The sequence below is a fragment of the Anas acuta genome, chromosome 1, assembly GCF_963932015.1.
Source record: "Anas acuta chromosome 1, bAnaAcu1.1, whole genome shotgun sequence".
Classification (NCBI taxonomy): Eukaryota; Metazoa; Chordata; class Aves; order Anseriformes; family Anatidae; genus Anas; species Anas acuta.
The window spans coordinates 101,624,158-101,696,246 of NC_088979.1; the positions used below are offsets into that span (position 1 = coordinate 101,624,158).

The 72,089-nt window shown below is 39.3% G+C and overlaps 1 protein-coding gene across 3 annotated transcripts; it reads right to left on the reverse strand.

The window, feature by feature from the left end:
* Positions 1–18,025: 18,025 nt before the first annotated feature.
* CXADR (CXADR Ig-like cell adhesion molecule) lies at positions 18,026–51,511 on the reverse strand. 3 transcript variants are annotated; one of them, XM_068690216.1, is made up of 8 exons: positions 51,020–51,190; positions 36,142–36,311; positions 34,771–34,975; positions 34,265–34,420; positions 32,089–32,211; positions 31,615–31,753; positions 31,104–31,290; positions 18,026–18,613 (listed from the first exon to the last, which is right to left on the reverse strand). In XM_068690216.1, the coding sequence occupies exons 1-8, from the start codon at positions 51,096–51,098 to the stop codon at positions 18,572–18,574; spliced, it is 1,101 nt and encodes a 366-aa protein (XP_068546317.1). In that variant the 5' UTR covers positions 51,099–51,190; the 3' UTR covers positions 18,026–18,571. The 3 variants fall into 3 exon arrangements, with proteins under 3 accessions (XP_068546317.1, XP_068546337.1, XP_068546328.1); XM_068690236.1 differs by lacking the exon at positions 18,026–18,613 and having other exon boundaries at positions 26,932–31,290; positions 51,020–51,511; XM_068690227.1 differs by lacking the exons at positions 18,026–18,613; positions 51,020–51,190 and adding an exon at positions 45,208–45,229 and having other exon boundaries at positions 26,932–31,290.
* Between the last annotated feature and the right edge of the window lie 20,578 nt (positions 51,512–72,089).

The window sequence follows — 72,089 nt, forward strand, 5'->3', positions numbered from 1 at the left end:
TTTTCTCAACATCTCCTTCCCTGTGTAGCCTCTCTGGTTTTTGCAGGTGTGCAGGCACGACTGTCCACAGCACTGTGTTTTGCTGGGTTATTTTTCAAGCAAATCAGTTCCCTGAGCTGATTCATAGCGTGGTCTGACAAACAGTTGAGTCGACACTACTTCAAAGGACAGCATGGTGTGGCTGGTCTGAGAGAATGTGACATTGGGCAGAGGGAGAGGACATGCCTTGGGTAATATTCCTCTCCAGTATCACACGTTGCTGTACTGTACAGCTGGAGATTGCAGAGCAATTGCAATAGCTCTGAACTGCAGCCACAGAAAGAGCTAGACAGTCAGTCTGCTGAGGTTTTGACAGGCTCTGTTTGGCGCCCTGACATCATCACTAAAGAACCTGGTGGCCTCAGGAGACTTCAGCACTTGCAGCCCAGGTGCCCTGAACACAGCCACTTGCTGACACATCCAAGGGCATCCTGACTGTTTTCCTAGTGAGGGATCCCCTGGGGCATGTGCTTTCCCAGCTGCATACTTAATGGCATGAGTGAAGGAGGATTCTGTTTTGCTCATACACTGAACTCTTCATGAAATTATTAGAAAGATTGCAGAAGACTTTGGAGGCAGACTGTTGACAGGAGTAAAGTCTTCTCTAATTATCATTAATTCTGAATGACAAAAGTTGCTAAGAGGAGAATTTCACATTATCAAAGGTGTTCAGTGTCTTGCAGGGTCAAATCCTCTATTATCTAAGACAACTTTTCACCTTTTCAGTAAAGCAATCTTGAATTCTAACAACTCTAAAACCTCACTAGGCACTGCTAAGTTTTTGATAGGATCACCCCTGATTACATATCTGGTCAATCAAATGTTGCAGCAATGTGCCTGACCTAATTGATCTCAGGGTGTAAAATACCACAGCTTTCACAGCAAGCAGCTAACACAACACTCATGGATAAAAAGAGCTCATGTTAGGGTCAAGATTAGGGTAGAATACATTTAGGACACCCAAAGTTACATTTCTTTTATTTTTTATTTTTTTATTTTATTTATTTTATTTTTTTTACGAAAATACGTTAGAATACATCTACTCTCATGATGCTTTTTTTGAGTAAGCAAAACAAATCAGAACCTAATTTGTTAACAGGATATTTTAGCACAGTCAACCACTACCAGGAGGAACCTCTGAAGGGTTTTTATATGAATCCCAAGCCAAAATTAATGCTTAGTTTTTCAGGACTTCACAGAAATTGTTGGCTCTCAGCGTTGTTACTTATTTATTTATTTAGTGATACACACCACACAAACACACACACAAAATAGAAAGTCCCAGAACACAGCATTAAAGACAGCCTATAATTAAGTTGGCTTCATGCAGCCTGCCAGAATAATTCACCACCTGTAGTATGCTCTTTTCCTTTAGGGCTTCTTGGATATCCACACGTATGTGTGGTCAGATCACGTGGACTTTTGTTATGTGTTTTGCCCACTTGGAGGATGTGTTTTGCTTTGGTGACTACTTGACATGCTCTTTGATCTGATTCAAAAAAACAAAACAAAGCAAAAAACACGTTGAATACACTTGATTTTACGATGAATAATAATTAAAAGACATTAAGAAATCCCTAGATCAGACATTCCTGGAATCAAACAGTTCCTGGAAGAGAGAAGAAGCAGCTGTAATTATTCTACCTGCAGGTAGAAGTGTTTCTTGCAGGCCTGAACATGCATAGTCCTCTGCACTCCCTGAAGTTTTAATGTGGGAAGGACCAGCGAGGGACAGTTAAGCAAAAGGATTGAACTAGAAAAGTATTCCTATTAGAATGAAAGACATCACTTCGCTGAAAGTTTCCATACACTGCTGCGTGGATCTCAGGAGGGTCACTCAAAGATGGAGCCATTCACCTTCAAAATTGCAAATACTCTTTTACAATAAGAGTGGATAACAGCGTATTGGATGTGGGAAGGGTGAATAGGGAGCTACTTCATCTGAAACCACAAAGTTGGTGGAGCTGCTGGGCAACCGCAAAGGTGGGTTTTGACCAGTATCCTATTTGCGATGCCGTAGACCCAGGAGAGAAGCTGGGAACCCTGCAAATCTGCTGGGATGTGTCCCAGATACAACTTCAGAGTTTTGCCCCACCTGCTGTTCTTCCTGAGCCATTGCTGGTGTCTTTGTCACGAACAATATGAGACCTAAAGTAAAATAGACCTTTTACCGAGCAGATAAGTAAAAAGAAAAACAAATTTTTATCTGAAGTTGTGTCTGTTTTATAGAGACTGGTTTTCTATTTTAAAAATTCAGAGTCACTGAATATTTTAAAAACACAAAGAGGTTATCAAGTACATGGAAGAAGTATCTTGGTATTATGTCACATGTTAGTGGTGGAAACTAAAAGACATATTTCCAGAATAAGATTATGCTCATAATTTTGTAGCAAAGCAGAAATATTTGGCTTAGCTCACTACTCTGTTCAACTCTGGGTGCGTTTTCCTTCACAAAGCACCCTTTGCTCTCAGCCATGCCAATAGATCAAGTTAAAATCCAAGGAATTGGTATCAAATCAGGACCTTTATAGATACAAATTATCCAGTTAGTACCATTTTGCCCCCAGTTTACACTAGTTTTATTATTTTTATGCTGTCCTGACAGATATCACAGTACTAAGCATGCAATTAAAATGAATACAAAATTCATGTGTATGCATTTACGTTTCCTACTGGTGCTGTCGATTTTGATTCATTATTCTCTTGATACTTAAAGACGAATAATACAATACTTATGAAAACTCCCATTATGACACTAGATGAAGGCTTGTTGCCGTCTTTCTATTAATGTTAGCAAGACAAAAGCTCTCTCTGGTGGTAGATTTCAGTAATTACAGTTTTTTCATCTTTTCTGTGGCATGTCAAGCAGGCTGGCATTGTAATTCTGTTATGTTACTAAACCCAAAGTGTGCTAGTGACAGCACCAGGGAAAAGAAAACACTGCACTGGGCTGTTTGAACAGCAAAACTTGAGATATGATAGTGTGTAGGTGGTGAACTGGAAGCTAGATGTAAAACTGTGAAATCAGAAAACTCGTGTATTAATGTTTATGACTGCTTGATACATATCACATTAAACCTAAAGACATTCAGGAGCTCAGAAAACAGAAACTACCCTGGATTTAGTTGATTTACTTGTTCTTACAGGTAGGCTTTCTTAAAATAGCAAAATATGAACTGGTCATGTTTTCAGCTGCAGGAGGAGGCTTGGAGCGAAAAACATGCTTACTTTCAAATCCAATTTTTACACATATTGCCGACTGCTGAGCAGCTATCACTCTAAATTAAATTTCCACTTCCCACATGGAAACATAACTATGAATAAGCAAACAACCTGGGAAAGAAGAGGGAAAGAGATATCCTTAGCCTGTAAAATTTGCTGCAATTTCTGAGTTCATTTTACATCAGAGAAAGATTTATGTTTAATAAGAATAGTGTTAGTGAAGCTAGCAATAAAGGTACTATGTCTTCCCATCCTTTCACATATAATAACACTATGCATCTTCTCTTTGGGAATGTGCTCTACAAAATAACCCTCATCTACGAGATCACAAATACACAATACTAAAAACATCCTTCTATCCCTAAATTACAGTGTTATTTCTTTGCATGCATATAATATTTACTTGTCTGTCAACTACAGCCCAGTTATGCCTGAAAATGGGAAGAAAAAAAAATAAAAAGAAAAAGAAAAAAAAGTCACACAAAAGGGCATTTTATTTCTGTGTCCTTATCAGAGATTTGTCTATATACACTGCAGGTTAGTCACTTAGTCCCCATGATATTATGTGAACAACAGATTTCACAGAATTGCCTTCTCATTTCACTGACCTGTTATACCTTTGGTGTATGAGGAAGCTGGGAGAGAGAGGCTGGAGAGAAATACAATTTGCTGATGCTCAGAGATGCATCTAACTGCTAATGGGCTGCCACATACATCAGTGTCTTTTATACATAGTTTTATATATACATTACATTTCATTTTTACTTTTCCATATAGGCAACTAAATGCTGCCTAGGAAAATCACATGTAGAACTTCAGGCATAAGACTTCAGTAAACTGTTCATAAATGCAAAGTAAACATTTTTATAAGTATTTGGCTATAGTGGTACCCAAACATATTGCAATGATTTTCAGGGACAGAAGGAATTTTATAAATCAATCAATTTACTACTTTTTATAATAACGAATTAGTGCATGTGCAACTCTCAGATGTGTTTAGCACCTGGTCATGAGTTTGAGGAATTTTAAGATCAGAAAATATGTTTTATAAAAGTTGGGTGTCACCTCTTTTTCTGTCATGTACACATCTACAGGTTGGCAATATCTCACAAGACTAGACTTGTGAAGTTGTATTTATTTTTCTTCTGAAGTTTTTCATTAATGTTTTACTAAATGAAGTATCCTAAATACATGTAGGTTTACAACACTCCTAAAGTAATCAAAGACCTCGAGTCCTGTATCATTGTTCTTATATCAGTTCTTGCGAGCTCATACTTTCTTTGAAGAAGTGTTTCTTGTATTAAAAAGACAGCAGCTGATGTTTCCAAAAGATCATTTATGTGCTCCAGTAGAAGCATTCTGTAGATGAATAAGAATCTACAGAGCTGTATTGAATGTGCATAAAAGACTATATGTAATTATACTGCCTACAGTGAAAACATACCCAAACATCTTTGCCACAGCCTCAGTGGAGAGAGGCTTTCAGTGAAGGTTTTGAACAGGAAGGGTAGGATGCATACATAGTATGGCCAGTGATAGTCTTACTTTAAAGGATTTCTCCAGCTGACTTAATGCATTTTGCCAAAGTTGACCTCATTCCATCTCAGCAATTTAGAGCTGTAAGTCTCCCTGTCACTTTTCATATTACTTTGTTCATTGCCCAAACTGGTGTCTCACCTAGGACAGTATGCACCAGGGAAAAAACCTTTTTGCTTACTTCAGAAGAAGCTTCAAGAGCAATTGTGATCTTGCCCTCTTGCTTATTCTAGGCTGCTGCAGAGTCCAAAGAAGAAAGCAAGCTGATGACATAGGGGAGGAAGCCTCCAACAGTATGCTAAGTTTGGGACTGAATCAGGAGCAAGCAACTGAACTTTGGCTGGAACAAGGAGCAAGATCCACAGGGTTTGTTCAGGCTTGCCCTGGACATAGAAACAATGGTGCAAATTTTCTTTTCATTGGTGAATCCTGAAATTTTAGCTTGCAAACATTTATCCCCAGGGTGTATGCCTGTTAGAGGTATTGCCAGGACTATAGTCTGGATCTATTATTGTCTAAACAGAGGAGACATCAGTGCTGCTGGATCTGGACTTGCCTTAATGAGAAGCTGCCTGGATCTGGAGCATCAACGCTTATTTCCCATGTCAGAATAACAGCTGGGTAACTTCTGCTCTTGTTCCCCAGGAATTTTATACTGTCCACAAAGTTTGATCTTTCATTCAAAGACTGCCTTATTTGCATACCAAACTAGATATGATTTCATACATAGAACAAGCACGGATTTTCCTTCTTTCAGCACATGATGTCCAAGTGCATTCTTGTTCTTCATTACTCTTCACTTCCTTTTTACACGTCCCCCAGACCTTGGTTCTTCTTAACCCAGTAAGCCAATTTTGTGAGATGGGGAATGCAGTGAATAATGGTTTTATATCTGTCAGTCAACAGTCAGAACTTGGGCCAACGGGGAGGAGGCACATCAATTTATTGCTGGCAGAGACAAGCAGTATATTACTGGCACAGAAGAGGGAGGCCCCGAGTGGAAAAATTATGGCAAGAGATGGCTGTCCATGTGACACACTTCCTTATGCTGCACCATTAGTTTAAGGAACTCAAGTATTATTATGTGTGTAAAATAAAGACCTCACAGCTATAGGCACGATGGAGTAAAACATCGAACTACAGAAACAGGAAATCACTGTTTATACACAAATAAATGCTGTTTCCAAGCACCTTGATACTTATATCACAACATCCCTACTAAACTGAAAGACATTAATTAGCCACATACAGTACCAGTGAAATGATAACAAAGTTCTTCTTCAAACATCGCTAAAATATGAGTGACTTAAACAAGTAGAGAGAGACCCAGCAGGACTGAACCCTGGTCAGATACCAGTTTTCTTCTCACCGTCTCACAAATCAAACTGCAATGCACGATCAAGGCAGAATACTGTAGGAATAACACTAATTAGTGTATTAAAATCCATTTGGTAAAATGATGTTAAAATTTAAAACAAACAAACAAAAATCCCCAGTGAATTGGCTCACATTGGAGCTGTCTGGTGCATTACACAAAGTGCCTACTTCACTGGGCAACTAATCCAAAGTAATCCTCTTTTGAGATCACTGATTCACTATCTGATTTGCACTCTGGTTCGCACTGGGAATGTCTGCTACTGCAAATTACTCCAAAGTAGCAGATTACTTTATTTTTCACAGCATACACTTTGATCTCCAGAAACTGACAGACAGCACAGTCTTTCCAACAGCTGATGAAATGAAACTTAAAAAAAAAGAAAGAAAGATAAAATCCACACATTATTATAAAGTCTCTTACTGGAAATAAACCTGTAAGAAACATCCTATTTTGGCAGTCATACCTCAAATAGATATGAGAAAGTTCACAGGTTAAAAGCTTCACTTTTAGTTTTCCTATAATCCTATCCTTCGGTTTCCAGTTTCCTTTTTTTACCTACTGACTTACAATTCTGCCAGTCATTTCAGCAAATGCCTAGGTGTACCTTCCCGTCTTTCACTCGTACAGCAGCAGGAAGAATGCTGGTCTGGTGAGTGCACTGGGCTTTGATGCAAGTAAGCCGGACTGGGGCTATCTGTCTCTTGCAAGGCTCCTTTTTGGTCTGTGCTACTTAACAGACCTCAGGCTCAGTTCCTTATCTGTAGAATAAAGACAACAATGCGCCTGTCCCTTTATATCCCAGCAGTTGGTAGTCTTCACAATTTAGACTATGAGGTCTGTGTGGCAGGAGTGGTTTCTTACTGCTGGCCCGTAGAGTCTAAGCCAGTGAGGCCAGTCTGGGTTGGAACACGTGCACTCATCCCTACCTTAAGTATAGCAACTGCACAGTTATTTGGTAGTGGTAAGAGTAAGCATGTTGAACAGTTGAATCAAGCAGCATCTGAAAGAAGAGCACTAGTATGTTTCTCTTTTACTACATTCACATTCCTTAACTGTATCATAAAGTAAATGTGAATGTATGTGTGGTTTTTGTATGTTATTTTTTATAATAGTTTAAAATTTTGATCAAATATCCCTTCCATAAATTGCTCTTTCATTAAATAATTCTAGTAGCTGGAGACTTCTATCAAATACCATGAGATATAAGACTGCAGAATCCAGCGCTTTCATCATATTTGTATGTGCCATTCCACAACCAAGCATAAACAAGAAGGTATAACATAAAAATTAATCAGTAAGGAGGAAACTGAGCATATATTCTGTCCCCCTCCCCCCTTCAGTTATGTAGATTAAGTCAACAATAATTAAGTCCATAAGCTAAGCCAGGGTCAAAGACTGAGATCAAGGGAGAGCATGGAAGGTAAAAAGAGAGAAATATTTTCGGATTTCAGAAAGTTCTTAATCCATGGCCATGATACTGCAATATCTAGCCAACACACAGATTGCTGGTCTCCACATGATTTTCTGCGCAATATACAGTAATAACAACAATCATTCTAAAAACATTGACGTTACTAATTAGCTTGAGGCTAACTTTATGAAGCTTGACAGATTTCTTAAAGACCATATGATATGTCCAATAGGACTGAATATTGGCAAGATGCTATTAACCACACTTTTTTCTTCTTTGTCTGCCAAAATACACAGTAGAGTCAATGGATATTCCCCACAGTAAATTACAAAGTACAGCAGTGCTCAAATGCATATAAACTAATACAAAACTTCCCATTGCAAGCTTTGCTGCTTCTGCTGTGAAATAGAAATAAATTGATATTTTCATAATGCAGTCAGGTTAGATCTCAGAGTCTGATCAACACACATTTCCACAGGCAACTGTACTACATCTTTTGCATTGCTTTTAATGAAGCTGCAGTGTTCATTCTTAGCTATATCTTGTTGCCTGAGCAACAATGCTTTGAATTTGGATTGCTGTGTTACTCAATTTTGCTCAATCAAATTAAATGAAGAAAATAAATCAGAGAGCATAGAGTTCAGGAAAAAAATGCAAGGTTTTCTAGCCCCACCTCCCTTTGATTTAACACCTTGTCAGTCCACAGATTATGCTCCAGGAAACATAAAAAAAAAAAAAAAAAAAAAAAAAAAAAGAATACATGCTACAGAAATTATGCTGAGATGTGGTTATAGGCACAGAGCTTCATTAGCAGCATCCATAACTTATGGTATACGTTGTGGACATATGGTATATGTTATATGCATATACACTCAGATGTAAAATGAAAGATGGAAAACAGAAAATAAATAAATAAATAAATAAAATGGGACAGAGACAGGAACTTAACAAGAACGAAGGGGAAGAACAGCAACAGAGTCCAAGAGGCTTCCATGGCTCCCTGCAGTGCAGTAGTTGGCAATAATGAAAGTGATGGGGATGACAATCATTTTTGGCCATGTTTTTCCTTTGGTGTTATATACTTTTTGTTTAGGACCTCCTCAAATTTCCTACTGATTGCTCCCATTTAAGATGTTCTTAGCATTGATTGGAGTATGGTAATTGGGTGCAAATATAGCACATTAGTTGTGAAGCTTCTCTGTGTATTATTTGGATATGAAAAATATCCTTATTGGAAAATATTTATTGAGAATTTAAATGACTTATCTATGTTATTGTGCACCATATTTGTTCTTCACTAATAAAAAACTAACAACCACAAGAGAAGAGGTAAGGCAAAAAGGGGGGCAAGACAGGCGACTGCCACACCAGGCGTAGTTGTTTTCCATGAGAACCTGACGTAACAACAGGTTTGCAGGAACAAGGGCATGAAAACAACACAAGCACAATAAAAGAAAAAAAGCGTGACAGAGGCTCTGGAAACTGCTGGCTAAGATGAAAGGTTACAGAGATGCAAACAGCAAGTACCATGCAGCAGTTTCTAGAAATTGGTATTAAGTAAACCTCTTTGATAGGCCATTGACTCTTCTCAGTAGCAGCTTTATCAAAATGTGCAAGAGGCTAACAAGTGGTCCTAGTCAAGAGATCAGTTCATATCTCTGAGAAAAACAGAGCTATACGTGCTTTATTTCACAGAATCACAGAGAATTTCTAGGTTGGAAGAGACCTCAAGATCATCGAGTCCAACCTCTGACCTAACGCTAACAGTCCCCACTAAACCATATCCCTAAGCTCTACATCTAAATGTCTTTTAAAGACCTCCAGGGATGGTGACTCCACCACTTCCCTGGGCAGCCCATTCCAATGTCTAACAACCCTTTCGGTAAAGTTCTTCCTAATATCCAACCTAAAACTCCCCTGGTGCAACTTAAGCCCATTCCCCCTCGTCCTGTCACCAGGCACGTGGGAGAATAGACCAACCCCCACCTCGCTACAGCCTCCCTTGAGGTACCTGTAGAGAGCAATAAGGTCACCCCTGAGCTTCCTTTTCTCCAGGCTGAACAAGCCCAGCTCCCTCAGCCACTCCTCGTAGGACTTGTTCTCCAGGCCCCTCACCAGCTTGGTCACCCTTCTCTGGACTCTTTCAAGCACCTCGATGTCCTTCTTGTAGCGAGGGGCTTTGTTTCGTAACAAAGAATCACACACCTGAAAGCTACGTGACCCAAACACGCATCTCCATTCTTTGTTGGTCTCCTTCTCCCTGTGAGAGGTGCTGGTGGCGTTTGCACTGCATGTCACTGTGTGTCACTGCCTGTGCATGACATTCAATATCCCAGCTAAAAAAAATCAAATCCATTAAAAGATAAACTCTGCTGACAGTGTTGATAGGATAATTTGGGAGGAAGGAGAGAGTTCTTTTTTAGTCTTTTGGTATTTTATTTTTGGAGTAGTGGCCAACATTTACTCCTGCAGTGTTATAATTTAAGTCCTGATGAGTTACTTAAGAGTTAATTTCACTAAAATCTACTGTGTCTCCCATCTCGTAACTTTCTCCTCTCTGATTGATGACCCAGAACAGCAACCAGCAGTCACATCAAGGGATCTGCAGTGGCTGGAGGAAGGTGCCTCTCTAATGAGGTTACCTGGCCAGCAGGAACCAAAAGGAGAGGAAAACTGTACGAGGTTTGCTTCTGCCAAGCAGGCTTCCAGTGGCATTAGCACATGTCTTTTATCTGCTTAGATAGGAGTCAAACTGACAAGCTGAAGACAACAACAGTCTTATTTATGGTTTTGCTTTGTAAAGCCTACTTTTCAGGGCTTGTGTACCAGAACCGTATAGTCATGCCTGGGTGGCTCACAATGAAGATGAGAGCTGAAATCTGTGCAGAATAACTGTTTCTAGATTTCCGTTTATTTACTGCATTTTTTTTTCTTTTTTATTTTTCCCAAGGAGAGAGTGCAAATGCAGATTTTCTGAAAGTGTCTGTTTAAGATTAACATAGCATTGTATTTGAAAATTAGGCACATCTATCTAAATGAGAATCTTTCAGAGAAGGCTTTCTACTGAGAAATATGTTAAGCTTGATGTTCCTTTTCACTTCAGAATAATTTAGTTGTACAGAAAGAAAATCAGCCAAACCGAAATGCAAAGCTTGTTATATCCTATGAATTTCCACTTTGCCTTAAAAAGATGTAACAAGGAACAAATATAAAATGCATTTCCTACAGTGCTCATTGCTGGATAGAATTTATGCCAATTACAAGGTTATGTTAACATCTCTGGGAAAGCATGAATAATATCAATATCAGGAAACACTAATTTGGCTAAATGTTATTGAAATAAAAATGTTACATATTTTTACATAAAGGAAATAACAGTTTGACATCCAGTTGCTGTTTAAATATCTAGCCCTATTCTAATATTATGTAAGCTTTTAAATTGTACTAAAGCAAAATCATATAATAAAATTGGAAAATCACTTCAGGGGATGCGTATTTGTTTTATATATGTATGCATACATATAAAATAACACGTAATATAAATATACATTTTCATATAATCAAAGAATAAATTGTACACCTACAAAATATATTTTTAAAAAGAATGAAGAAGTTTTAACAGAAATTATCAGAGAAGCAACCATAAAGGCTTGATTCAAATTTCTTAGGTTAAATTCTTTTTATTAAATCCACTTTTCCCTGCTCAGCTATCAGTTTATTATTGATTCCTATCAACAGCTTCTCTCCAGTGATTCACTCTTGAAATCTCTCTCTTTCTGAATATGCACATTCTCTGTACATGAATCATCTCACAGCAGGACAAATCTAATCCTTATTCTTCTGCATGACAGCGCAATGCCAAGCAAACACATTCAGAGCACACAAAGGAAGAAAAACCACCACCAATATCAGCATACAATGTATTGTTTATGTTCTTCCATACATTTTCTTGCTTCAGGCAATCCACTGACAAGCCCAAATCTGTCTTTTTAGCATAATACAATAAGACAACAATTTATATGTGTACACTGCATTTTATGAATAAAAATAGTATTATAAGTCAAATAACAGTTGGCCTTACTCTGCAACTAAAGAGATCAGTGGAGCTCCCAGGGTAAGCACACATGTCTAAGAAAAAAGGGCAGAGGCCTGCTCCCTGTATGAGAGCTTGTCCACCTTGTTTCCTTTATTTTATGGAAGAGTTGTCTTGGAGAGATCAACCAGGGCATCCAAGGCAGCACTAGGGAGTGAGGAGCCCCACCACACACACCCCAGGCAGTCAGAAGTCCAGCGCTCCTGACAATTTCTCTTTTGCTCAGAAGCATACGCGCACACTGGTTCCATGGCAAGGCCATCATCCCACACCAATTCCTCGTGGGTGGCCATGCTGTCTTAAGCTGTATCATTCTTTCCACAAATAATAATATTTCGCTACAGGAGACAAAAAGGTTCCTTTGGTCAGATATCCTTCATGCTAGCATGAGTTTAAGAGTAGTCAGGGAAAGAGCAGTCCATAAGGGGACATATTACACCAGAAAGACTGAAAAGGTGTTAGCCATAAACATAACTACCTTAGTCCTTTGTGTGGACGTGTATGATGACTGCATTCTTGAGCAGGGTGCTCAGTTGACCTCTGAGTCCCTGAGCCTCAGTGTCCACTATTACAGATCACAAAGCATCTAAATACCTGCCTGTGGTACAATCAAACCACATAACTGTGGTCAAGCCCTATGAGCTGCTTGGCACACAAGGATCAATGGGATTCAGCGCCTGCCACTGCAAGCACATTAAACAAACAAAACAAAACAAAAACCCATATTAATCACCAAAAGAGCTGATTAAGCCTTACTAAAATAATTACAATGTTGTTTTTTTTCTTATGTCTCAAAACTTTTAGGGATAAATTACTACAATTTCCTGTTCTTACCAGCTATGTACAAAAGCATGCGTGGTTCTTCACACTACAAATACAGATTTTTTACATTAGTATTTCCATTGCTTACTACCATATAAACAATACCAATAGTGGCTCTACAGAAACTTCTGAATAAGTCATTAGGTGCTTCTCGACAGCATCTCCACTTCTGGATCTAGGTGGAAGAGCTGAAAATATTACCTACTTATATACCAGCTCATTTTTGCTGCCAGATAATTCTGCTGGCATAACAAAAATTGTATGAACGCACAAAATTTTCTCCAGTGAAAGCCTAAACCAAGCTAATTTAAATCATCCTCATTAGTGTATTGCAGTGATGCCAAAGCAGAGGCTGTGGAACTACAAACGCCTCTCTGATGATTAAATCTTGGCCACTGAAATACAGCCGTGAGGGCTGAGAAAAGACACCTTTTACTTTAAAAGAAGAAAAAGCCAAGGAACTAAAAAAAAATAAAATTTAAAAAAAAAAAAAGAGACAAATGTAAGACACCTGCTATTCTAGAAAAGTAACTGCAGCTTTGTGTACCAAAGTCCATGGCAACAGACCAAGGGCTAAGAACTGCCTGGACTCTAAGACACCTTATGACAGGACAAGATTCTGATTTGAGGGAGGGGCTGAACACTTCCAGACACTTCCATCCTGGTTTGCCTGTCCAAGAGCTCCCAAGCCACCCCACTGTGACTACTGGGACCAGAACTGCCATGGAGGGCAGCCAGCAGCACTAATTGCAGGGCTTCCGCTCTGCAGTTTTGGTATCACATACTCACAGGTATGATTATTAAGGGCTAACTTTTTTTTTTATTTTTAATATACATATATATGTAGTGATAATGACTGGCAAGGCATCTTTTTAATGGCAGTCAACTGAGTAAAATTTTGTACTACATTTGAAACTAGTCTAGCTTCTTCTAAACTGTCCCATCACAGGAATCTCTAATTCCCCATTTAAGTTGTAATATCTATATCAAAATTTGGATTTGAAAGTGTGAAACTCTTCTGCCTGTCACAGGACAGGCCTTAGTGTGTTAGTACTCTATTTCCCAGTTTCAGCAACTCAGATACAGCATTCTTCAAACAGTTCTGCAAGGGTTTCATGCACTTCATTTCCATGTTAAAGCATGATTTGATCAGAGATGTATTAAATTTACCACCTCCTTTTCCATTAACCTGAAGAGTAGGACTATCAGAACCTCCAAAAAAAGTTTGTTTTCTGATAATAGAGAGAGCTACATAGAAAAAGTTCAAAACTGAGAAAGACAGGTGTGAAGGGAACAGGGATTTTTCTGCAAGGACAGCACATTCCTGTTGCATTAATGACAGCTAGATTGTGAGGACAGAGACCTGGCATTGACAATTTAGACACTCAGACATGGTAAAAAAGCAGCATGAGACAGTGTTAACACAGAAGGCAGTAATTCCATTATAATTTCTCTGTCAAGCAAAACTTTCAGAGTTTCTGTTGTGATAATTTTAATTAATGCAATTTACTTTGTAACCGGAGAATTGCTTATGCAGAACAGAGTACATACAGTGCATTGTAAGCACTTTGACATATTCAGTATCAGCTCAGGCTCCTGCTCATGCCTTTCTGCTTCCTGAACGTTAAAGCATCCTGCATTATATAAGCAAACAATTCAAAATAAATCACTTGCAATTCTTAACATATTACATTTTCCCATAAACAATGAGAGTCATAAGAGGAATACAAATGAACTAGAATGAACCACATTAGAGCCTTACTATCTCTGTTTAAATTTTATGAACTGGGCCTTGCGTATATGGATTAAAGCAAGCAGTATTTGGATGATACACCACATTGTAGAGAAAGATACTGGTTTTTCTTTTAATGGTTTCCCTCTTCACCTTCCACGTTACTGAAGTTGAGTTTGAAGTAAATTATTCCTCTCCACTTGAACTTGAGCCTTTTTTCTTGTAAACAACAGAAGACATCGTTTGCATAGAGAACTGCACTACCAGTGACCTAGCTACACTGCCCTTGAAGATAACGGTGATTTGCCCAAGTGAATCTATTTCATCAGATGCCTTAGGGAGAGACTTGGAATTACTTTGCAGTCACAAAAAATAACTGCATACATTTTTGCAAGCTCATAATTGAGGACAACATCAGCATTATCAACAGCCATCTCCTTTAAGTATTAAAAGTGGCAACTTCTGCTGACATGTTTAGTTCCAACACTGGCTGGGCCGGGATGTCCTGAGAACACACTGGATTCATATAGACTGGTTCATACGTGTGGTAGCCCACGGGATGCATGTCCAATACAACACAACCTGCATCCCATTCAGACCAGCTGGTTTCTGAGCAGGCCAGGAGGACTAAGGGTGCCTGGAACCACCAGTTGGAAGCAGAGGTAACTGTAGCCTTCAAGAATCTTCAGATTTACATGGCTGCTAAAAATCACCATTTTTGATGCAGGGAGAATTTGGGTATGTGTGTCTATTCCACAGAATCACAAAATAGTTGAAGTTGGACAGCATCTCTGGAGTACATCTAGTCTAACTCCCTGCTCAGAGCACTTTTAGCATTGCTGCTGAAATAAGTTGTCCCACCTTTCTCTTGTACTTCGATCCCTGTTTCCACTTTCACACTGTCTCCTTCTCTTCCCCTTTTGTCAGCACAAATATTGGTGCAGCTGTCTGGTGAACTGAAATGGTGAACATATCTGAGTTAAAACTAAACTACGCTATATGTAAGTAATTTTAAACTAAATCATGTCTCTGATGTGGCTCACAGCAGCTGCACCAATGCTTATGCTGACAAAAGATAAGATATAGCCCAAGGCCAGAAACGAAAAGCCAAGAGCAAGAAGGACTGGGCCAATTCAGCCTCTAGCATACTGAGTTCTGCTGTTTAAAAAGCATATGCTAGAGTTACAGTTTGGGGTTTCTAATTTTTATGGAAATAATTACAATGCTATAAGTTCAGGCCTGGATAGAGTCATGGCAATGTGAAATTGCCTTGTAGTGGCATAGCTCGTTCCCATTTCTGAGCCTGTTGCAGCCATATTGCCTGTAGGGCAAAGTCTGAATCTGGATCAGCCCCTAGACCACAGGAAAGTTCATTTGGTGAAGGATCTGACTTGCTTCAGACTCCAGATGGTGTAACACCCAGGCAGTCTGAACCCACATAACCAGCTTTGGTCTTAAATTGCAACACATGATTTCCATAGCACACATCAAACCTAAAGGTCTGCATGACTAGAACGCTTGGTAACCGTGGAGAAGATGCCAGCAAGTGTTAAAATGTATGAGCACAGTGCTATTTTTCAGATGTGTATAATTAGAATGGCTGTTGGAAAAATTATACTGAGAGGTCTGAACTAAATAGAGTACAGTAACAGCTTGATTCAAGAATTCACATTCGATAGACCTGCATATTATGCAGGGATAGTGGGAAAGCACTGCAAGTTTTGCAGCAAAGATGCAGGCTGCTGAGTATAGGCAGCTCTTAGGCTTTGTCCAATTGTCCAGGTCAGCTAGCTTGCATATGAAAGAGAAAGACAGAGATTTTTGGGTGTGGACAAGAGCTCAGTTACCAAATAAGTACTGCTTGAACTTTCTTGTGAAAAGCAAGCCCTGGCAAGAAGATCTCTTGGCACAAGAGCCAGGGTGTTTCCTCCACCCTTTGACCAGGTGAGCCAGTCTGCATGCTAGATACAAAGATAAAATGTTGAAGACTTGAACCATATCCAAGTAAAAATGCCTACTGACATATATAATTCACAAACAGACACCAGGTCACAGTAATCTATCCAGGCATGATCTCCAGGCTTCATTATTTTACCTTCTAGGCATGAACACAATGGCAGCATGCAGACAGAGTTAGTCTCAATCTTCAACCTCTCTATATAATATCAGGAAGGCTTTCGAATTTGTACCACATTTACACCACTGTAACAAAATTAACAGTTACTTGGCCATCTCACTGAGGTAGACTTCTGGACTAAATAGTCAACATTCAGTACCTTGCAAAAGACTCCGTGTTGGTATCTGGAAGGCTAGTAAGAAAAGCTGTACTGTCACGTGGATTCGACATGACAAAGTAGTTCTGCAGCTACTAGCTTACTTGATGAAAACTCAAAATTTCAATATATTTACTCGAAATATATTGAAAGATTGTTTAGGCAGGAATTTGAGTACAAAAATGGTTCCTTTCACTCCATGGACATATTTAGGTGCATGAAGTTTCAGACTTTTCTTAAGTTCTTTTTACAAAACTGATTTTTAACCAACTAGCTGACACTATAAGCTTGCACAGTAATTCCTGTGTTTCTCCCCTCTCCTAAAACACTAGCAGTTAATCACTTAGATGATGGGGTGTGTAGGGAGGTGGGGGTGGAAGGGAATATCTCTTCGTCTTAGTTGGAGCAAACTGTAGTGAAAAAAGTTTTATTTATAAATTATTGTCTTATGTGACAGTCTTATGGAACCAAACAGGCAATTGGTGTTTCTTGACCAAGTAACTTTCCCAGTGGAATTTTACCCTGATTAATTACTTGCCAGATTTGCTCACAGACAAGTTTAGGCAGCACAGAGTCAAGGGAGAGATGAGTAATGCAATGTTTTGGCATAAAAATAAGTGTTTCTTAAAGGCAAAGTATCTTTTTCTGCAATCATAATATTGAAATTAAATCAAATTTGAAATTACTTCAAAAAATTTGGCTACTTAAGCAACTGTGACATTTAGAAATTCCTCTTTCATTTTTTCTTCTTTTTTTTTTTTAATCTTTTTTCTTAATTTATTTTATTTCTATGTGCAGTGACAAAAAAAAATGTATGATTTTTTTGGTCAAAAGCATCTCAGTTTGAGTTTATAATACAATTAGCTGTGTTCCTTTCAAAAACTGAAGCAAAATTAATTGAGTAAGTAGCATACTTTTCAGCATTATAAGCACCAGTATCACCAATGAAGTATATGGTTGCCTTTCAAGTACAGTATAGCAGATACCACTGGATTAAGTTTTAAATTAGTAACTACATATTATAATAGTAAAACAAAAACAAACAAAAAAGCACAGCATGCACACATACACTCAGCATTTCTCAAGAGCAGAGAAAGATGTCCTTAAGTTGCTCTGATTTATGGGGACTGTGACAATAACCAAATGACCACTTTAAAAACTGCCCGCATATCGGTGGGGTACTGACTCCCACCAATTTCATCTTAGCCACAACTTTAAAATAAAACAAAGAATAAAGTGAATTATTAAAAGCTCTGATCCACAGGATCAGTCTACAGTGATTTCATCCTTACATGGCTAGGTAGATTAATGTTTTTATTATGAACTCACAGTTTTAATCAGTACTCAAAGTCTCATGTCACAGAAGACAAAAGACTATGTACCTAGCTTGGTTTAAAGAGAGCATTCTTCCTTCCTCCGGTTTTCTGCAGGGTAAAAGTTGAGGAACAGAAACAATGAGACAGTGTACAGACATGAATTACTACAACATCTGCATTAACAGATTATGCTGAAGCATGTGTTAACTGTAGCATTCAAATACATTTTATTGTTATAAAACATATACAATCTTAAAATACAGTACATTTCAAACAGGTTGCAAGTCCTCATTACAGTGATACTGTAGTAGCACTACAGTACTGAATAGATGATATACTTCCTATCACATCAGCTGAACAGAAAGCTAGGGAAAAAACAGAACTATTCTATTAAAGATTAAAATCTCTTTCAACGCCCCACTGCTTAAGGCTGTATTTCTACCACCTGAGTTGATTTTGTTAACTTGATGAATTTTTGAATCTATGTGGTGGTGGAGCAAAGGGGAGTGATTGTGCATTCTTTTTAAAATACAAAACTAGCAAGAAAATGCTGGTAGTCAGTTTGTAAACTTTGTATTAAAAATATATAAAAGAAAATTTGGTACTTACAAAACTAAATACAGTCTACTTTATAATCTTGAATCTAAAGTGAGATTAAGTTAAAAAAAAAAAAAAAAATTACTTCATCATGAACTTCAGTTTCACCGTACTTGAAATTCATGCAAAAAATGATGCCTGTTTCTTCATGTTTATACCACTGTTATGTCACCAATCTTGTGTGCGATGCCATACTATAAAAAAAAAAAGAATATAATTAATCTATATTAAAGAGGGGCCAGACACTTTAACATACAGTAATTAAATGTATGATTCAGATAATCATCCAAATGATGGTCATTCCAATTAGAGTTCATACCAGTGTCTTACATAAAACGAGTGCAGCAGTGTAGCAAGCTAATTTGATTTATTAGTTAATTTGAACAGAAATTATTTGGTATTTCGCCTAAAACACGCTTTAACTCCCACTCAAGTCAATGCAGTTGTCTGCAGCTAACAGAATTGCTCTCCATGCCATCCAGTAAATCGTGTATTTTTAACTTCATCATACGTTTTCTAGTATCTTCACCTAGGTTATTGAAAATTTGCATGGATTTCCCAGCATACACCCACTACAGTCAACTTGCAAAGTTTCTGTGAAAGTTTGCTTAGATAGTAGTTTTCTGTTTCATACCAGTAACTGAATTACCAAAGAACCACACATTTTTGCTTAGCACTCTAAGCACTCAAACAGGCTTTTCAAAGTACCCAATGACTCACCCATACTTAATAAAACATACTTAATTAAAAAATTGTTCCAGTTACTGTTCTTTACTAGGTCTGTATACTTTGACCTAATATTCTAGATTGATATTCTAAGAAATATGATAACTAAGCATTTTTGCTACCACTCTGTGCCACAAAGCTATTTTTTCTACATTGTTAATACTCAAACCTTGCTGACAGTCACCAACATTCATTTTCAAAACTTGATACTCTAACACAAAACAAATCTTCTTAATTAACAATCCACAAATGCGTATGTATATAGTGCATTTAATGGAAAAATCCCACTTTCTTACTCCATTTCAGCCTATTAAGGGCTTCTGTATTGCTGTCCCAGTACTGACAGATATTTAAAACATGCCTTAACTCCATGACAACTCATCTGTAAGACCATTAATTGAAAAACTAACTCAGGTTATCTCTGTAACAACTCACATTCTTCTTTGCAAGCTGTCACATTTCAACTAGAATTACACTTCGAATAAAATCTTCCAGCTGCACATGATAGTGAAAATAATTGAGCACCTTCACAAATCTTGCTTGGAAGCATAATTCAAAGCAGTGCCAAGTACTGCTTGGCACTAAATCACCATATTTGCTGATACATTCAGCAACTTACTCTGTTTATTGTTTATATGTTTTCTAAAGTTATTCTTTTAAGAGATAACAACATGCAGCAATGTCACAAACTTAATTTTCATTATCATATATCTACTATTCTCCCCATTTGCAAAGATTTTGGCAACATTTTTTTGTTTGTTTCTCCTGGAACTCATTTTCACCCTAACTTAACGTATCTATCCTCAACTGTAGTACCACAGGAACAAGAACACTGCCATCAGCCTGAAATTGTACTTGATAAAATTAATTGATACTCTGTAAGAGGCCTATTAATTAGAATTGTACACTGAGGCAAGAAGTGTCCTTTCAATCTGTTTTCCTATCTTTGCAGTTAACACAGCACTCCTACTTCTGACATTTTTCATCAATAGCTCTCAAACATACCTAGTTAATAATCAGTAAACATAATCCTTCTAAAAAAGTTATACTGCTCCCCCCACAGTTCATCTTATCTCATTCTATTGCAAAAGCCTGAAGAAACAGATCTTACGTGCCAAAAAGTTTATAAATCTATCTATTCTGAAGGATAAAACAGGCACGCAAGTAGGAGCTTACTCAAGGAGGGCTCTCCATCAAGCCTGTTCTGTCCTGTTCATGCCTTTTCATGAATGAGTCTAGAGACAATTAACAGCCTACTTATGAAAAAAGTGTCTTCTGTGTGGAGCACAGAGACCAGATGGAACAGGGCGATAGCTTTTGATCACCCAGTTGTTTGGGAAAGCAAATGTTTAAAAACAATCAGATGCTTAAAAGAGCTGGAAAGACAATGTGAACAAATACAATGTAATCTGTTTTCTGTTTCCTGCGCTGTCCTGATATTTTCAGTCTTTGTTTTCTTCTCCTTCTCAATCGAATAAATCTCTCTTTCTCACACCAAAAAAATGTGCTAACTCTTTTGGATCTCATACGACAAATATTAATTAATGAGAAACTGCTGCCTGCCCAGGTACCTGGGATCATAACTTTACGTTTAACCTGAGTAAACAGGTGACAGTCTAAGATACTACGTATATTTAGTTTACGGTACCTAGTACCTAAAACGGTACAAAACAGGTGAAACTGGTTAGGAACAGAAACTATGATAGAAAGGAACAATAAAAATTACGATCATCTACAAAAGCTTGTTCAATAGCAACATACAGGAAAGGGAAAAGCTGTCTAAAATCCATCCTGCTCCAATGGTGAAAAAAATCCAGCAATCAGAAATAGACAGGTAGCATGCAACAGAAAGAAGGTGGAAAGTCAGACATCAGTGCAAGTGGGAAGCTGTAGGTAAAGTAAAGATGTATAGAAAGGCAAACCCAAGGAGTAATTCATCGCTGACAGGGCCAATGATGACAAGCAGCATTACTTCCCTCTTTATGTACCACAGCCTGGCAGCGTAAGCATACCTGGCTAGATGCCTACAACATCAGTAACAATAAAGAGAAGTACTCAGTATATCTTGACTCTGCATTTTCAAAATAAATAGGATGAACTACCTTATTTTGAGGATACCTTTCATTACACTCATAAGTGAGCAGCAGAGGAGAAGGGTAGGAAGGGAGCGTCAAGTGGCCCGGATGACTAATGAGGGACACTGGTCTACGTGACTACTCTCTCCTAAACGCAGTTCAGGGGAACGAAAGGGAGGCATGCTTCCTGTGAAGGTGATCCCAAGCAAGCAGCTAACCTGGGTTCTGTGACAATGCACCTGGAGGAAAAGTGTTTCCCCTTGCACTAGCAATGGGTCTGGGGAGATCCTTCGCTCCAAATAAGTTGCCTAATGAGATCTGACCTACCATTCTTTTCACTACATCCTGAAATACCCAAGTAGTGCCAGAAGTACTGGAAGAGAAATTATTGTTAGGACAGAATTAACTAACAGCAAATGGTAGGGGACAGACAACTACAGATGGTCTGATCAAGGTAACTACCTTTAAGTGCTGGTCATTTGAAGGTTTCATTTGACAGTTCAAATTGAAAACAAACATTAGATGGACAGCTGACAACCACTAAAAAGACTGGTTAAGGAGAGCTTTAAAAAAAATAAGGTGGTGAGTTGGAAAGTCTAGTTCTAAAGTTCCAGTAACTCAACAGAATTGTCTTCTTTTTAACAAACATGGAAACTGAGGAATACGGAGGTGCTGTCAGTATTCAAACAAGAAAACATAATGATCACGTGGCTAAATCATGACATAGCCAAGACCTCAACCCTAATCCTCTACTTCATTAATCAGACTTCCTTGCCTTGGAAATCTGTTGTTATTGTTATTTCTGCAGGTGAGAGCACCTTTGTTGGCCATGTCAAGCATTAAGCATGTCCTAAGGTTCCTTGCATTTTCAGCAGTTTTGCCCCGTGTACAAACCATACAGCCAGCAGCAAGTTAGCTAGTTAATATGGATGGCACAGACACAGGATGTTGTCAGGACAAAATTCACATGTGTAATGTAATGACCCAATTTCCACTGTCAGTTGGATACCCCTTTTAGAGTGCTGATTAAAATCCTAGCTTGCCCAGGTATAACTGGGGGCAGGGAAATTATGCTAAAATATGCAAAATAGGACTGTTGAGCATAAAGGCTCTAAAACTCCTTTCAGCTCTTTCATCTAGCAATAAAGTATCTTAGCAGGTTGTTGGAAACTCCTGTCTGCCCACCTAAATCATGCACTATTAACAAAAAAAAAAAATCATATTGGTATATCTTATTTAAATAATACAACTAAAATACTTGAAGTAGAAACATAACATCAATTTTAAGATGTAATTAATGTTTAGAACTTCAATCTCTTACAATCTTTCTATCGTTATAAGAACTGTGCCTTTTTTTAAAAAAAAGGGGGATCACAGTTTTCACTATCTTGCCCCTGAGAAAAGCCTACAGATGCAATTCAAATGTCTGAGACATTCCCTCCCCACCCCCACAAGGACCTCTGCAAATGAAGGAACATTGTCAGTGACCTTAACTGCAGTCTCGTGAAAACAGATATTTCAATGACTAACTCATACTAGTCAATCAGGTTTCAGTTACGCTTTTTTTTTTTTTCCTTAAGAAAAGGATGTAGGAGTTTATACTTCTAGCCTAGCAATAGGGTAACGTAAGAATAGTGTTTTACATCAAAACTGTCAAAAGCTATATTCATACCTCAGCTGTACATTTTTTAATATCTGTACAATTTGCAGCTTTTTACCAGAGCTTATGCAGACAAAGTGTCTACAAATAACAGATGCAGATTACAATAATCATTTTCTTACCCAAATTATTTCCCTGAATAAACAAGAAAAAATAATTTTCTGGTATTTAAGAGTCACTTTGCTTTCTGTTGAAAAACATAACATTTCTTAGTAAGCCACAGTTAACCATCAGTAGAACAGTACAGTGGCCTTCAGCCAGCCAGAAAAAGATTAAAGCTGCCTACAGGTCAGCCACAAGAGGGCAATCAGCATTCTCAAACACAGAATTTACTACTTTGTTTCAATTCAGTCCAATCCATTTACCCACATTTTTGTTTTTTTCTCCCTAAGTAGGCTGGAGTCAGTATGGGAGACAACCACCTTTTTCAAGTTGTGTTTTAAACACAGTGAGTTTTCCACCTTAAGTAATAATAACAAGGTAATTAAATTAAATAGGTTATGCAAAGTTACTTGAACCAACATTCAAGTCTAACACAAGAGAAAGACATTGTAATTCCTAAACAATTTCACACTATAGAATACAAGGACAAAATTAGGTCAACAACAAATAGTCAATTTGAAGCCGTTGGTATACAAGAAAAGTCGGTGTACTAAAAGGACAGAAGGAATGGGGAAGGATATATTAAATAAAGCAACTTCAATCTTTATTTTATATTTTACAGCTCTTACAGCTTAGACGAACTGTTTCTGCTCTTGACAGTTATAGAATTGGAAGTGACATAAAAGGACATTCTATTTATTGGGATAAAAAGTACAGTGCTGGCAGCCACAACATAAGCTTTTTGACAAGTTCCACAAACCACCAGCTGTGCCCTAGAGTTGTCATCGTATTCAGAAGTCACAAGCAACTCAGTAGTGTTGTCTTATCACCAGCTGTCTTAATTTCTGGTCTAAGGATATCAGTTTCCCTCCCACCTGAGCTATTCTACTAGTAAATGGAAATCTTAAGTAAATATTTTATCTTAATCTCCTATCGTTAAGTATGGCACAGCTCAAGTATTTTCACTTCAGAAAACAGTTTCTTAGAAACACTATCCATTCACAGGACTAGCAAGATGCTGCAAGTTGATGCTACTACAGTTGCAGTCAGAGACCTTGAACACTGAGAATGGAAGCTCTGCTACACGTTTTTAACTTCAGTGAAATCTGACTAATCCTGACTGCTGTTTTACAATTAAGATATTAGCAAACAATATGAAATAAGGAGTTTCAGATTCCTGTATGGGACAGTAATCTCACTTATACGTTACTTTACTTGTGTAACAGTAACTGCCCTCAAAAAGACAGATGTTTCTTCCCAATTCACTACAAACGTAAGTGGCAAAACTGACACAATTGGAAGCTATTATACTAACAGTACTAGATGAAGTTACTTTCATTGCTCTTTATCATCTGATACAGTGTTCCTTGATACCACATTCTGAATTTTGACACCAAGGTCTGCTAACGTAACCCAAACAATCACTGCATCCCCATGGATGTTTGGTGAGCACCGAAACCTGGGCTCTCATTGCTTGCACCATGTGGGCTGTGCAGGAGACTTTTGTCTACTGCAGCTCCTACCATTTCTCGCTGCTTCTTTATACAGTATTACTAGTAACAATACAACCAGAGACATCACATGCAGAAATTAATCATGGTAGGAAGAGTACCTGACACTGCATATTTAAGCAGTGAAAATATACTGACTGATTAAACAACTCAAATACAAAAAGGTGCTGCAGATCGTCTGAAAACCACCAAATCAGACACTGCTGGAAACCAGAGCAGTAAAAAGCTTCAAGTTGGACAGTTAATTTGTGTTTCCAGAAATCATCTGTTTTACAAAATTCCTGACACGCTGATCAGACGTGCTACTTTTCCTTCCCCATTTTGTAAGTTGGAAAAGTACTTCTGGAAAAGTCCCATGCCCTTCAGCTACTTCACTCAACTTTTACCCTGCCTGCCACTTAGAGAACCAAGGCTTCCAGCCTTGAGAAGTGGGACAACTGTCACTGCATCACACAGCTCTCTGAGTTTCCTAGTGGGCATACTGCCTCAAGAGGTTTTACCCTGAAGAAAAAATTAGATTACTGAAGGTAAAATGATGTGCTTTCAGATGTTAACGTCTATTCTAATATTGCTGTTTTAAAATTGTTACATAATCTAGTTGTGTAACCGACCTACTCAAACTCTTTATAAAGATACCCAGCTCCTTCCTACCATCCAGTAATCCTATCATCATACAAGGTTAGTACATGCATGGTTAGTAAAAGTTGTAAAACTTTTATGTTTCTGAATATTATGGTAGAAGTGTCCTTCATCTAGTCAGTAGAAGCTTGATAAATAATTCAATGAATATGCTGATCCGCTAAAGAGAGAAAACAACTAGTAGCTGCTGCCACTGAATTAACTTTGCTTTTCAAAGCACCCTGGCCAGTACTATGCAGCTGAAAACTTGTCCTCTGAACACCAACATAGGAATGTGGTGCTAACACTGCCATAGAACAAAAGGGATCATTTAAAGAATTTATGTTTTCAGAACATTTATTTCCTCTCAGAACTGGGTAATCATCTACAGTTACCCCTCAAGTGAAAGGTAGTTTTAGTAATTTTAAAATATGCTAAGACTTGGAAAGGTAGGCAACACTCATAGCTCATTTCATTCAACTCTTACTCCTTGATCAGCTATTTTCTTTACAAATAGTTTTGTTTTTTTTTGTGGATTTTACAGACACGAAAGCAAGGCTAAGTAGCTGGCATTAAGTGTTTTCCATCTAATAATTTATTAACTATCAGCATAATTATAGAGCCTCTCTGAGAAAAATGTAAAACAGTAAGCTCAAAGTACACAGGATGTCTAAGAAATTCAGCAGAGAAACAGTAAGACAGACCTTTTAAGATACTTTATCCAAGGTGTTGTCTAATACGTGTGTGAGGACAAAGGTTTTGTAAAATTCCATGATGAGCATCCTCTCTTCTTTTATGACACTACCAGCAAAGTACTAGTTGCTTTGTTGGAATTCCCACATTCATCAACTCCTCTGATTGAAAATCACCTGTCTCTAAACAGAAGCAGCACAAGAGCTGCAGCTTGAAAGTTCTATTTGACAGAAAATTGCCAAATTAGGAAAGGACAGAAGTCTTGAAATTCACATTTAAGAGATCTTTCTGCACCTTCTTAGAGTTCTATAAAATAAGAATATAACTTTTATTAGGTATCCTTTTGGATTTAAGCACAAATTTTAATCTGAAATATAAAATAATATTTTCTGCTAGTACACTTCATATGCTTCTGTAAACACATTAAAAAGATTTTAGATATACACAAAGAAATAACACATCTGGTATGGCACAAGTATGCATTATCATATGAAAATATGCATACATTAAGAACAAATGTAAGCAATTTAGTCCTCTAATGGTATTATGGTATTAACATACAAAACATGCCACTAATGCAAACCCATGCCAGGCCTTGTTTCCTGAAAATAAAGTGCCCAAACTGACACTGAAGAACTTGCATTTGTCTTTGAGAAAATTACAAAGACAGTAAAGCAATTTGTTTGCAAGGTCAAGGGGCAGGAGGTATCCCCAATCATCTTTTTTTTGAATAATAAAAAAAAAAAAAGCTAGTTGGTTGACATTATAAAAAACAATATTTTGTCAAAATGCTTTAAATGTAAAAGCCTTCTTGTTTGAATTTTTAAAAATTAAGAAAAAAAATATCAGATTCAGGAATACTTGGTTCTGCCCAAAATAAAAACAGGGCAAAAATTAAATTCCTTTCCAGCTTTTTTTTTTTTTTTTTTTTTTTTTTTTTTTTTTTTACAGAATTCCTATTGAGGATGCCCGGATGCCCGGATGTTTCAACTCATCACTACATCTGTGTATCTACAGTTAGAACTTCCATATTAAGTGCATGTTCTAAAATATCTATAAAAAGTTTTACTTCCTTTTACTTAGAAATTGGTGGGAGGGGGGAAAGCAAGAAATGATTATTTCCAGTGTGGTATACACATGCATATTTATTAGTTCACTTCCAGTTACAGAAAGAGAAAGTTGAAGCCATATGTAAGTGCTGCTTCAAAATAAAGACAGACTACTGTTTTTTCCAACAGTTTTATTTCAAAAAAGTACACAAGTCTGTCATGGAACTACAGCATTTTAAAATTTTGGATTTGTTTTTACAGATTCACGAACAATACTTGTATTTTAGGATACCATTCCCCCAAAAATGTGAATATAAAACTTCATACTGGAATTCATATCAATATTCAAGTCCATGTTTTGTGCATGGGAAGCATAACATAAGATTTTGGACTCCAGGAAATATTATTGCTCCAATTTCATTTGAGCTGTGCCTCAGTGCTAGAGGACCAACACCCAAAGGGCTCTGTAAAGCACCCATCAAGTGTATAAAACAAGGTTTAAGTGATACAAATAGAATTGTGTCTTTAGACTGCCACAGAGATCTAAAGTGATCCAGAACATACACAGTCAAGAACAAAACCAAAAAGCTATCATGGAAAACAGCAATATACAATATGCAATATTACAGAGAAAGCTTGTAATTAAAAAGTCTTGTACTATCAAGCAGGAAGCATACACCTAACATGAATGTGACTATCACGGCTGATAAAGATGTATGCACTATACATTTGTTTCAAAAGTCACTTTACCTCTCCAACAAGGCATTTCTGTGCACTACATAATTCAAAAGTATTCATTTTCAGATAAGGAAGGTTCACACAAATATCTTTAAATATCCATTTCAGAAGATTATGAAAAGGCTTGTAATGTATGGACAAATGTTACATAACCTCTACAGTATTACAAGTCTAATAGTTTATTCACACCATACTATAATTCAGGGGTTTCTTCTATATATAGTAGTCCTCAACAGGCAAGTTTACAGTCATGACATTAACTAGTAGTTTCTCAGGTTCATTTGGAGTATTTACATAATGCTATCACCACCCACCCACCCCCATTTTTTTTATTTTTATTTTTTTTAATAAAATGAGACATTAAGAATTCCACCTTCTAACAGGTATATCAGCTGCCACTACTTCCTAGAAAAGTTCTGTTAGCAGGTTTATTTGTAACATCAGACACCTCATGCGTTTAGTCAGTTCATGTCCTACACAACTAGAAATCATTGCTAAGTATAGTGGCTCTTTTGAGAATCATAACCCAGTGTAAGTTATGAATCTAGTGACTAAAGAAATAATTTATAACAGTGGTATTAAGTTTATATAGTAGTGTTTTATTCATTCAAAAAGGCATGATGATAGCAACTCGAGGCAAAGTTTACCCCAAGTCAGAGGATTTTTATTTCAGATAAGGACTATGTCAGATTCCATTCCTTTTATTTTCCATGCAATTACATAAATAGACAGACACTGTCAAGGCTGCTAAGCCTAACAGCAAGGCTCTGAGGGCATATCATGCTGTCTTTCCATTCTGTCCATTTATTGTTTTGTGCAATCTGACAGAGCATTAAGTATGTGTAAACTCTGCTCTGCATGCTTCAGTGAGAAATTTCTCGAGTGTCCTAGGGCTTACCTGACGGAAAGCACAGGGTCTCAAGACAGGAAAAAAAAAGCAGAAGCAAACAAAAAACACACCTAATCTCACATTAGGTCCACAGAGGGCTAGGAATCAAATTCAGTAGGTTTGCCTGTTTGCTTAGGTGTTTAGCTATCTCTCAGTCTGTGATTCAGTTCTAGTTTTGTACTCAGCTTGTTTTTATGATCCAAATAACCATACCCTTTTAATTAAGGAAGGCCTTAGTTGACAGGTAAACAACCAGTTTATGATTAAAATATCTTGAAAGCCTCTTCTGTCACTGTAATTGGATGCAAAATGTCATCTCCTCATCTATTGTTCTTCATAAGCTTGAGTTTGGCACAGTTACTAAACCTATTATTTACCACACAAGTGAGAGTCAATCATCCATCTCATTAGTACAACTGAAGAGTTTTCAGGAATATAAACACAATGTAACTATGAATTGAAGGAGCAACTCACAATTTGAAATACAGAACAATACAGAGAGTCACCGAAATCACATCCAAAAATAGGCATGAAGAGGTATAAATAGTACATAGGAATCAAAAAATCAGATCACAGTGTCATGTTTTAAAAACTGTACCATCATCTAAGCACCTGTCTGAACAGTAAATTTTAGGCACCAGAAATTTCATTAAAAACTGAAGATACAATCAGGCAAAGTTTATTGAAAAGGCACACATGAAAGATAAAAAAATCTGATCTCTAACAGTATCAGTTTACAATCTAAAAAAGTCCAAAATGTGTAAAACTTTAGTCTAGAATACTTAGTAGCCATTCAAGTATCTAAATTCAGTATGAAGGGTATGTTATCTATGTTAATAGTGCCAACCAAAAATGGTGCACATAATTATAAGATAGGGAAACATTTAGTAGTAAGCCAAATAATTTATCACAGATTTAAGCAGCTACAAGAAAGCAAACACTAAGCCTAGAAGTTCGGGGAAATCTTTTATCTCACTGTTGCTACATACAAACAATCCTAGTATCTTTCAACAGGCTCTTTCAGATATTTTCTCCATTAACCTCTGTGCCACATACTATACTCATTTAGAGTTTTCCAAAATAATTAGCAGCCTAACATCTATAGCTAGAGTAAGCTGAAGGGACCCACACACACACACTCCCAAGCACAAGATGAGAAGGAGAGTAGAAAATAGGAAGGAAGGAAAAAAGATTTAAACTGCACTTAACTTTAAAACTAGCTTCCATAGATACGTAGTATCAATCATCAGAAACTTGAAAGTTCTTAAGCAGGTGTGAAACTAAGATAAGGGATTGTTCTACTCCTCCTGTAATGCTTTAAGATGGCAAAACTGGGAAGGATTTTTTTTTTTTTTGAATGGACTCTTGAAACATATTCATATCAGCAATTCTGGATAACTATTTTCTCCTAGATTCTGTCTGCATGAAACTTTTGGTGATGAAAATCTAGATGTCCATTAATAAGAACATTTAGGGCCATTAAACAGGCAAGGAGAAGCTAGCTTTAAATTCCCTTGCAAATTCATATAAAAATGTATCAACATCTTAAGGCTAACTACCACTTACATGAATGTGGGGAAGATTTTTCTGAAGAACTGTGAGAGCAAGAGAACAGATATCAAATACCAGTTAATTAACGGCTTTATTAAAGCCCAATGAATCTTCTAGGTAATTGGTTTAATAAAAGTAGGAACACTGCCTTAGAACCTAAGCAGGCTTTGGAAAATGGCAAGCTACAATTATAACTCAAGACCTGTAGAGATACATATTCGTTCTTAGTGTGACAATATAACAGTTGAGCTACAGATTTTAAATGTTAGATACCACTAGTAACAATTTGATAGGATGTCTTACATCAGATAACTTAATGTTATCTGACATGACTAAAACTAGTTATTGCAGTGGAATTCAAATTTCAAAGAGCTCACAAGGTCTCCTATCACATTTCCAGTCACTGAGATTTTAAACTCAGAATAGATTCAATTATATTAACTGAATCAATCAGATAACTGGCAGCCCCTGAAATAAAAGCTCCAGAAGCACTCAAGATAAACATTACAAAGTTAAAGAGCTGCATAAATACTCAGAGTTTGAACAGAATTCAAAGTCATCCTCAGTATTTCAGCCCCACTGCAACTTTAGACAGTGGCCAAATTAAAATACTTCTATTAGTCCAAAATTGAGGATGAAATTTCAAGAACTCTGAGGAACTTCATGGCCTACATATGGTTTTGTTACTTTTCAACTGTGTACTACTGTTTCATATTCAGAGCTGCACATTAGCAGACAATGTCTCTTCAGCAACCTACCAGAGGTCCAAACACCTTCAGTGTTTGCATTTATGAACTCCTGTGCTTTCAGCAAATAGTTCAACTGTTACACACTAATAAGATTAAATTTAAAGATGAGAATTGGTGGCTTTTCAAACTAACTTTGTTTTCCTCAAGGAAAATTGCATGCCATTGTTTAAATGAGGGATGGAACACCGTAGTTCTCTAATACTTATAATGAACAATTAAAAAACAGGATTTAAATTAACGTTCTATACTATGGACCCATCTTTGCTTTGTGCAGGAATCATCACTGGGACAGCTCCCATTCTACTTAAATTAGGTGCAGCTACCTTTGAAGATGCAAAGGTTTGGTTTTGACCAGAAGTACGTTCAAAGTCTTCACTTGGGACTTGACTATATGGAGTTTTGGTATATCCTTCCATATTTGATGGAGACATTGAGCCCAGAGAAGAACGATTGCTGCCTATATAGCTGCGGGCTGTTGAACTGCGACTTTTTGGAGGCGGAACATCTTCTCTGAAATAAAAGAAAAATTCAGTTGCAGAACAAGAGTTCAGTCAATGTTACTATGCAGGAGCTTACATGAGTTTTCCATTTGTTTCTTCCTATTCTAACACAGTAGCCTTTTTAAGTTTAAAAAAACGAAGCATTTGTTGCCTTTAAGATCCTTACTGAAATTACACAAACGTGACATATTCAAAACAAGTTCTCAGACAAACTGTTAGTGTTTCAATAAACAAATTAAAACAGACATCTCTACCACTAAATATTTTACTCACAGAAAAACATTTAAAAGTTAATTTTCAAATAATACTACTCAGAAATTAGGTATGTCATTACCTAATATCATGATGTACTTCTTTCTCATACTTCTTCTCTCTGTGTTTTTTACAGCAACAGAAGACGAGAAAAGCCAGTAAGGAGAGACCCAGCAGAGTTCCTACAATAGCTCCAGCAATTATACCAGCTGTATTTATAGCTAGAATAGATAAATTACAATATTTTTAAGTGTCAAACTTATATGACCATTTTCTCTTCTCTCAACATTAAAAACAGTATGTTTCCACATGATTCAGGTTAACAGCATATCACTGAATCAGATATGCTTCAATCCATGATTCAGAATGACAATATAGTTACAGCCTCTGCATAAAAAAGGCAGTATTAAGAGGGAAGTACAGACTTAAAGCTACAACCATCAGTTGCATAACAGTTTTTTTCATTTGTTTTGTTTTCAAACTTTTTTAGGAATTTAGAGAAACAAAGTTATTCAGTTACACAAAACACAATATGACTACATAAGTCAACACTTACGAGGGGTGACATTCAGCTCAATAGAACATTCATCTACGCCAACTCGGTTTGAAGCAACACAACTGTATACACCAGAATACTCTTGAGATGCGTTTTTCAAGAGAAGTTCGCCTGTATTTCTATCTACAAGGAACAAAAAGCAAGTGTTTACCATTTACCAAAGTTTAGTTTCCTATTCAGTGCTACAGAACTATTATTTCCGCACATACATGAAATCTTAAAAATACCATATAAAAAAATCCAAAAGTCTACTGTGCCACAGAATACTATTATTTCAAAAAGACTTTTTACTGTACTAGATATTTATTCCACACATTTTGACTTTAATACTAAGCCTTCAAATTGCTCTGTCAATGGAAAGGAACAGATGCTTAAAATGGCCAATTCTGTCACCTTAATGTAGAATACTAAAATATAAGAGATAAACTGCATCACAGAGGTACTCTCTTCTCTTCTATGTTGAAACCAATTCTGCACCAAAACCAATTCTGCACAACCAGCTCAGATGTCTTTCATGATGAACATGAGTTCTGCAGACAGATCTGACGTAAACCTTGCACTCCAGTGGGCAACCAGTTAAGTCTAGCTATGCTGATAGTGAAAGCAGGAAGAACACTTCCCTTAAGGTTTCCAAAGCTAACAGCTACCTTTGCAAGATTTTTAAAATGCTAATAGATTTGCCACCAGCACTTAAACCCTAAAGCTGCCAAGAGATTACATCATGGTAACAAAGAATCACACATATACTTAGCTCTTCCCACTGGAGTTAGGCAGCATAGAGGTCCTTGAGAGCACGTTCTATGCTCCCAAACCTACAGTCACAAGCCCCAAATAGCTGTTGCTTCATTATATGAAATGCCACTTTTGCATACTTCCTAAATCATTCTTGTTCAGCACTATCAATTGATTTTTTTTTCCAAAACATGAGACAAATTTATGATGCATAAGAAGGAATAACAACAGAACAACAGAAACTTAAGGACTTGAGTGGTAAAGATAAAGACATTAGTGACTAACTTCATTGTCAAAACAAGAAATTGGACATAAACAGCGCTACTGGGATGCAAAAGTTCAAAAAGAACAGCATAAGACTCTTCAGATATAGTTTTTTTTTTAAGCAATCTGGCCCTTAAGATATACAGATACTAAGAGACTACAAAAGTAGTAAGTAGACTGGAGAAGTTCCTGTAAGTCAGAGGTTGTTCTAACGAACTAAACTGGAACCACATCTCCCCTATGAAAATTCCTGAACCATAAATCAAGGGAGGATAAGAGACCACTATGAGGAGGAACCACGCAAGTTCCTGTTCCCTCTTCCCTAGACACCCACTTTTTAGACACATGGAATCATGATACTCTTTGTCCCACATGTCATGCACACTCCACATCAAAATGCTTCTATCTGTAAGTAGATTCCTAAACTGCTCCAACTGCAAGGTGAACATATCTCCTCCCAAGGATTAAAGTTTTTGTAACTATGAAGACTGACAAGAATTGGTACTGAGAACTATAATTCTAAGAAATATTCCAGGATAACTTTCACATAGTCAAATCTCACAAATTACAAATTAACTGGCTTTACTAATAAACTTTCACAAGAAAATCAACACCACCACAATAATAATACTGAATTCAGTCAAAATTTGTAACATTGAATTCTTTCTTGGATGTCAGCTAATGTAAGAGGGAAAAGCTTCTCTTCTCCTTTATGTATAGGAACTTTTCCCCTAAAGACACAGAACTTCTTGCTTAAGTTCTTAACTTCTTGCTGTATCACTTGATCAGGAATTAGAGAACTTCTGTGCAATCTCTAATGACAATCAAGTTTTTATTTTCACTTTCCCAAATGCAGCTGTAACCATTGGTCTACACTACTCTGGCTCTTGCCTGATGCCCATCTGAGGAGAAAAGCAGCCAAGAATCAGAAAGCAAGAGAAATTAAAGCATTCATGCAGCAATGAACATGGTTCTGCAGTCTAATGGTAAAAATCTTTTGCAACTTCAAACAGCTAATTTAAATGTCAATTTTACTACCCAGTGAAAGGACAGAAGTGACACTTCTATAGACTGCTCTATACTAAAATTATGCATGAGATGCTAACAAGTCAAAATATGTCAAAAATACGAATATAATCTTTATTATTTATAATTCTGAAAAATTAAAGTTTGACAGTACTCAGCGTGGATGTAGCAGGAAGTTCCTGTGTGCCAGATACTCTTCTCCAGTCATAAGACAAAAGTGGAGATCCTTCTTGTGATGCACATTTCAATGTAACATCCTTTCCAATCTCCTGTGATCCTTCAATGGAACATTTAGTTCTTGCCGGCTTCACTAATAAATAAAGTATTATTGAATTAATAGGTCACAATCGAAAATGCTAGTTATGTAGGTCAGACCGTTTTGCTAAAGAAAGTTTGTGAAACAAAGCCTTTGCAAGCATGGAGAAATTTTGTATGAAATACAAGCCAGATTTAGATTTTAAGTTCTTGTTATTCAGAATATTACTCCCTTTGCCCCTCCCCCAAAAAACAGAACAATGTCTTTGCCCACCCTGAAGTCTCAATAAGGGCTGATATGTTTAGGATGACTTTGCCCTGTGTAGGTTTTCATTTTATATATCAAATATAAAATGGCATAAGCACAAAAATGTCACTGCAAATTCAAGAAAAAAATTTGCTTACCAAGTACAGTCAACTGTATTTTTTGGCTTTGAACTCCAGGAGCTTTCTTCACTTTGCACTGATATGTGCCAGTATCTGATGACTTTAAATTCAGGATATCCAACGAACCATCACCAGATTTGGGATCGGCACTGGTAAACTGCATCCGCCCAGTCATAGCAGCATAATAATGATTATAAATTCTGTCTACAGCATACATAATTATCTATAAAAGAATAAATATGATTCAGAAATCTACATGGCATGTAAGCACTTGAAAAAAATGTTATCTTCAGATCCCTAGCAGTTCCTTTCTACTGTTTAAAATAAGCATGACAGATGATCACAAAGATGATATGAAGGCTGGAGAACCTCTTCATCAAGAAAGGCTGATAGAAGTGGGTATGTTCAGCCTGGAGAAGATATGGCTGCTGGGAAAAACACAGTATCATAAAGGTTGGAAGAGACCTCCAAGATCATCTGCTCCAACCGTCCCCTACCACCAATATCACCCACTAAGCCACATCCCAAAGAGAGAAAGAGGAGACCTCATTGTGGCCTTTCAGTACTTAAAGGATGGAGAAGGACTCTTCACTCAGGTAGGTATGGATAGGACAAGGGGGAACGGTCATACACCAAAAGATTAGATTTAGATTAGACATTAGGAAGAAATTCTTTAATGTAAGGGTAGCGAGGCAGTGGAAGAGGTTGCCCAAAGAAGTTGTGGATGCCCCATCCCTGGAGGTGTTCAAGGCCGACTGGATGGGGCCTTGGACAACCTGATCTAGTGGGTGGCATCCTTTCCTATGTGGTGTGGTGGGAAATTAGATGATCTTGAAGGTCCCTTCCAACACAAGCCATTCTATGATTCTACAATAAGTACCTCAGTTTTCAAAATAACACCTCATACAATGCTCTAATGAATGCTCCAGCTCAACACCTGCCCAACTAAAAAGACATCAGCATTGATTTTTGGCTTAAAGAAAACCATTTAAAATTCCTCAAATCTTCATTCTGTAAAATCTCTATTAAAAAGAAGTCATTGATAAGGCTTCAAAAGAAGTGACAGCCTTAATAACTAACAGAGTTAACACATAACACAAAATTCTCAATTTTTTGATCAGGAAAATACACACATACACAACAGAGTTTTCTGTACTCTGAAGCATTTTTGAAGTTCTTTAGTTATTAAATTAAGTACAAAATATCATAACATTCTCATTATTCCAAAACTTCCACTACATTTCATATGACTGGTGTTTTAAAGTTATTTAAGACCACAAGCATCCCACCCTGAAAATTTTAACAAAGTCAAAAAAGTCACCACCAAAATTCATATATTGATTTACTTTAATAATTTAATTAGAACCGTGCAGAAAAGTCTCTACTTACTATTTGTTCCTTCTTTTGATTATCTGTTGGTATCAAGACCCACTCAATATCTAGTGGGCCTTCATCCTCCTCTGAGAGTACAAAAGTACATGGCAATGTAACTTTTTCTCCTTCAGCTTTTTCAAACATTGATTGGTCAGCTGGAGTTATACTCAGGCTTCTCGTTAGACCTATAAAAAATACTATGTTTTAAAAATCACTTCACAGTTCCACAGCAAATGTTCTCTTAGACATTACTATATTCTTTCCAGAACAGAATGCCTAAAACCAGTCCCTGTACAACCAAAATGCGTAAGTTACCCAGACAGCTAAAGCCTTAGAAATTTATCTCGACACAATGAAAGCCCAACTTTTTTGGAGTTCATATGTTCATTTAAGAAAAAAGTAAATTTACACCAATTCCTTTTGCAAATCCATTATATACTGTTTGTTCCTGTATAGAAATCAACTTTAAAAATCATTTCAAATTATTATTAAAAATCATTTCAAACTTTCATTGCTGCTTAAGAAATCCTGTGCAGTATGTTACTGAACACAATGCAAAGCTGGGTAGACTTAGTTTGGAATTGTATCCCATAGGCAATTGCATCTTTGTTTGAAAGGTCTTTTTGTTCAATTTGAGTCCCATTTGAAGCTAATAAATGAAAAGGCTGCTGCTGAAAATTTTGAAGTTATTGAAAACAGAAAATACAGAATATTTCCAATGACACATTTGGAATGAATAAAAAAAAGTCACAAGCTACTCACTCATTGATAAAATGAGAGCATGAAATGGTGACAAAGACAACCAGGACTGTGGGGTTAGATCAAGACAAGTTACTTTGTGATGAGCTATAAGGACTGGTTTATCTAGGAGGAATGGACAAACACATCCCTTCCAAAAACCTCAGGGAGTTTTCATATCTGTTTGTCCTTCCTACCAGACTTACTTCTCAAAAAAGGCTATATAATCTTTATCCATATGGGTGACTACAGAAAACATGTTTCTGAACAGTATTTCCCCACTTCAACCCCATAAAATAATCCATATAGTGACCCAAACAGACTTGCTCAAAGGTCTGAAGCAAGATTCCCTTTATTTTACAAAGGGTATAGGCTTCCCTCCTTAAGTGTATAGGAACATACATCACAATCAAGAAGTAGAAATCTCCATTGACTTGTTATGGAAATAGGTTTGGCATTTTTACACCCACAGTTTTGTCCACCTTGCTGGCTATCATGTTCAGGTTTTCAGAGTCATTTTTGTATGTTGAGGCTACTGTCCATTGTGGCTATGATGTAGTCACTTGAATGTTACCACTACAGCAACAGATAAAAGGCCACAAGAAGATTGTCCAGCAAGATTAAGATTGTTTTGGTGCATCTGTAGAATTATAGCCTCAGACATAATAAAAGTTACTACAAACAGTGCACATAAGCTCTAACTTGCACTCTCGCACTAGCTCAAGTTACTATTTTACTTGCACTTTTCCATATAGTGGAGAAGCTCCAGCTGAACTCTGGAAACAGACTGTACCACAGCACAAGGACATGGACCTATTAGATCAAGTCCAGAGGAGGGCCATAAAAAGCTGATCAAGGTTTTGGAGAACCTCCTAACAGACTGAGAGAGCTGGGGTTGTTCTGTCTAGAGAAAAGAAGGCTCTGGGGAGAGCTCATAGCAGCCTTATAATACCTAAAGGGGGTCTACAAGAAAGAAGAATAGCAGCTATCAGGGAGGGTAGTCATAGGACAATGCATAATGGTTTAAAACTAAAAGAGTGTAGGTTTAGAATAGATATAAGGAAGAAATTCTTTACTCAGAGGGTGGTGAGGCATTGGAACAGGTTGCCAAGAGAAGCTGTGGATGTCCCATCCCTGGAGGTGTTCAAGGCCAGGCTGGATGGGGCTTCGGGCAACCTGGTCTAATGGGAGGTGTCCCTGCCCATAGCAGGGGGGCTGGAACTGTACGGCCTTTTAAGGTCCCTTTCAACCCAAACCATTCTGTGGTCTTATGATCCTATGAACACTTGTAGATAAAGCTATTTTCTACTCTGTCCATTGTTTGTTTCATCAATGTTAAACTGACAAGCAGAAGCAGCAAGCATCTTAGTTGAAAGGAGATGACAGAGCCAGCTGGGTTTAATCAAGCATTAGCACTAGAAAGGAGTGGCAGTTAATACTAGCTGGAGATCCCCTTCTGCAGAACAGACACCCGTCTGCTGCCAGATACATGTATGCTGGCAAAGAAGGTTTAGCTAGAGCAGGCGTGCTAAGAGATTGCTTACCTTCCATGACTCTTGGACGATTATCATTGCATTATTACTACTAGTAGTAGTTTTGTTGTTTGTTTAAACTATTACCATTACCTACTCACGCTATTAACGAAGACAACCTGAAATAAGTAAAAACTGACCACAGAACTGGGAACAAAGGAAAAGGAGGTGGGAGTGCTGGGGATGAAGGAAGAAAGGCTTGTGGAGAAGCATCCTGTGAGTGAATTGGCTGCAGGATTGGCCAGAAAAGCGTCTGATAGCACATGAGCTGTAAAGAACCAAAAAGGAAGTCAGGGCAGTTGTTTTAGTGACAGCCAACATAAGGCAAGATTGAAGTACTCAATGTTGATTCTGCTTGGAGCAGAAGGTTAGATGATTGAGGTCACTCTCAATGCAAACAATTCAGTTAACTGCATTAAAGACCTATATGAAGCTAATGCCCACAGTGATCAGATGGCGTTGTCTCCAAGCTTTCCCCAAGCCTCACCTCCTCTAGTTTCCACTCAAATCAGAAAGATTAAATTTCTGTTCACTCCCCTAGTGTACTCCTCAAAACATAAGAGGATCATCTGTGGCATTTAAGTGCTAGTACGACATTATCAGACTGAGTGAAGATCTGTATTTCATAGAATCATTAACGATGGAAAAAACTTTCAAGATAATCTGGTCCAACCATTGCCCTACTACCAATGTCACCCACTAAACTATGTCCATGTGCATCAGGTCCAGCCTTTCCTTAAACACCCCCAGGGATAGTGACTCCACCGCTTTCCAATGCCTGACTGCTCTTTCTGAAAAGAAATGTCTCCTAATTTCTAACCTAAATTGTTTTTATTAGTGAAGTTTTATGGATCAAGTTTCAGACTTTTCAGACTATTTTGAACATACCAGAAAGATGGTGATTCCTCAAGTTAGCTATCCCACTTATTCAAAGGTGCTTAGCATGAACTTGTCTGATTTTTAATTACAGCTAACAAATCACTGTGAAGAATAGACTCAGAAGCATGTAACAGATTCCTCCCCCACCCCCCCCCAAAAAAAAAACACTGAAAAATATCAACATAGAAACATGGGTCCAAACATGTATCATTCCCAAATACTTTTTCAAGGAAAAAAAAAAAAAAACAACCAACAAACATTTCAAATTCAGCAGGGATAGTCAGAAGAATGAACCTTTGTGAATGGGTAAGAAGAGACAAGTACCATTCCTTGATGCAGAATAGTTAGTATTATCCCTTATAAAAGTTTCAGAGAAATGTAAGAGGTCAATACACATTTTGGTTCTGAGCATTTAGATTTAAGGTTCTCAATGTGGAATTATTTAATTTTCCTCTGAGAAATTGACCCTACTGCAAGTCACTGACTGAACAAGTTTTTCACATTATTTCTAAAGGAGTGCAAAACAGGATACCATTTTTCAGAAAACTGTAGAAATGCCTTCTGAGTACTTGGACATACCATCAAATAGCACTCAGGTGGAACACAGTTTAGCAAAGTACATTATTAAATTTTTAATCTAGGAAAAATGGTGTATTTGATGAAACTTAATGGAAACTGATTTTTAGTATCATTTAAAAGAGTTTTCAAAACAGAAAACACAACAAATGGAACAATGCATTCCCCATTCCAACACAAGTAGCAGAAGACAAATTTTCGTTAAATACTAAATGCAGAAATAATAAATATTTTTAGATGAAAAATGTGAAGAGTTCAGCATACACTGGAATTCTGGGCTGCTTGCTTACACAAACTGAAGTGTAAATTTTAGCTTGACCAAAACATTTCTGGCAATCAGATAGCACTATCTTAGGGCAGTGTTGCATATCCCACTGAACACAATCCCTTCTTAAACAGGTAAGGTTAGAAAAGCCATCAGCTGGCACGGAAGGTAAGGCAACAGAAATACACAGAGAGGACAGGAGTAGCAGAGCTACACCATGAAGGCAAGACTGCCACCAGGTTAAAACCAATGTCTGAAATAGCAACTGCTACAGAGTGCAACTGCAAAGAAGCACAGACGACTTCTCCGTGGAATAAGAACTGAGCTCACGTATCTTGCTGCACTTAAAATTGTAGTTGATCAATATACATTCTACATTTGCACAGTACTTCACCTGTACTAGCAGGCTCTCCACAAAAACTTTATGATTTGCCAATAGCAGCTTGTAAACAGGAAATGTCTGTAAATGCATGAAGGTTTCCTCACAGAATGAGGTCTTCAGAAGTATCAATCAGAAATGCAAGCTACAAAATTCACTTAAGAGACTCTTTCAAAGTATAGTTTATAGATGATGTTTGCCTGCATAGTTGTGATCAGATCTTTCTGCCTGACAGACTTCAGTCTTGAGAATCAAATCCCCACTCGTATTACTTCTGATTATGCCTCTCAACCGTAGTGAGTCTCTTATTTTAAGTTACCTCTAATAGTATAAAGCAAAATTCCCCAACTGTCCCTTTTTTCCCACATCTACCTTGACAAAACTGCATTTCTGAAATAAAACACCATAACACCTGGAAAGTCAACTTACACCAATGTCCTTACCAACTAGTACCTAACAGAGTGAGTTTCCCACTGCTTACTGGCACAGTCTGACACCAACACTGTAAGCCTTCCTCATGGCGCAAATCCCTATAAGTCATCATCTCACAATCTTCTGCTTCCTGACTACACAAAGAGTCAGTATCTCCAAGTGATGCCAACGAACATCTCTGCAAGGCAGGGTGCTTCTAACAGAATAAGTGGAATAAAAGTTTCCTTAGCAAAAATAAAGTGAAAAGAACATTTGATATTATTCATTTTTAGTGATTTTGATATTACTAATTTTAGTGATTTTACAGCACCCACCATCCAAGCCGCATCAGCAAAGCCAGCAGGGCCACAAGCTGCAGAACTTGCTTAGGGTTTTTTCCCCCACAGTATCATAACTGACCACACCGCAAACTGAATCCTAGTTTTACCAGTGGGATCCCCAAAGGCCACAAAGCCTAGCTTTAGGTCTGGGTTCTCACAATTTCCCAGCATCTTGCCTCAAACAGAAAGCGTAGCAATCCATTAAAGTCAAAACTTTCAGGAACTTGGGCCAGATGTGCTATGAGGATTTGCTGTGTCTACCTTTCCACATCTTAAACTCTAGAACTTCTGGCAAGCCCCAACACATTGCAAAATCCTGAGAACATCATGTCCCTTAGTCATAATGAGGTCTGAAAGACAGGATTAACCTTGCCTTAGTTTCTGAGGAAGTTTTACCAGGATTCAGAAAAATCAAGCTGATCAACTTGGGGGTAAACGGAAAATGAAGGGAAGAGAGTCAATTCTAATTTTTCAACCAGCTCTAGTCAGATTTATTTTCTCAACTTCACTGTTTTTCCAAAGACACGACTTAGAACACAGAAGAAAGGCCACCAAAGAGACTTTAAAATTAGTAAGCATTATAGAACCAATGGCAAGAAAAAAAAAATGCAATTTAATTGAAGGACGCACAAAGAAACAGTGGTCTTCCCTTTAGAAGGGAAATTAATGAGAGTTGGAGAATTCTGACATGAGAATAAAACTCTAAAATTCTATTTTACAGTCACATACACAGATTCTCATCAGATGTTTCAGAACAGAATCCAAAATCCCTATTAGCTCAATACACATCTTCTCAACTTTTCTAGTTAGACTCCTAGTCACTGAAGAACCAGCACAGCAACCTCATCTTAGCTAAGAGGAATAAAAGAGGGACAGAAACAAGCAAGCAGTCAATGAACCGTTGGTAAAAACAAACTGTAAAGCTTTTCTAACAAAGAAAGTACTATCCAGCCTGTTTTAGAAAGTTAATATTTAATATGTTCTACAGAGCAGTGCTTGATGCTAACTGTGGCTATTGTACAATGCTACAGTACAGATTTCGAAAATAAACCACAGTTCATAGTAAGTAGAAAATAAAAAACCCACCACCACACCATCTTAGCAAAAACATCCAACACTTCAATCTAGTATTTCTAAAATTATCAACATTAACAAACTATGCCTTTACTTAAACCTCAGAAAGGCTCTGTCAAAAAAGATTAGAGAGAAGGTAAAAACCTGCCTGCCTACCAGCCTAAGTTCACCATGCTGAACACTTGTTAATCTCTGAAGACAGCAGACTCGACATTTGGACGGATGTTCACACCTGCATCTGTGATCTCCTAGGTGAACACTCCACAAGCTAACCAGTGACACAACTTATTGAAGCACTTCTACTATGCAGAAAAGATCCAAAGTTTATGGAGCCAGAGAAAGTAAACATCTCAAAATAAAAGCACTAGCCTAGAAAAAGTTGAGATTTGGCTTCCAGTCTTAACTCCAAACACTGTTTCCTCCTTCCTAGCCTATTTAGTCCCAGACTCAATATAGTAGTTCAGGAAAATAAATCCACAAAACAATTTCTGAAAAAGAGATTGAATTTTAGGTAGATAGCATTAGTAGAGGCACAATGTTAAACCTTTCTCTTTCACATTTCATCTCAGCTGCCTCACCAGTAGCAGGATGAAGCTTAGAGATCGAACTCCCAGAGATGTGGTCTGGGTAAGCTTTCGGTACATGCTGTACACAAACTGAAGCTGTTTATCAGCACAGAGGAAGCTTCTGCCATAAACTACAAAGAGAAAGCTGATGAAACAGCAGGAGCACTTAACGCACAACATGGGAAAAAATCCACGTCAAAATGATCCTGGCAAATTCTATCACCTGGACAATCAACTACACCCCTGCTGGGTCTCCAAACAGTGGGTTTGTCTTTCCAAACTTCACTTCATCTGAGCAGCCAGGGTTGGGAACACCACTTACTGGAGGCACATTTACCATGCAAAATCTTCAGTTACACTTACTCTCAAAATAACCAGGGTGACATCATGGATTTACTTTCTCCCTGCTTATTTCTGACTTCTTATCTGCTTCCATATTAAAGAGGACTCTGCTATTAAGAATAAGCCTTATTTTCCTTTTTACTATCCAATCCCCAGATTCACAGAAACATGGTTTTAAGTAGCACAGAACCTAAAATCTGACCAGTTCCAGAAATGGAGGAGTGTTGCCAGCTGAAGCTCCTGATTTCTGCAGAACATCTCAAAAACACTGATTCTGCTTCAGAATTCCACAAACACCATCTTAAAGGTATCTGCTCTGAACAGAAACTGAAGCAATCCTGCATTAGCCTAGGCTAAGAAATCTGACAAAATAAATCAATTCAACAATAACCATTAAATTACTGAATTTCTACCTGAGTTCACCTGAATCCACAAATCCTCTGTCAAGTTACACAATGGAAAAGAAGAAAAACTGCAGTAAAACCAACAGGAAACAGGCTAAGCATACTGCCTTTCTGAAGACAAAAATATTCTCTTTCAGTCTGGACGTTACTTGCAATGGAAGAGTTCTGTGGCAGGATCAAACAAATAAGTTGCTCTAATTCATGTAGAGTTGCATACTCGAGCTCCAGTTTAAAGCATACTGCACAGTAACTTCAGAAGTTATTCTTTCTCCCAATCTACTGACTTTTTTTAAGCTCTAAGACTCAAACAGAACTACAAACAACCCTAATCCTGTAAATACATAACATGATTTTTATTTCATTCCCAACCGCAATTCACTGAAATCAACTGGAATAGCTATGCAACAAAGGAAATCTTAAAAAGCATGGGCTAAAGCTTTACTGATCTTTTACTCGTCTCCCTCAAGTTTCACTTCTTCCCTTGATATCCCATTTGATTCTACCCCATGTTCCTTTCCTTTTCCAACTGTCCTTGTGCTCCTAACTTGCTCAGCACATTCTTGAAACTATTCTTGTTGCTAAACCCAAAGTCATTAGCCACGTATCCTAGCAACTACAGCAGCAGATGACCTTACTTAAGAGGGACGTACTTATCAAGTTGGGAGCGGGAGAGTTCGTATCTCATTACTGAAGTAAAGGATATGCTTGGGGGATGGGGTGGGTGGGCAGCCACACATAAAAAGGGAAGGGTTATTATAATAAAAATTAGGATTAAGATTAATTTTAAGCATGGGGATACTGTTTAGCCCAACATCTGTAGACCACTATGAATTCTGAGTTTTAATGCTTGGTCACGTTCAAATGGTCACGTACAACTTTGCTCAACCTGAAGTATTTAGGAAAAGGCAACCAGACGACTTCGGACTTACTGAGGTCCTGCCTTCTCATCCTCAGTTCTGACTGTCACCTCCCTTTATGCCAGTAAAACACTTCATGCAAAAAAGCACAAGTTTCAGTAGTACAAAGCCAGACACAGAAAAGCTGAGAGGCTGCTGTAGCCTCGGTAAGGATTTTCTTACGCTGCCATGACGCCCCACCCCATAGAGAAATTTTGCGTTACACCTACACCAGCCAAGCTGCTGCCAGCCCTCAGAGTAAGCAGCAGGGCTCATCCCTATGCTGCACAGCCACAGAGTGACTTGACTTAATGAACTCGTCCAGTAAGAAAATAACACACTCCAAAAGTCCTCTGTTGTACCAGCTGAGTGATTTCAATCATCAGCTGCACAGCACTGACTCTGACAGTAGGAGAGGAAGAAGGAACCCAAAACCACCACTGAAGCAGCAACAACCTAGATGGACACGTGCAGTCACACCAGATGTAACCACATCGCATCTGTAACGCACCTGGGTGTAATGTGAAGCTATACCTTCACACTGCACTTAAGTGGCATTAAGGAATCATCGTGACATAGCATTTAGAAGAGTAAAAAGAAATGGTGTCCAACCATTACAGAGATTTTTTTCAAAGACAAAACAAGAAAAAACAACAAATCCTGATACTCCTTACTTACCCATACAAAACCCTGCCTCTCCTCTACCAGTCCACACCAACTGCAGCAGCTGGTTTGTGCTTTCAGCCCTGCGAGTCACATGTTTTCCAGCTACCCAACTGATACTGAAGGGTTATACAGCCACTAAGCAATCAAGTCACATGGTTCATTTTATTTTTTTCCTGCCAATTTGATGACATTTAAAAGGAAGATGAATGAAGCAGTCCTTTTGCAGTGTGAAAGCATTAGGCACATCTGTCAGTCAATGCATTAGGGAGTTTAAGTACAATCAAGCACTTAACTGAGCAGCCATATTACTTTCACTTGAGTAAAGGGGTTTGGGCTCTTCCGAGCTAGTGAGCCACGTTTTTTCATAGCACATGCAAGTTTTACATTAAGATTGAAAGTTATTTTATTCAGTAGTATATTTTTGTTGCTTTGTGAGTTGTCTTTGTTGTTGTGGTGGTGTTTTAGAGTAGCTGCTTGTTTTTGCCTCCCTCCTCCCCACTGCAAGAAATAGCCAGAAAGGAACATGTTCAAAGAACTAGAATATCCACCCTAAATAGACAGAAAGTTAATAAGTCATTATATGTATACATATGCATTATTTTATAGGTCTTAACTGAGAGGGAACATTCCTCATAGCTTAAGTGGTGAATACATCTAGAAGGAAAAAACAGAAAATGCAGGATCTATAGATATATGAAAATTCAACTACCTATACAATATCACTCCACACTAGTTAAAACAGCTGTGAATTTAAGAAGTTTTCATCCTTCTTCCTACACACACCCCAAATATTTCTTGTTGATTAATCATCTTTCAACATGCCAAATGTAGGTTTTAGCTGCAGGGCATGAAAGATACAACTCTATGTGCTACATCACAAAAAAAAAAAAAAAAGGTAGCAGCAAGCAGAACTGCAAAACTTGTGACCATTGAGCACTTCAGATGCTTCTCAAAAGCAGCTAAAGGAAATCACGTCACTGCTGAACAGCTCAGGACTGGCTGCAGCCTACAGCCACCAGAGCTCAGATCCCACTTGTCTATCACACTGCAGTTTTAGAATACCTGATCCAACAAGTACATGACATCCAGAAACAAATTTTTACCCTTCACCCACACGAGTCTGAGGTTACAGCTGATCTTTTGCTTACAACTAAGACCAGTGATCCCACTGAGTTGGATCCAGAAACAGAACAGGTAAACAGTACAACCTTATAAAACTTTACAAAAATTTAATGCTTTTCTGACTTTAAACCTCCCTGAAGACGCTCACTGTGGAGCCAGAAGAATGCCAACTACCACTTGAAATGGATGCAAAAATAATCCTTGAGGTAACATCTAGCCATACAACTGACCAATTGCCTGATTTAGCGATGTAGTCAGACTCCCCATAAAAGCTCCCCAGACCAGGGTTACGTATTTTTCTCACGTGGGAGAACACTGATCACACACAACTAGTCTTCCGCCATCTTCCTGGTACTCATTCCTGCCCTGTAGCAGGACAGATTGTTGGCACAACTCTTTCTTGTTCCAAATCAGGCAATCTTAACTGGTTAAAAAACAAAACAAAACAAAACATAAAAGGTAATGTAAGGATTCTCAATTCAGACCCATTCACCCACACAACTAAGACAGCTGTGCAGTAAATAAAATTACCAGCAAGGATGAAGGGTTTGCTATGATCCAGCTCCTACTGAAAGAGGTTAGCTTCACTGCCACTTACTCCCATGACAACAGGCTGAAGTGGCTCTTCTAATAACCATTCCCTGTCAGATGCAAACTAGTAAAAAGATGAATTTAAATAAAAGGCAGCATAAGCTAGCTAACTGTGTATTTAGCCAGCAGTGACTAAATTGATGTAATTGGCAGGGAAGGTATTCTTACAAGCTGCTGAGCCACACAACTGTTGAAATTTATTTAATGTTTCACACAGCATCTAAAAGCTTCATGAAATGAATCAGAAGTTGCAACATGAGCAAAAAGGGAGTCCCTGACATTAAAAGCTTATGAACACATGCAAGCAACAACAAATGATGAAATTAGTTAGACAGTACTATGAATCAATACTGGCCCCAAAAACAAGCTCTCTGTTGCGTATTCATCTCCTAGGTCACTGTGGCAAATGAGTTTTAAAACACTCCAATAGCAAGACAGGTCCAAAGATGCTTACAAGGTTACAAGGAACTTCTTGAAGCACGAATGGAATCAAAGGCAAAACACAGAAGTACTCATAAGAAACTTTTTTTTTTAAAAAAAAAATTTTTTTTAAAAAAAAAAGGAAAACAGCAGTGAAAGCCAAAAAAAAAAAAAAAGTCATTTATATAGAGATGAAACTACCACTGCTGAAGTGGAATCTGGTTTGGAGAATGCTGTGACAAGCACTGAAAGTGAAGACAGGCAGACAGGCAGCTGATGCTTGATGCAACACAGGGGAAGCTAGCAAGGGGAGGCAGCCAGAGCAGAGCAAAGTGACAAGCTATAATCATTTTTGCAGCACCACACTGAATGCATAAAATACTTTCTGATAAACAGAAGATTAGATAAAGCAAAATGATTGTAATTCAAATCTAAAGGCTGATGTCACAACAGTAACTAATTAAACCCAACAACCTCAGCTATTGCTGGTTAAAGTTTTTCATATGACTTGAAAATACTATTATTTGGGAAATCTAGGAAAGGAGAATTGAACATCATTTAACTGTCCACTGACATGAAAAGCTAAGAAGAACTTGAACCCTGCAAGCCGTTAAAATAATTTTTCAACTGACCAAGCATATGCGGCTTAGCAATAGAGACTAGGATGGGAATGATCCTGTGGTATCGAAATTCAAAAGTCAAATTCTGTAAGATCCTGGTGCTGCATAAAAACATGAGCAGGCTTAAGTTCCTTCTTACACATACTTGGCGAAGTATACCAGCCACCAAATGCTGGCTGACTTAGAGTGCATCAAAAACAGTTGCATAACCATAAGACCTAACAAAATTATCTGCCAGTGGTAATAAATCACCACCTCCTTAAACCAAAATTCTGCATTATCCTTTGGAAAACAGTTTAATATACATTTTCTCATTAAAAAAGTATTCAGAAGCTGAAGAGTATATCATTTTGATTAGCCTTCTAAAGGATTTGTTGGTGACAGCTACCAAATTAATTTAAAGAGAGCTTGCACATTTTGGGAACCCCCCAACTACTTGAAGCAACCAATCATACTCAACCAAAATACGTAACAACAGACCTTGCACATGGCCATCAAGTTTCACTTACCACAGTGCTTGGAGTGCATTTTTAGATAGAGAAGAATTATCAACATAGCTTTAGAAAACGTCTCACAATTACAAAAAGTGATCCAAATATGAACTCATACTGTACGACCACAAGGCAGCCAAAGACTCAATTTCACTACCCCAACCAGTTCTGTGGTCACATTGCAGTAGCACCAACTCAAAGAGAAACCACCATGAGTTATTCATCAGTTGCACAGCCAAGTAACACAGAGGCAGTTGCTAGAATCAATGCAGGACTAGTTACAACGACAGGGTAGAAGAGGACGGTTCTCCCCTTGTATCCTTGTGTTCAAGGATGAACCCCTTCCCTCCTGCAAGGGGAAGAGGAAGTTCCCAATTTGATTATTTATGACTGTGAAATTGACCTTAGCAGAGAGATTAAACCCCTGCGCTGGGTTCAGGGACGGCTTACACCCAGACACCTCTCGCTTTCAACACAGAATAGCACAGCATGGTTGCCGGCTGAGGGTCTATTTTGTACAGTCAAGAGAAGCCTCCTGATTTATACAAAATCAGTAATTTTGAGTCTTTTACTATTAGCAAGGTGGAAACAAGGAAAGTTAGACTTACAGGAAAGGAGGGAAAAAAAAAATAAAACAACTTTCAGTAGAAGCCCTGAAGTACCACAATAAATTACTCCACTACCACAAACTCAAGCAAGGACTTGAGCAGCTAGCTAGACCATGCTCCACTGCCAGCAGCTTTCACACAACTGCACACAAATGGCTTCTTCTAACTTTGGTCCATACAGAGAAAGGCAACTTACTGCTCTCTGTTTCCTCAAAGGAAACACCGTGCATCTGGACCACTGACAGAAATATTAATTCTATTTAATAGGGGGAAAAAAAACAAGGAATCCCTGATCAGCTCCAATGAAGAACTATTTTTTTTTGTTTGTTTCTTTTAGAGGACTATGAAATCTGTGCATCATTCAGGCTAGTCATCCAAATAACCATGCAAAAATATTCCTAATCAAAACACACTATGAATATATTACTTTAAGAAGTCATCCAGTTTCACAGTGAAGTTTGAAGACACCTGTAACACTTCTGTAAAGCTGGGGCATGAAATCTGGTTCCGGTTTTGCATTTCATCGTATAACAATTATCTCTAGTTTTATAGCATTGTAATATTTGATATCTTAGCAGGGATCCAGCTCATTTACAGCATATCCAATAATTGTGCTCGAGACGATCTTTCTTCCCCAGCTTTTGTTACATGAAGTGTTTCAGTACAAACCTTAATCACTAACCCAGACATTAAATACTTGTGATTCATAGTTCACGCACAACTTCTGCTTAGAGAAAGCGAGTTAATGCAGAACTACCGATATCTCTTTACGCATGAGATTAGAGCCCATCATTCTGTTAAACAGGCAGAATTTTGATCCCATGAGTAATTTCCCCCATGACATCAACACGGTATTAGCATTTCAACAGGAAACAGAATCTGTCCTCCTGCCAGTGCTGATGCGTGCTCTGCTGTAGACCTTAACCTCCTCAGGTGTTCTGTCACCTTCCGCAGTTTCACATAAATTCGGGCCACCTCTAGGCAGCACACAACATGTTTTTCGAAGTCACTTGAAGGAAGCGTTGACATTGCACGCGGTTCAACCGAGTTCACGCCAGCCACCTAGCCAAGCGTTTGCCTACTTTTTTGTTTCGAACAGGCCAGGCACGCTTTCGTTGCTGTTGTTTGACAACATCCACCCCTTTGTTCTCTCCCAGTAAGAAAATCAAATGGATTCGGGTTTACGTGTAACGCAGAGGCTTTCTCCCACGTCGAATTCCCTCAGCTTTCCACCAGAGCCTCCAACCGCCCTCAGCACCCTCACTGAGCCCAGAACAATTGGGCAGCGAGGGCTCGACGAGCCACCCGGCCCCTTACACCCTTCCACGCTAAGACCAACTTGGCGGCTGGATGCAGGGTCGGGGGAGGCGCTGGGCGCCGATTTCTCTCGGATTTCTGATTAAATTTGATTAAAAGCACTCCTTTTCGCTCCCATTCCCCCAGCGGGGCGAGTCCCCTCCCCAGCCCCGAGCTGCTGCGCCCGTTCCCGGCAGCCTCGCACACACACCCTACCGCCACCACGTTAAAGATTAATTAAAAAATAAATAAATAAATAAGCAAGATCAATACAATAAGGGGAGAAGGGACAAAAAAAAAAAAAAAAAAAAAAGGAAAGAAAATCGAAGCCCGCAGGTCGCCTTGACGCGGCGAGGTGGCGGAGGGAGCCGAAGCGCGGCAGCCCCCCGCCGGCTGGCGGCGAACAAAGCCCGGCGCCGCCCGCCGCAGGGCTCCGAGCCTCGGCCACCGCCCCGGAGCCACGGGGGAGAAGCCGGGACACCGGCACCGCCACGAGGACCGCGGCCACCGCCCCCTCTCTCAGCCCAAGAGCGCCCTTTCCCCTCTTTTCCCCTCTTTTCTCCTCTTTTCCTTTCCCTCCATTCCCTTCCCTTCCCTGCCCTTCCCCTCCGTTCCCTGCCGGTTCCCTCCCCGCCACCTGCCCGCCCGTCCCGCCCCGTCCCGTCCCGGCGCCCACCGGCGGAGCCGAGCAGGGCGAGTGCCAGCAGCAGCAGCACCGCCAACGACGGCGGCGGCAGCGATAGCGGCGGCTCCATGGCGCGGCGCGGCGCGAGCGGGCGGGCAACCGCCACCAACGGCTCCGGCCCCGCGAGTCCCCCCGGGCGGGCACCGCCCCGCCCCGCGCGCCCCGCCCAGCAGGTGAAGCGCCCGTCACTTCCGGGCCCCGGCGGCCGAGGTGTGTGGTGGCGGCCGGTGGCCGTGCTGCGTTGGGTCGCTGTGCGCGAGTAGCCACCGCTGCGCAGCAGTCTGATGGGTACACCGCAACGCCAGGGCTGGTAGCGGGCATCAAAGGCTTTCTGCCACTGTGGCTTATTCTCGTGAAGGGATACGCCGTGCTGGTAGCGCGTCCTTTGATGTGCCCCCTGCCCCGTCCGTACTGAGAAGCTGTCCCCATAATAAAAATGCTTACACAAACACAAAACATCGTTTGTGTCCTTACGCTGTTTTTGACAGGAATTGTGTTACTGTTAATTGTGGTATTTTTCTTTGATGCCCATAATAAACTCCAAATACGTTAATACTCTATGGGTGTGTGGGAGATGAAAGCTTAAAAAGCAAAGTCCTCTCTCCCCTTGTAAATTTTAGATCAAATGAGCATTAGGGTATATATTAGGGTATTTTCCCGACTGCTTAGCTATAAAGGACGTGTTGCTCCTTCCATTCAGTCAGGGATTCCTAGTGATGCAGGTGGTGGTGTCTCCATTTCTGCTGGAGTAATGAAGGCGTGAATATGAGCTAGCATCTTTCAAAATGGTTGGCTGCTGTAAAGAAAGCTGCAGCTTTTACCTACCATCTCACAATCTTTGTTTTTTTTTTTTCTTTTTTTTCCTGATAAATAGGGTAAATGCATTGCTATTTTCCATGAAGATGCACCTAAGTACTGCTTATTCCATCTTGTAAGGGCATGACAGTTCATAGTGCTTGTTAGATCTCCTTTCAAAAACAAACTTACCCACTACGATGCTAGAGACTGTACATAAAGGATAGACTTTTAAATCAGGGGAATTTTTTTGTAATGACAAAACAGAATTGTCTTTCCTCTCTATCCAGGAAAGAAAATAACATTAAAGTAATATTATGTTAAAGGGACTGGGACCTCAAAGTGGGGATATTCAGATTTTGTTTTCCTCTGTTGTTTTATATGTGCTACAGACTTGTGCTTTAAAGGGTAATCTGTTTTCAGCATCCTAGGCTGACTGGATGAGTGAGGTTTTTTGCTGTATATCCACTTGTGTCAACACAGAAATTATATGCCATGGAAAGTATAATGAGGCAATCACAATCATTACAGAAAGAGAAAATGATTCATCATTAGAATGGAGATGCTCATCCTTCTGTGGAATAAATCCTAGCTAGTAATTAAAATAAATACTGTACTGCATTTAGGAGACATGAAATCCACACTTTGTCTAGCCTAGACAGACCTATTTCTGGTCTCATTTAAATCAAAAGCAATACTGATGTACTTGTGTTCACACTCCTGAAAACTGTCCTACACTAGCAAATTAAGAGTACGTCAAAATGCATTGTTTAAATAATAATTTTTATTTTTTTTTAAGCAAAGATATCCATGCTTCCTCACTGCAGACCAAAGTCGGGGTAATAGGGCATAAAGCCACCAGATTTATTAGAGGATATGACACTGTAAATTTTGAGTGGCCTATACTTCCTGGAACACTAAACAATATGACGGAAAACACAACTGTGAAAATGACCAAAGCTATTCCACTCACAAAGGAAAAGGTCAAGTTCAAAACTTTTTGAACGGATTTTGACTAATGCTGACATTTTGGATCAAGCCCCCAAAAAAGCACCTGAACTGAACACGGAATCTGCTCCACAAGGAAGAGATATCCACTGGAGCGGAGACCTACAGTCTAGACCTACGTTTTGCAAATGTATAATTGCTTACCATTTTGTTTATGGAGAATGTTGTCTTGTGCTCCCGAATCTTAAGATTTAAGTCAAATGTACAACTGTACATTTCGTGTCTTTAAAGTTAAGAAAAAACTCGGTATGACAACCTATACATTAGTGTCAGTCTAAATTTATGGATATCCTGAAGTAATGCCAATAAAATCTTTTTTTAAGTTTTTGAATAGCTTTTTACACAAAAACCACAAATTCATAAGTAATTTTAAAATAAGCTTACAAAATGGGGAGGTGGTCAGTATATCCACAACTAAATCTTTCACAGCTTAAATAAAATGATTTGCAATTTCCCTCTACTTTTGTTGAGGATAAACTATCCGTCAATTCAAATCTCAGTTTGTGAGTAATTTCTGTTCCCTGCATTGGGAACACTTCCTTACCTACCCTTATCTACTTGACCTTCCTGTATAAGTGAAATAGCTTTTATTATTAATTCTTTTTTTTTTTTGGAGAAGAGTGGAAAAATATCAACTGAAGTGACGTAGAGATGTGATACAGAATCAATGAAATGGGACTTATCTGTGTTTCTATTACACAAATCAAGAAAATGTACAGCACGTGGTATTGTGACCCTGTCATGAAAGGAAAACAAGGGCTATGTTTCAATTTCCTCCTGCTGAGTGGAAGGGCCACTGTGGTCAAACAGCACAACTCTTGATGGAAAACTGCCCATAGGACTATATGACTCCTAACATAGATAACTGTATTTCTCGAGAAAATGAAGAGGAAAAAAAAAAAAAAAAAAAAAAAACAAACAATATATAAAGAGGAGGAAAAAGTCAAAAACTCCCTTGGGACTTTGATTTTAGATTTCTACTTGTAGAAGGGAGTAGACACATTTTTGTTCCAGGACAAGTTTTCTTCTTGACCAATAGACTGCATAGTTTACATTATAATTCAGGCTAGAGCCAGACAATAGAAGGAGCAGGAACATTTGGCCAGGAGAGTGGAAGGGGACAGTTTCTGTTCAGGCTGCTGCTGTTAGGTGTGAATCCACCCACAGGATGGTAGTTCAAATTAGGGGCGCAGCAACCCTGCCCTCTCCCTGACACCACAGTACTGCTCCATGCCAGCGCTGGGGCTCATTACACTAGCTAAGTTAGTTCAGGAAGCCAGGTTGGCCAAAGATGAGTACCTTTTGTTTTCAGACACCTCAGCTCAACGAGCTGTTTTCCTGCTTATTTGCCCGAGTGCCAGCTGGCCCCAAAAATGGGGCAGGCTGGGGAAGGGCAGGACTGTGTGCGGCCCAGCTGAGAGCAGTTTAAGCTGCTGTGCAACCACATCCAGAGCTACCAGAGGGTCCACCTGACCCAACCTTTTTTTTTTTTTTGTCTCCCCAGAAGAATCAGCGCTGTTTATACCATACTTTGTGCCCTGCTGTGAGGAGCAGGCAGTCTATACAGCCATTTTTTTTTTTTTGGCTCTAGATGCCCTTATCAACATTAGTTAAACCAGCCTTGGGCAAGTCAGGCTGATATGCTGAAAATAGCTACCAGGGTCAAGATACAGGCTACATTAAGGTCTCATCAACATGGGGAGATTACAGCAAAGGATTTTAGATGGCAAATTTACAGAGCACTGTGTATTTCACAGTAATGCTTTGAGTGCATGCTCTCGTGCTGTGTCCCAACTGGCAGAGCCTGGAGCAAAGTCAAATTCCTGTGTGGGACATGCCCAGCATTCCAGCTTCCCAACTGGGATTGATCTAGCTAGGTATCACCACCTACTTCCTGACCTTAGTTTCCACACCAGGGTGGATGGATTGCTGACTGGGAGAACCGATGATTGAGGTCCACATTTTTCTTTAATGATCTTGGGCTCTTTCCAATTAAGCTTTCATGAAATTGCTACCTTTTTATAATGATAACTAAATACAATCCCATATTGGGAAAAAGAAATACAAAAAAAAATAGCCAACAATAGCTGGGGTTTAATTATCTTTAATTCGGGTTAATGTTTTTCACAGACTGTCTTGTTCAGAGTTGAAATAACAGCTTTTTCGAAATTTAACACCTCAGTCAAGTGACAGTTGTTATCAGGGTACAATTCACACCTTGCTACACTCCGCTTTTGGAGAAACTGTTTCTGGCAAAGATGTCCTAAGAGGGCAACAATTTACACCTTTGCGGCCCTGTGATATTAAAGTTTAGAAATATAAATTGGCTCCAATAATTTTCTCTTAGGTTACTTACACTTGTGTGTCACCTTGGATGCTTAAACAGCAGAAAGTAAGAAGGAACACCAGTTCCCTACTGATGGCAGCTAGTTTTACCCAAATTTAAAGTTACACATTTACACTATAAAAGGGAAGCAGAACCCATGTAATATAAAATAGATTTAGTTTGTTTAAAGTCCAGAAGAAGAGTACACTGTGTAATTTGTCTTTGTAAAAATATTAATACTATACATCTTCTATTATATATTATATATATATATATATTTGTGTTCAGACTTTCATTGTATATGCATGTCAGTAAAAATGCAATGGTTCCTGATTGGAACAGTAATACAACTGAGAATACAGCTGTGTACAGTAATAAACCATTTTTCTGAGCTAATATTCACCACGAATATACCTGGATTTAAGAAAGCTTCCATTACATAGGAAGCAAAATAGATATTAAGCAATTTCCTGAAATGATGAGAAAGTGCTTCTTTAGCAGCTGATCTGAAATTATGCTTTCTCCCAAAGAGGTCACATTCACATTCCTTTCTCCCTTTCTCTCTCTCTTTGCATTGAATTTCAACTGAGAAATTTGCTGATGCCTTTATGACCCAGAAACAGCATTTCACAAAAAGCACAATTCTAGTCCCCTCTCTTCACTTACACAATCGCCAGACTTACCCTTGTGCCAGCTTTGATAGCCATCTGACAACTTAGTGAGCTAATTTAGCTCTCCAGACTAGCAAATAATTGTCTTCTTCACTTTTTTTTATCAGCTTAGTTTTCCTGCAAAATAGATTACTGACCATTGCTGGTGTCTTAAAAGCCATACAAGCACAAGGTAGGAGGAAGTGCAGCTGTGAGAAAGGCTTGGGAGAACAGGCCCATGCTTGTTGTTTGTAGCAATAACTAAATCATCTTAGATGCCTCATGAAATCTGGCCTTTCAGCTTTGGCCTATTTTCACTTCACAGCAAAATTAGCTGCATCACGGGGCAGTTGTGTTGAAGGAACCGCAACTACAACTGAAGAAGTGCTGGATTCCCACTCCTGCAATTGGCTCCTTGTGGAAGGAACTCATCCAGCTGCTTGTACCCCTAACATAGATCTTAAATATTACAGCCAGAGAGAGGAGTTATGTTCTTCCTTGCATGGCTTTTATGGGTTATACTTAGTTTGGGTCTCCAGCTGGAACATCTTAGCACTGGAATGGATTCTTGAATAGCCACACTGGAAACAAAACCCAAAAGGAAACCACCCACAAAAAAAGATAAAAGGTGCACTGGGAAAATTGGCATCTGTGGACAGAACGAGGGTGTTTGTAGTATGTTTTTCTAGTGCCCAGAACAAAAGGGATGATCCTTTGAGAATCGAACAGGCAAGACTAGGAACAGGAGGACACACTTGAAAGGACAGAGTAGAGAAACTGGAGCTGAAATCCAAGAGCATTCGTGAGCTAAGAGTAGTGGGAAGGGGTTTCTCCGTCCCTTCAGGGAGTTCAGTTAAGCAGAAAGATAATCGCAGATATGTCAGAGTCAATTCTTATCTAATCCCCAAATTAATTCTGGTCAGTTTTGATAGTCTTGAACAAATAGCTGATGAATGCTTGGACTCCATCATGAACTTTCAGATTATTTAATTTGGGCAAAACATTTATAAATGGCACCTTAGCACCTACTATCCTCTCTGGTATCTGCAGTCTACAGACACTGGTAACATTTTGTGAACTGGCACTCAGCTGCCACTCTCCTGCTAAGCAGCAAGTTTCTCCTGTTGTCACGGCAGACTTTGCCCAGTCATTAGCAAGCTGCTCAAGCCATTTCCTGAGATGATATCTCAGAACCCCTGAAGCAAGATCCTCAGTAATCAGGGGAAATCACCCCTTCGTACCAAGCTTGAGGCCTACTTTGTTAAGTGGCTTGAGGGAGAGCCTGTGACTAGAGCGGGCAAGTCTGCTGTGCAGTACTTCTAGTGACTGCAGTAACTCTGCTGTTACACAGCTATTAGCTATGGGAAGAAGCAAGAAGGTGCTTAAGACAGGAAAGAGACAACTGCATGTAACACTCACTTCATCTGACATTCATTTTCTTATTCTGTCAGCGAACCAGATCCCAGAAGCATGCCAGATCACTCCTGTTTGTGGTCTGCCAGCTCACATGTTTGAAGGTCTGGGTACAAGCCAACAGGGTGTAGAAGAACACAGTGTCAGCACAAAAAGCAGTGGGAGGAATAAAATAACAGGCCAAAAATAAGAGATAGGGACTGCAAGTACAGGATGGGAAAACAGACTGTTTCATCTGGTAGTGGCAAACCAAAATTTGATGCTGATGTGAGGAAGGTGTTCGTAGCTTAAGATCTCAAGAACAGGTGGGTGGGTAGGTGCCATTTCAGGTCCACTAGCTAGTTATACGGAGTCACTTGCGTATATGCCTGTACAACTTACTTGTTGCTCCACACGTCACCTCTCACTTTTCATCAGTGTGAGACACTGTCCTCAGCTGGCTGCTTTCTGAGATACTTCCTGTGTAGCTGTCTAGTATTCTCCATCTCCAGGGAAGCATGATTGCTAAGCTTGAACCTCTAAAATCTGCTTTTCACAGGGTAGCTAGAACAGCACTTAGAGCCAACTTCTACAAATGTATCTCAGTGTTAACTGGCATTGTTGCCAACAAAATAGTTAAATAACACTGAGGATCTGTATGTTGGGGCCAACAGTTACAAAGATTGTGACACTACTTCCAACAAATGCCTATTTTTGCTATATGTGATATCACTAAGAATGGCAATTTTCTCCAATATGCCTGAAGCCTTGTTCTATTTGGTCTTCTCTTTCATTTTAAAGTACCAGCTGCTACACTCATAAAAAGCGGAACTTTCATAAAAAATGAATAAATATTAGAGTCTCTTTGCAGCTGATAGACTGGGAAGAAGACCTGCAGAAATCACAAAAACAAAAGGCAAATAATTTTATTTTTTTAAGAATATTCATAATTTCTGATGCAATCTCAATACTTGGGGATGTGGAGAAAACTCATAAGTTGTTAGCTGGCAGTACAACATATTAAGGGTTTCTAGCCATTTCTGAGATGGGTGCTACATCCTCCTCATCTTCATCATCATTTCCACTTATTTCTGTCTAATCCTCAGCTTTGCCTCTTCAGGTTCCCTTCTGTAAATCCAATTTTGTTCTCAGGTAGACATGTATCCAGGCTATCCTAGATAGGCTGCCCAGAGAAGTGATTGAGTCAACATCTCTGGAGGTCTTCAAGAAATGTGTAGATGTAGAACTTAGTAAGCATGGTTTGTCAATACTTAACCTTGTCAATACTAGGTTAAAGGTTGGGCTAGATGATCTTAGAATTCTTTTCCAACCTAAATGATTATTTGATTTTTATAAATCCACATTTAACTATGTCAATCCCTAAAATCCCTAAGTTTTGTATAGCAAGACCTAGGAGCTTAATTATTCTGAAATTAATATTCAGTATCACTTATAGATGTCCCTCCTCTAAATCTAGCTGGCTGTCAGGGGGGTTCTCAGAAAGCAAAAGAATGGGTATGACTGCCTGTATAGCCAACTGCAACTAAAATAGTAGTCTTACTGTTAGCAATGTTTCCTTCACTTCCATCATGTTGCTCTCCATTTCCCTTATCCTGTGTAGTTACCATGTATCCTCAGAGTAGGTCCATCTGACTGACATACTGGGAAGTTAATCCTACAAAGGAAAACAAAATCCACCGCTTTTCCACCTGAGCCAAATGAAACCACGTGATCACTAGATCTGTCAACAGAAACCAGTCATTTATTGTGGTTGGTTTTGTATAAAGGGTTCAGCCCCTTCTGGCAGTAGTGTGCCCTTGGGTGAGGTTAGGCATCAGGCACAACCATGCCCCCCAGCCATTCAGGGAACAGAACGGCCCCTCAGCCCCTCCTTGCTGAAGCTGCCAGCAGTCCAAAAGTGCAATGTGAAACACCCTTTGCCTTTCATTGCTTCCCTCATTGCGGCCCCACCCCATGGGTGCAACTGGGACTTTGGACCATGGAATCTACTTTTTTTTTTTTTTTCTTCCCTTAATTTTAGGGGATAGTTTCTAATTCTTCATGTTTGAAGTTCTAGAAGAATTTTTACCCCTGGAAGAAAAAGTAAAGGTCCTTTTAAGACAGGACTTCACCAGTTTCTGCAAGGGAGTGTATGACATGGCTGCTTGAACCTTGCTCAGCAACCCAAGCAGAAGTCCTCCAAAGGTTGTCCCTAGTTGTGATTCTCTCTTTGTATCTTTGTGGTTCTCTGCATTGTATCTAAATACCTTCCTATCATAAGGGAAAGTTCCAGTTTGTATTCCAGGCTGACCTGGATGCATTTCTACGTTGCTAACTTTTTTTTTTTTTTAAAGGTAGGCTTATGTAACTTTCTTTCCTGCTGTTTAAACGGGTTGGGTTAGTTTCAATAGTGCTTTGCAATTACATTAGCTTGGGGGAAAAATGCTGACAGTGTAAGGAATACATATTTTCACTGATAACAACCTTTGTAATGGCTTGCATAACTATTTACAACGAAACCTGTTTAAATGGCCTCCCAGAGAGCCAGTGAAAAGTATTTGCTTAGTAGAAGTGGCCCCTAACTGGAACTCTAGCACTGTTAGTCTAATGTCAAACTACGATGATGTCATTGCTTATTGAAAGTGGTGCTTACTGCGGAACTGTGGTGTATTTTGGGGCATTATGCAATCACAGAATGAACAAAGAAATGCAACTTTGTTGATATAGAATGTTACAAGGAAATGAAACTACTTTTAAAATTCTGTAATTTGCTTTTCTGTAAGCATTTTTCAGTCTCCTTCATGATTTCAGCTTATTGCCTCTTGTTAAGTCAAATTTCAGTGGTGAATGTCATTACGAATTATATCTTAGTCTTTCATCAATTAGTGAAATGCTCCAGGAGGATGAGTAAAATGCATTCAGGAGTTCAAAACCAAATTGCAAGACATGGAGAGGAGAGGGGGAGGCAGGACAGCCAGATTCTTCATTTTGTTGTTTGCTGAAATCTCTGTGCAATTTGCTTCACTTGTCTGTTCCTTAGTTGTCTCATGTGAATAGCTGTATAATAAAGTATTTGCTCATTTGAAAGGGAAAAATGTGAAAAGATAAATTTAAAAACATATTTGGTAAACACTTAATCTTTGCTCTTCATACAGGAAATACTGTAAGCACCAGAGATGTTATAGGTGCTGTAATGTCTATTTCATAGTATATTTTAATATGTTTTATTGCCTCAAGCTAAAAGTTCTGTTTACACTACAGGGTGGTGAAGGCTAAGGCTTATGACTGGTGTGCAGTGACATCAGAAGAAGCATTCCTGGCCCTTCCCTTTGCCCTGTGCTCATCAGTGCTCCCCTGTGACTTCTTTGTGCTTGTGCACGTGTTCATTGCCATGCAGCCCCTGAGAAGAAGGGATTAGGCACATCCCAGAATTCACAGGGGAAAGACACATCAGGCCAGGACAGATGAGGACTGGGGCCAGCCTGTTGTGAAACCATACCTTGAGACAGCACAAATTAGTGAAAGCTATTGAAATTTCCCCTGAGTAAAGGCAGCAGGAGGAATTCTGGCACCACTGGAACGAGCGGCCCAGCTGCCACCACCACATCCAGCAAGGCCAGAGCTTCCCCTGGCAAAGTGTGCCTTCCAGACAGCTTGAGGGTGGCTGAGACCACTGTCAGCACAGCCCCTCTGCTAGTGGCTGCTGAGTTAGTTCCTGAATCACTGCTGGTCACAGCCGTGCATACAGATAGCAAACTATGCCCTCACGCTAGTGTCATTGCAGGACAGAGCGGCATCGCAGGGCAATCAGTTTTACAAGAAGGCAAAGATGGCCATGGGGCTGTGATTGTTATGTCAGCTAAAGCAATTGTCATTTCAGCTAAATCTGCTGTTAAACCACTGTCAAGAGTATATATACTATTGTTTGTGCAAGACTCTGTTACGAGTCATGTCTCTTTCACTAAGAACTCTAAGTATGAGTAATAAAATGTTGATCGCTGTCCTAAGTAACATGTCCACTCTCTTCTCTGAAGCTAGTGGTTTTTTTAGTACTCCTGAAGGTGTGCAATTAAACTGTCCTAATGAACCCAACTATTCCAAGATGCATTCTCAGTGAAGATAACGCGTTTTAATTTTCCCATAAAGTATTATTACTTGGATGATAATTGACCTGGCATTGTAACCTCATACCAGAACAAACATGACTGATTTTAAGCATGATTTCATTTCATAATAAGCCCTTTTTCTCATGGCTGTAGCCTCCTACCACACTGCTTAGCAGTTATTTAAGATTCTATACTCTGAATGTTTTTTCTGTCCATCTCTCAGAGGTCCCTCTCTCCAATAGCAGAAGCAACAAAATAGCAGGTGTATCTACATCTCAGTTTCTGCAGTTTACTGTTTGTAAATCCATCACATCAAAGAGCTTTCAGCTCACCAGCTTCTGAATGAATTGTAGTGACCAGAAAAGGGAAGGTAGGCAAACAACCCTACTTTCTGTTCCTGCTTTTCTGCTTGATATAACTTCTGGTGGAAAGGCCAGGGGGCATTTTAGTGGAGGAAGTGAGGTGGCTACTACACAAACCATCCCCTTTTTATATACAAAAGATTATCATTCACTTTAGCTGATCTGAAGCTAAGTTTTTCATGCATAATACCCCTTAGGAGTGCAAACAAATCAGAACTAAAAACAAATATATGTAGTTTGGGCCAAAACTATGGAGAGTATTTGTCTATTTAGAGATGTGCTTATTACCATAAATTAACCAACCATTTTTGTAAAATAAATAAATAAAAAATGAAAATAATTAAAAAATAACAAAGTATAACACAGACTTGTAATTTAGTCAATGTATGCAAGAAGTTAAAAGAAATGTGGTCAGGAAAAATACTAAGTGCTTCTAAGGTAAGTATGAAATGGACAAAGGAGATGGTTATGGAATACGTAATAACACTCGACTGCCTACTTACTAGCAAACTATGTTTCTTGAGAGAGAGAGGCTTCAAGCAAGGGTATGGAATAAATCAACTTAATGGCCTTACATATTTTTAGGGGGGAAGTGTCTTTTGATGCTATTGAGAATCAAAAGAGAAAGCAGAAAGGTGTTATGTGCAATAAAAAATGATGACATATGACAACACAGAGGTCAGGAAGGTGAAAAGATTGACAGAATGTAGGAAAAAAGTAGAACAGATCTAAAACCAGAAAAAAAAATAATAGTGTTTGTGACATAGTGGAGAGAAGGAAATAATGGAGAGACACAAAAGCAGAGGTGACATGGTCAAAGTGATGAGCCTGGGAGAAGGACGTGTTTATATTAGAATTTAGAAAATGAGATGGTGTCTTCTAAACTGGGAAAGGAATGATTGCAGAAGCTTATCTGTATGGCTCTGCTATAATGTAAGAACCAAACAACCTGCAATTTGGGAAAAGCTTCCCAAGAAGTTGCACAACAATTATTTATAACGTGAATATAATCTCAGAATAAACTGAGCCTTAAGCATGACTTGGGCTACAAAGACTCCCTTCGTGTCCCTAGGACTGGAATAGGGCTTTCCATTACTTCTGCTTTTGTGTGTTCTGTCTACAGGCAGCTGACAGAAGTTGCGAAATCATCGGCGCTTGTACTCGTGGGGGACTTCAACTTCCCTGACATATCCCGGAAGCACAACACAGCCCAGAGGAAGCAGTCTAGGAGGTTTCTGGAGAAAGTGGAAGATAGCTTCCTGACGCAGCTGATTAGTGAACCTACCAGGGGTGGTGCCCTGCTAGACCTTCTCTTCACAAACAGAGAAGGACTGGTGGAGGATGTGATTGTCGGGAACAGTCTTGGGCAGAGTGACCACGAAATGGTGGAGTTCACTATTCTTGGCGGGGCCAGGAAGGGAACCAGTAAAACCACTGTATTGGACTTTCGGAGGGCTGACTTTGGGCTGCTCAGGACACTAGTTGGTGGAGTCCCATGGGAGGCGGTTCTGAAGGGCAGAGGGGTCCAGAAAGGCTGGGCGCTCTTTAAGAGGCAAATCCTAATGGCGCAGGAGCGGTCTATTCCCATGCGCCCAAAGATGAGCCAGCGGGGAAGAAGACCAGCCTGGCTCAACAGAGAATTGTGGCTTGAGCTTAGGAGAAAAAAGAGGGTTTATAATCTTTGGAAAATTGGGCAGGCCACTAAGGAGGACTATAAGGATGTAGCGAGGCTGTGCAGGGACAAGATTAGGAAGGCCAAAGCTCATCTGGAGCTCAATCTGGCTACTGCTGTTAAAGATAACAAAAAACGCTTTTATAAATACATCAACACAAAAAGGAGGACTAGGGAGAATCTCCATCCTTTACTGGATGCAGGGGGAAACTTAGTTACAAGAGATGAGGAAAAGGCAGAGGTGCTGAATGCCTTCTTTGCCTCAGTCTTTAGCGGCAAAACCGGTTGCTCTCTGGATACCCAGTACCCAGAACTGGTGGAAGGGGACGGGGAGCAGGATGTGGCCCTCACCATCCACGAAGAACTGGTTGGTGACCTGCTACGGCACTTGGATGTGCACAAATCGATGGGGCCGGATGGGATCCACCCAAGGGTACTGAGAGAACTGGCAGAGGAGCTGGCCAAGCCCCTATCCATCATTTATCAGCAGTCCTGGCTATCAGGGGAGGTCCCAGCTGACTGGCGGCTAGCAAATGTGACGCCCATCTACAAGAAGGGCCGGAGGGCAGACCCGGGGAACTACAGGCCGGTCAGTTTGACCTCAGTACCAGGGAAGCTCATGGAGCAGATCCTCTTGGGAGTCATCATGCGACACTTGAAGGGCAAGCAGGCGATCAGGCCCAGTCAGCATGGGTTTATGGAAGGCAGGTCCTGCTTGATGAACCTGATCTCCTTCTATGACAAAGTGACGCGCTGGGTGGACGAGGGAAAGGCTGTGGATGTGGTCTACCTTGACTTCAGCAAGGCTTTTGACACCGTCTCCCACAGCATTCTCCTCAAGAAACTGGCTGCTCTTGGCTTGGACTGGCACACGCTTCGTTGGGTTAGAAACTGGCTGGATAGCCGGGCCCAAAGAGTTGTGGTAAATGGAGCCAAGTCCAGTTGGAGGCCAGTCACTAGTGGCGTCCCCCAGGGCTCGGTGCTGGGGCCGGTCCTCTTTAACATCTTCATCAATGATCTGGATGACAGCATTGAGTGCACCCTCAGTGAGTTTGCAGATGACACCAAGCTAGGTGCGTGTGTCGATCTGCTCGAGGGTAGGAAGGCTCTGCAGGAGGATCTGGATAGGCTGCACCGATGGGCTGAGGTCATGAACTGCATGAAGTTCAACAAGGCCAAGTGCCGGGTCCTGCACCTGGGGCGCAATAACCCCAAGCAGAGCTACAGGCTGGGAGATGAGTGGTTGGAGAGCTGCCTTGCAGAGAAGGACCTGGGAGTGATGGTGGACAGTCGGCTGAATACGAGCCAGCAGTGTGCTCAGGTGGCCAAGAAGGCCAACGGCATCCTGGCTTGTATCAGAAACACTGTGACCAGCAGGGCTAGGGAGGTGATCGTCCCCCTGTACTCGGCTCTGGTGAGGCCGCACCTCGAGTACTGTGTTCAGTTTTGGGCCCCTCGCTACAAGAAGGACATCGAGGTGCTTGAGCGGGTCCAAAGAAGGGCGACGAAGCTGGTGAGGGGCCTGGAGAGCAAGTCCTATGAGGAGCGGCTGAAGGAGCTGGGCTTGTTCAGCCTAGAGAAGAGGAGGCTCAGGGGTGACCTTATTGCTCTGTATAAGTACATTAAAGGAGGCTGTAGCGAGGTGGGGGTTGGCCTGTTCTCCCATGTGCCTGGTGACAGGACGAGGGGGAATGGGCTAAAGTTACGCCAGGGGAGTTTTAGGTTAGATGTTAGGAAGAACTTCTTTACTGAAAGGGTTGTTAGGCACTGGAACGGGCTGCCCAGGGAGGTGGTGGAGTCACCATCCCTGGAAGTCTTCAAAAGACGTTTAGATGTAGAACTTAGGGATATGGTTTAGTGGGTACTGTTAGTGTTAGGTTAGAGGTTGGACTCGATGATCTTGAGGTCTCTTCCAACCTAGAGATTCTGTGATTCTGTGTGATTCTTTACAGACACTTTATACTTTTTTTTTTTTTTTTGTAATAAAAACTATTGCCTTTCCATAGGGGTACGACTATCTTTTAAAGAAGTTTAGAAATGCCTAGTATCTTTTCACATAGTCATAGAATAGAATCATAGGACCATAGAATGGTTTGGGTTGGAAGGGACCTTAAAGACCATTCAGTTCCAACCCCCCTGCCATAAGCATGGACACCTCCCACCTGACCAGGTTGCTCAAAGCCCCATCCAGCCTGGCCTTGAACACTCGGAATCATTAAGGTTGGAAAAGACCTCCAAGATCATCCAGTCCAACCTGCCCCCTACTACCAACGTCACCTACTAAGCCATGTCCCTGAGCACAAGGTCCAACCTTTCTGTAAACATACCCAGGGACAGTAAGGATGGTAGTCAAAACAATCCTGGTGTTTTGGCAGGCTTAAATTTTTGCCACATGCATTTCAAGTGAAGATCACACAGTCTTCCCTTCACCAATTAGTATTTAGGTATCTTTGCAGTTTTTATATTCTGCTCTGTCGTTGCTCACATAATGTGAGCAAGGTGGGTTATTATACATATTGCAACAAGCGTGTATTTCCCAGCACATAGACCTTTCTCTCATCATATTTCAGGACCCCAACTGCCACTGACAACAGCCTATTGCTGGACAGGGGCTGTTAACTTTACACAGAAGAAAGGTTTCTCAGGACCTAGTCCAAGATTCATTTCACCAGAAATACTTCAAACCTCCCCATGTTGACACATATGTAAACCTCATTTTTTTTTTCCAGTTCTTTCCTTCTTTAGTGTTACACCTGAGATGTGTATTTACTACAGCTTAAATGTGTATCACTATAAAGTGGTCAGGTACCTTAAGAGTAGAGCAGAACACAACCATGTTATGATAAACATGAAAGGCGTGGTTGGAAACATCTGGTTGGAAACAGGAATTAGGAGATGTTGATGTTTGTTTAAATGAGTTGGAAACACACTGTGAGGTTTTCCCTTATGGAAAGCGCTGCCAGTTTATCTACTGCCTCACCAGCCCTGGGAGAGGGGAGGCTCGTGAGTTTTGCTGACTTGGAGCAAAGGTTTGTGCATGGATTTCCCATGTAGCTGATGAGTATCTTACCCGCCGAACTGTGGTATCGTTCTCCCTCTCGAGCCATAGTAAGTATAGCCATAGGATTCAAAGGGATATTTTAGAAGAGACAGACTTCATAATCTGGAGGTTAGGCTGTTGACTTTTGACAGGTAAAAGTGCAGTTCAGTAATGCTGAACAAACACTCTCAGCCCCTCAGGTCTTAACTTGCACTATGTCTCCCTTTTCTTTAATCCTTTCAGGGAACCTTGTTACAAAACAACTTCACCAAAATTCTCATCAGCACAACTGCAAGGCTAGGGAACTGCAGTGCACAGCCAGAAATTCCAGCAGGAAGAACGAAGGGCAGGGGAGTGAGGAGCTTTTCAGGAGGTCTAGGCTGGGAATATAGCCCGTCCTTCAGCTGCACTGAAGGAAGAGTGTGCTGGTCTGAGCACATGAGAAAGTAGAAAAAACATGGGGAGATACAGTCTGAGAGATGAGCTTGACCACTTTGAAGTAAGTGCCTGTGACATTTTTAAAATAGATGTAGAAGTAAGGCACCCAATTATAATCTCTTGCATTTGAAAATATTGACTGCAGGCAATACAAATGAAGGATGTATTAACAGGAGCAGCAAAAGCTAGAGCATGTTTGACACTTCCCTACATCCTCTGCTCAGTTACACAGTTCTTTTAGACATGCAGATAGCTTGTTGTTAGGGATCCATGGGGAACAATCAAAGCAAAAAAAACATCAGGTAAAATAGGGTGATAAAGGCAAACTGGACCGAGTTCAACAATTTAAGTGTGTTTTAAGCACCAATAAATTCATATGCACTGTTGAAGACATAATATTTTAACATAGTGAAGCAAGTAAACAAATATAAGAGCTAGGTTTGTAGTTACCCTACGGGAAGAAATAAGAAACAACCAAATGAATAAAATAACCCTGTTAGTTAAAAAGCCTGCAGGAACCATTTAAATTCAAACCAACACAGATGCCAGCTTCAGTTTTTAAAAACCAGGAAGGCTTCTTCGAAATGCAAACTTTTTTTTTTTTTTAGATAATATTCAGAATCATTCATTTAAAGAGTCTTCAGATTCTTAATTCTGTCTCTGAAGTGAGAGAAGCTATTTAAGGAAAACATAAACAGAGAAGATGTTTGTCAAAAAGACAGTAAAACAAATAAGCCTTTTAAAACGTAAAACAAACAAACAAACAAACAAAAAAACCTCAACTTTCCAAGACAAAGAAAGAAAGAAAGAAAGAAAGAAAGAAAGAAAGAAAGAAAGAAACAAACAAACAAACAAACAAACAAACAAACAAACAAAAAAAAAGCTCACACAAATATTCCATTTTATGCAAAGGATTCTCTGATATATGAATCAATCTGCGTCAATTCTCAACGTGTAAATATAATTTTCAAAACAAAACAAAGGGAAGCTGTAATGATTTTATGTTTTTGTTACTATCATCATTAACATGGACAGAAAGGATTTCTTTTAATGTGCCTCTTTCTTTATGTTAGGGATTCACTGCTTACAAAAAAGGCCCTTCAGATTTTTCAATATATGTTAGGAGTTCACAGCAAATAGTGTTTTAAAGTCCACTTTTTCCTAAGAATTCGTGCACATTTTTGCCTCTTTATAGTGGCATTCTACTTTAATTAGACCATTTTGTGCCAGTATAACTGAATTCACATAAAAAGCTACAGTGATGCAAATGCTCTTCCTCCCCCTCCTCAATTGCCCACATTAAAACATTGCCTTCCAGACAAGACAATTTCAGACAAGACAAAGGCAAGGAAAAATAAATAAATAAATAAAAGATATATCTAAAAAATCAGGCCTCAGCCTGAAATTTTCCTCCACATAGCCACTATAAAAGAAACCAAAACGAATAATTGTACACAGAAATGCAGAGTGCTTTTAATATTCTGAACTGACACAAAGCAATGTGGCCAGTATGAGCCAGTTCTGTCATGGACTACAGCAAGGAGGAAAAGGTGAAACCTGAAGTTGTCTTCCAATGTAACTTTTGTAATACAACAATTATTTTCAGTGATCCAGAGCAGCTCTTTCTTCTCCTAAAACCATAAGCTGAGAGGCAGAATCAAACCTGAGATAAATCTAAGGTAGAAAGAAAAATGAAAGTAGGGCAGCAGCAGCAACAACAACATTAAAATCAATACAATGCCTTGCAAAGCAGAATTAACCATGAAAAAAAAAAAAAAAAAAACAACCAAAAAACAAACAAACAAACAAAAAAAAAACACACAAAAAAACAACCAACAAACCAAACCAAACCAAAAAACCTTTGGCTATATATATATATATATATATACATGTATATATATACATATACATATATATATATATATATATATTTTTTTTTTTTTTCCTTATCTCTTTGTTTCTCATTTTCTGAATGGGATTAGTCATTCTCAGTATTCCATTTACTCTACCGGGAAAAATCAAACACAAAGAGAGCGCAGGGCAGCCAGGAATGTGGCACTTTCACATTGAAACCCGATACCACCGAGCTAGATGTAGCCTCCATAAAGCACTTTGGGGGCAAAGGAGGAATGGCTAACAAGATGAGCCCTGAATCCCATTGCATTGTGCACACTTCAGGCAGAAAAAAAAAAAAAAAAAAAAAAAAAAAAGGCAGAACGAAAAGGCTGCAAACAAACAGCTCGGTGGAGAACAGAAGGAAAATAAAATATTCAGGAGATATCACTGGAACGGCATGTTGACTATGTGAAGTTACTAAGCAGTTTCTCAGGTTTTTCTCCGACTTTTTTGCACACAAACAAAATCAGCTCCTCCAAGAGCGAGAGCTCAACGCGCGGTAGCTATACAGACCTCTATATACAGATATAAAAGCTGACCAGACAAAAAAAAAATGCAACAGCCTGCCAAAACACTTCTTCTTCTCGGAAAACATATGGCACAGCCTGAAACGAAAGAACTTCAGACAAATCCTGTCCCCCTCTCTTCCCAGCATGCCCAGACACAGCCCCGGGGCTGCGGCTCAGCCCTGGAAGAGGTGCAGCCCGGAGCACGGCCATGCTGCCTTTGCCTGTGGTGCTGAGATGTGACATGGCTCTTTCTGGGAATTCTGCTTTCCAGTCAGGGAAAACTGTGGCACTCCCACCTCGACAACAAATTAGAGAACCAGCTTGTCTGAAAGAAAATGGATGTGTTTTTGCTCATCTGCGTGGACTAGAAAGAAACGAGATCGGTAAAAAAGCACATTGGGTAGCCACCCCAACACGTGTCACAGCAAAATGGCCCAGAGTAACGCTGTCAGTGGTAGCCCAGCATCTAATTACTGCATCTCCGGCTATCTGTCCTTCCCTCAGATACTCAAAACAGGAGGTCAGTCGTGTGACTTGAGGGTTAACACATGCAGCCTGTGTCTGCTGTCAAGGGCAACATGTGAGTGCCTGCCATGCATTATTTACCATGTATTAGCTGTGATAACCATACTTACAGGCTGTCATTAAAGGTTTGTCTGCAAAAGCGCATTTTTGGCCTCTTCCTGTCATTGGAGGCAGCCTTATTGGCTTTACCACTCAGGTATCCTTTCTTGTGATTCAGCTATAATAAGCACCAGAAGAGGAGCTGGTCCTATCAGCTGCTTTCACGTAGCGTCTGGCAGCAGCAGCAGAGCTGTTTGCAGTAACAGGAACTCGTAGCATTTGCTCCTTGCAGCATCATTAACACCCGATAGCAGGAGTGGGGCTTTTTTTTTTAATATTTTTTTTTATTTTTTGGTAACAGTACTGCCCAGAACATCAGAAAGAAAGCAGAAAGAAGTAAAAAGTGGGGGAAAAAAAGGTGAAAAGTTAAAGGAAGAATGGAGAAGAAAATGTATGGGAAGAAAACAGAAGAGAAAAGAGACAAAGAGGTGCCTGAAGGAAATAAATAAATAAATAAAATTCACACAACATTTTTATTGTATTGGGTGTTTCTCTGTATATTCCCTCCATGCACCTATGTCTCCCAGTGTTTAGTAAACTGCTGCATTAGAAAATATTCTTCTCTTGTGTTAAATGAAATAAGAAATGCTCTTGATTCATATTTCACAGTGCTATAAACCCATTGAACAATTTTGGTTATATATTACCATACAAATTCTGAAAGTAACCTAGGCCTGGGTGTGTATACCTTCATTTCATTTAACTGGCTCATTTTGTGTTGCTTATTTGCTGTCTTTGCTGGAACCATATGGGTGGAGTTCTATGAGAACTGGTTCTTTCACAAACTTCTTCATTCTGCTGCTTGTGAAATACATGTAGCTCATCATACATACACATTTACTTTCTAAATATACCTCTATACCCTTTGTTATGCATCCTAACCCAGCAAGAACTTCCTTGATTTCTAAGACCGATAATATGATCATTACATTTAATGGCAATTTCTCATGTTTACAAACTTTCCCAGACAACCTTTATGAGTCAGAAGCCAGGGATGAAACACAGCTGAGTAGATTCTGCTGAGTTATTCATGCTAGTCCTGCCAGCCAAAGGCACTAATTGTGACAAAGAAATGAGAAAACACAAAGCAGATCAAGAGGAATGTGGACTGCACAGTGTCAACATCCCTCTGGTTGTCTGTTAACAGAGGAAGTATTGAATGATCAGCTACTTTGGCATAAATAGATTTCTGTATGGTGTATTTGTAAAGACTAGAAAACCAGTCTTCAGATTAGGGAAAAATGTGGGACATCCAATTTCTACTGGGTAAGAATGAGAACTGATGTTGGGAAGAGGATAAAAGAGGTTATGCCCAGACACTGGAGAGAGGTAAACAGCAGTGCCTGTTCAAGGCTTAGGGTCTCAAGGAGCACAGTGCAAACACGGGCAAGGCGGCACAGTGTTTGTGGCACTGCCTTTCTGCTTTACGTCCTACTCGCAAGGGTTAGGGCTGGACTCCTACATATGTCTTCTCTGGGCCAATGGTGCTTCTGACCACACTGAATGGCAGAATTCCTAGAGCAGAAGCTGCCTTTATAGGTGCTGATGCTGCTTTGCCTCCCACACGATGTCTCTCACCTCTGGGCACCTGGGCTTGGCTTCCACATGTTTTGCACATACAGGTTCAGGAGTCAGGCATCTTCTGCTGCAGACAGAGACTCCTGAAGTCTCCAGTCATCGCTTCGGCAGAGCAGCCTTACTGGGTTCTGATTCTGCACGAGCAGATGCATATGGCTGCTTAGCTCATCAAGACCTTACCGTGTAAGGGTTCTGTACACTGAATCACTGCTACAAAGGGATCAGGTAATGAGATGACACATAATCGTGCAGATCTGTTTTCTTAGTGCTGCAAAATAGTCTTTCAGTGTTGGAAGAAAATGCCAGGAGTTGCTGCTGTTAGTGTTTCACAGCTCTTGTCATTTGTTGTGGTTTATTTGGCCACTAGAACAATGACGAAGCTTGCTCTTTACTCTGTCAAAATAAATTCAATTACAAAATGCCTTGCTATAAGTAAATGAGCACCAGTGTTTGAAATGCCCAGTTGGCTATGCACCAATTAAAATAATCTGTGTTCAAAAGCTTAAGTGTAGGAGTTTCAGGATCTGGATAATTCCCACTCATCAGAGGACTAACTTATATCAGGAAAATGTACACATTTGTCAACTGACATTTATACATATCCAATGTAGCTTCTGCACCATGTCAGAAAAGTTACTGTGTGGAAATAACTTGCAGCTGAACTT

Excerpts from the sequence above, each read along its gene's own strand:
- CXADR (XM_068690236.1), bottom strand. The coding sequence starts at position 51,098 with ATGGAGCCGCCGCTATCGCTGCCGCCGCCGTCGTTGGCGGTGCTGCTG. Across the intron at positions 34,976-36,141 it reads ATCAAAAGAAGGAACAAATA|ATAATTATGTATGCTGTAGA; the intron begins GTAAGTAGAGAC and ends ATTCTTTTATAG. Across the intron at positions 31,754-32,088 it reads TGAGCTGAATGTCACCCCTC|CTATAAATACAGCTGGTATA; the intron begins GTAAGTGTTGAC and ends TATCTATTCTAG.